Raw genomic sequence first — 60,948 nt, 5'->3', positions numbered from 1 at the left:
TTTCATAAAAGCACGCTGTCCAGATAGAAATATGATATCGACTGAACTAGCAGAACATCACGTGAAATATTGCGCTGCTCGTTTCAACGGCACACCAACGCATTGCCACGGCATTCCGATGCTTGCGTGGCGCTTCATAACTTCTTTAAGGGTGACGCTAACTTTCTGAAGTGCGAGACTGTTATGTGAGTGGGCGCCGAGACACTTATACGAGCAACGTATAACGCGCACACAGAGAAGTCTAGACATGTACCATGCATTTATTTTCTTCTGCTAGCTTGCGTTCTCTTATGCCCTCCTACTATGGATCAGTTACAACTAGTTCGTTCGTTGCAGAGTCATCGAGTCATCAAACTGAAGGACCTGGTGACGCCTGCGCGAGGCGGCATCGATGTCTGGACGAGATCACAACGCTGCTGCTCCTTCTGCTGCTGGAGCGAAAGTAGTCACGCATATTACAGGGATCATTCTGACAGCTCTATTCAGCGAGGGCATGCCGCAGCTGAAGCCGGCATCATTTTGAGCAGCTGGCTTTGCTATGACGTCCGTTTTTAGGATGGATACGAGGACTTTTATGCAGTTAACCGTCCTTGGATTGAACATCGCTGGTAAGTGGTACTCTAATCGGTCTCTGTTCTCTCACGCTTCATGTTCTTTGTGGCCCAACTAAGCGATGCTTTATAAGGTACTTTACGTTCACGCCACCATATTTTTTATTGATAACTGGCAACGAAACAGTGGTCCACTGGAAGCATTTAATAAGGGTAATATGTTGTACTTTTTCTACTTTAAACATCCGTACTGACGTACGTGCATGCTGAGAGTTGTTTTGGTCGTTAATTGTAATCTGAAAGAGGAAGCAGTCATTTGGTCACCGACTTCAAAGGGAGGCTCCTGCAAAAATAATATGATACAATTATTCGCCAGGTCATGAAACTCACATTCCTGCAAGTAGATTATCAATTGCAATGTGACAAATTCGCAGCCATATAACTACTTAAACCGCCCCGGGAAATCAAAGAGACACAAGTTTCGGTGAAATATAGCTTAGTTAAAGGAACTTTCAGCGGATGTTTAGGAACGTAGCTTCTTCCCTTTTTTCTTGGGGAGGGGGAATAAGGGGCAGTGAATAATTCACCTTTGGAAATATTCATAATTGCGGCAATTATTTCCAAAATCGCAAAAGCATTTTTTCTGGAGAATTTTAAGATCTATGCAATACATTAAAAAACAGAAGGCTGTAGTTCAGCAACGCTGAGAGTGGGAGCGATGCCTTTAGTCTGCCTTGCGAACTGTGCAGGCAGAACGATGTCCAGCTTTTACGCAAGTGATTCCAAGTTTCGATCAAGACTCAATTTCCTCATTTTTGAGCCGCAGAAGAAGCCTCTGAAATAAATGTATCTTCCTCTAGAGACGTTTCTCTAATTCCTACCGCCTTTTTCTCGTATAGAAAGTGCACCATCAACATAATGTTTACCATGCTTTCTAGGCGCTCAAGTTATTTCCGTCAAATACGCTTAACAATAGCATAGTGTTCGAAATTTTTCCACGCCGGGCAGGCAAAACCTTCACTGGCGTGCGTACTGGGAACGACTTAGTGCATGTCGACGCCTATCCTAGGCCTATATTATTAGTAGCCCCCCTCCCCTCCTCCCTTTTCTAGGCGTGCCGACAGGTAAGCACGCGCTTACGATACGAAACCACACTTTTGTACATGATAACGCACAATACTAATGACCATCATTATGTAAATGAGGACCGTAGATCAGATTTGCTTCATTCTGCCGCAACAAGGCACTGCCCGCATATCCACTTCCAATTAATGAAGGCTTAGCTATGCGTTGCAAGGTCTACAAAAAGGCTCACACTAGCAAAAATATTTTTCCATTGTATTAATAGTAAACAAAGATCCTGGGACTACGTGCACTAACAGAACGTAACTTTATAACCTATAAGGTATCTCACTTTATTTATGTTTACGCCATACCCAAGATATCATTTTCCGCGATTGATTAAATGTCACACTTTCGCCCGAAAGGCGAAATACCTATTGCGAAAGCAGTATTTGGCCGTTGTACAAACGGTACTTCAATTTTTTCTCTCATATATATTGCAGTTAGCATTTACTTGTGATTTGCAGAAAAGCAGAAAGCACGTTGGCGTAATTCGCATAACGGGCACGTGTCGCTTGATGATAGCCCCTATAGCTGCTCTTATAGCTATAAGGGCTTCTTTTAATGCAGGCATGATACGCAACGCTAACACAAGTGAACGAACGTTTCCCGTTGATTCTCGATTGCATCACATACCAGAAGCTTCAGTGAAGGTCTTCTGGAAAAGTCACACGAGGCGACAAGCCATCGCGTGTGGTTCAGCCTTTCAAATCGAAGCTGATTGTTTGTACGAGAGTTGGCGCGCCGGCTTTTGCAGTTGTTGCTGTTCAGAGGAACAGTGTCCTCGCTACTGGTCCTGCTGACCAGAAAGGTCGCGCACAAAACCCCCATCCCCTTTCCACTGGGTGCGCTTGCCTCACCCTCAGCCCAGCCCGCACGTAACTTTAATCACTCCATCCCACCGCACCGCGCGTGCTGTTCGGTTCCTACAGCTATAATGTCGCTCTCACCCCAATCTCAGCCGTTGCTTTTTTTCTGGCAAGTGAACACGCGTGTGACATGGTTTTCTTTGATTGCGAAACATCTCATGCGCTGTGTCATGTTATGGAGAGAAAAACGCAAGCCTTTCACTTTTTGTGGCTCTACCAATGCCCCAATGAAAGCGTAAATAATCATTTAATAAGCAATACGGTCATTCGTACACTCGGTAGCACGCACAATATTTCCACCAACGCTCTCATATAAGAGCGTTGATATCCGTCGGCGGGGCTGTCTAGGCTGACGTTCTTAACGGTTCCGTGTCCCCGTGGCATGTGTTTGGCAAATGATTCCAGGACCCTTCGAGCAAGAAGCGGTACCCTGTGTTCATCATCCATAACCATAATCCACGATAAGGATGGAATATCTTTCATCACAATGTAAACATTGTAGTGGAAATGGGGAGGCATGGTACGTGATGTGTCTGCCTCCTACCAAGTGAGAAACCCATGCATCTGCGTGCAATTGACTATCCGGAACGGGGATCGAAAGAGAGCACCAGTTCACAGCAACAGCTGCGCGTGGCAGGCGTCTCCTTCGGCCCGAAGAAGACGCTTAGCATGTGCAGCTGTTGCCGTGAACTGCTATTCTCTTTTCATCCCCGATCAGGGCAGTGAACCGCACGCAAATGCATGGGTTTTCCATTTGCGCAGGGTGGTGCAGGGGGACGGCTTAAGCCAGATCAATTTTGCATTCAGTGAGCCAAACAACAACACTCACCTTGTCTCCACCATGTCCAGTACAATTTTCCACCATTATGATGGAAAACATTCCTTCCTAATGATAAATTGTGGCGATGGATGATGGGGAGATTTTCATTAGCGTAGCATATATAACAAAAAGGACGCAACTTATTTTATGCGCTTTTTCTCGGTGTTCGATATTTTGTTGTCTTGTGTGCCAAACACTGCTGCGTGTTTGGCACTAAGAATAAAATAAAACTAAGGAGAGAAAAGACAAAGAGCATTTAAAAGTGTTCTGTTTTTCTTCGTTTAGACTATAACATAAAAAAAGAGATAACATTGCGATGTTGAAAGGTACCTTACGTAAAAGTGAAAATATAGGAAATTATCAAAATATTCCCTTTCATATGATTGCCTGGGCACTACGTGCGAAAACGAAGACAGAATTATGGGACACGCCGTCATTTCAGACATTGCATTAGCCTACATGTAGTTTTAAATAGACGTAGCTCAATCTAAATTTACAGGCAATGCCATGTTCTTTCTTTCCCCGCAACAAAAATTGGCCACTGTGAGACGGTTTGGAAGCCATAACCGAATAGACAGCAGCGCAACTCCATCGCCGATAGGTCACTGCATTCTCTGTTTAGGATTATCAGCACACACAAAGCTCGTTAATGTTTGTGAACCTGTGTTTATTAAGTCTACCAAGTGGCCTGTATGACGCAAGCTTCCGGAAAAAAAACGGAAATATTAAAACTCGGTCAATATATTGCATTCTGATCAATCCCCATACTTTTCGTGCTGCGTTAACACGTGGTCTTTTGCATTCTGTGTACATCGCAGCGGCCATACTGATCTGCTTCAGAAGCGCTGACGGGGCGACGACAGCTTCCTCCGTTAACCATGGTGTCGGTACCGTAGAATGGAAAATCCACAACTCTTCGAGGCCCGGGTCTGGTAATGCCAAACGCAATGACGATCGGACAGCTAATGTCACAGGTCCTGCGGCGGGTCAGCACCAGGAAGCTCGTAAGCCAAAAGTGACACAGCAACACGAAGGTACCCCCACAAAAGGCCCAACGAAACCGACTCCCGCAACAAGTGGGCCGGGAGAGAAGAAACAAAAAAGACAGAATCAGGACAAAACTATGAAGAAAACCACCTCAGCAAAGACAACCTCGGCGACTCAAGCCTCGAAGCCGCAGTCTAGCCTGGCTACTCCGGCGTCAACACGCAAGAACGCGATTTCCTCTACGAAGTCTTCGACTACAACTACGACCACTACGCGGAGATCTTCCCCTGCCTCCACCTCAGCTACCCGTTCCGCTAACTCAACGACAAAAAGGATTCGTCGGTTTCTCGTATGCGATAAGCCCTGCATATGCGCCTGCGAAAAAAGGTCTTGCAATCGGAAGAAGTGTTCTACTATCGAGAAGGGCGACCACGACCGATGCAGTATTAATTGCTGGAACGTGTGCTTCACTGAATGCGGAAAGACGGGTTTGCAGCCCTGAAGGATTATGAAAAAACGAGGACGCACAACGCGACATTTACACTCGCAAACATTTAGACTTTGAATAAAGGGCACTTGTTTCATTCCGGATTTTCTGAAACGGCTTAATATGTACGCTTTTTTGTACGAATTGATTTGACACACGTGCGCAACAAGCTTTATTTCGATCGTGGAAAGCAAAGCTTGTTTCGCACGTTTGTCGCCATTTCTGAACAGCATTCCCCACCGGAGCCATGGCACTTCACCCATATTATATATATATATATATATATATATATATATATATATATATATATATACGTAGAGAGAGAGACGGTATGTGTATCTAGTCATCTATGCTTGGCGTCCACCAAGAGTAACACAAGCGGCGCCTTGTCTTACGTGTCCTTCTCCTCGTCAGGTCTGTTGTTTTCGCCGGCGCTGTTCTACTGCGGTCCAAGAGTAGGCATGTACATTTTGTTGATTTTCTTTCTTTCCGTGATTAGATCACGTCCTTCCATCACTTGTGAATTCACCGCGTGCAAGCCTATGGGCTGTCCTTTCCTATGTGTTTCCCCCTTCATGTTTAAATTTGTAGCATGCACAGTTGACAGGGACACAAAAGAAGAGAGACAAACGAGCGCTAACTCACGTGCGTGTGTCTTCTTTTGTGTCCCTGTCAACTGTGCGCGCTACAAATTTAACCATGAATACCTACCAACTCGCCCACCTATCAGTATTGGTGGAATTCGTGTCCCCCTTCCTGAAGGAGCTGAAAGGCGTTGTGCATCTTTAGGTGGCAGTTGTCGGCCTCTTCCCTCCCTTCCCGCCCTCCCTATTTCTTGCGTGTCTTCGTGTTTTAAGAGCGAAGCTGTTTAGCAAATCGTTCCTTGTGAATTGATCGCAGCAAGCTATCATCATCTTAACGGATGCGTTAAGATGACCTACAGCCTATAATATAGCAAAGTGGCGGGAAAGAGAAGTGAGGTTGAGGAAGAGGGAAAGGAGGAGGGGAGGGAGTAAAGCATAGCATAGAAAGAACGAGAAGAAGGGGAGAAAGACAAAAGGAGAAAGTAAGAGAGAGAAAGAGATAGAAAGAAAGAGAAAGAGCGAGAAAGGCAAATAATTACATAAAGAAAGAAATAGAAATAAACAGAGACAGAAAATGACATGGAATAAACAGAGAGATGAGAGAAAGAGAAAGAAACAGAGGACGAAATAAAGAGAAAAACAAAGAGAAGCAAGGAAGGCCATCCCGCTGCGCACTTTCTCCAGGCTTGGCACCCCTAGTGCGAAGCTGCCGTATTTTTTTTATAACGAGACAGAATAATAATAATAATCAAATCAAATCAAATCAAACGTTTATTTAACGTGCCCAGGAACAACCGTAAGGTCTTTTGTACTGGCGCGCGAAGAAAAAAGCCAGCATTCATAATAAAATATCAGGGATAAAAAAACGTTATAAAATTGCACATATACAACTATGCGCAGGAAAAAAAAAAAGACAACAGTGTACGAGGCTATGTAAGTATAGTGCAAAGCTCGGAGCAGAACAACGACTGGGAGCTGTGAAAAACATCGAGCTCCAAAAAGTAAGCATTGTAAAGTCGTTGTATCCTGCCAATGGTCGAAAGAAAAAAAATAATAAAAAAATGTCAACAGTGTACGAAGCTATGTAAGTAAAGTGCAAAGCTCGGAGCAGAACATCGACTGGGAGCTGTGAAAAACATCGAGCTGCAAAAAGTAAGCATTGTAAAGACGCTGTATCCTGCCAATGGTCGAATGTTCACAGAGGCAGGCGGATGCATGAAAAGGTCTATTCTCTCTGGTCAGCTTACGTGGAATTCGGAAATTAAGACAGTTGATCAGTACAGGGCAAGATATGATACCATGCACAAGCTTGTGAAGAAATAACAGATCAGCGCGATTTCGTCGGCAGCAAAGTGATGGCAATGACAATAATGCAGCAGCGTTAGAACGAGATCTAGAGTCATTTCTAGCGAAACGATGGTTGTAAATGCTTAGGAATTTTTTCTGGACTCGCTCAATGGCGTTGCTGCTGGAATTAGGAATACCATTCCAGATCACAGATCCATACTCAAGTTGAGGAAGACATAGCGCGGTGTACAATTTTCGGAAGGGCACAGGAGAACGGAATTCTCTAGACATTCTGCAAACACAGTCTAGGGTGCGAAGACCCCGCAAAGCAACACGCTTAGCGTGAGCAGAAAAGTGTAAGGTGCTATCAAAAACAGCACCTAGATCATTGATCTCACATACCTTACACAACGACACAGAATTGACAGAATATAAAAATGGCACACTAGATGTTTTTCGAGTGAAACTCATTACCTTGGTTTTTGAAATATTTAGGGAGAGGTTATTGCTCTTGCACCATTCAGAAAATGAACAGAAATCAGATTCGAGCAAGCGACAATCGATAACTGAATGAATTTCCTTAAATATCTTTAAGTCATCGGCATACAAAAGGAAAGAAGAATACCGAATGACAGAAGAAACATCAATAACATAAATTAAAAATTGAAGGACCCTTAAGCTTCGCCTTTAAGAGTTGAACGCGATAGCGAAATCCGGCCCCTAGTGCGCACTTCAACCACTAAGTGCATACTTATTAATCTGTATTGCTATACACACACGCACACAGATACACATGTGGCGCGCGCGCAAATGGTAGAGGTTTTCGATCTAAAACAAGAATCGCATGGCCTCCAAGATGTACGCCATCTCGGAGGCCATCTCGGAGGCCATAAAGAGTCGAGACATATTTCTTACAATGCCTCACAGAGGGCAGCACATTATCTAGCGTTTGATGTTTGCTTGATCAACGCCTCCTCTAGAATGATATGTTTTCCGCTAGATGGACATAGTTGATAGAATGATAGAATTGATATGTTTTCCGCTAGATGGACATAGTTGTGCATTTTTAGAGCTGTTCGTGTGTGTTTTTAGCGGCGATGGCTGCACTATCCCGGCCTTTTTCAACGTAGTTTGATGGTCTCGCCAATGCGCCTACAAATCGTCGAATGGGCTCGTTTTTGTCGTGACACCTGCCGAGCAAAATGTGTTAAAGAGACTCCTTAACTACATGACATTTATGTAGTGTTTCTTTCTGAAGCAGCTGCAAGTACCATCGTGGCTTTGTGGTAGGACACCAGCTTGCCACGCGAACGGCCCTGGTTCACTCCTCATTGGGACCGAAGATATTTTGTTTGCTTCTTTCTCGATTTTTCGCTCACGGACGATTCTTCGCTCACAACCAACGGTGCCGACACCGACACCGGAATTTCTGCGACACGAGCTCTCTAACGCTATCGCGTTAAAAAGAGGAGTGGGCCCAGTACCGACCCTCTAGGTACCCCACTAGTAGCTTTACACAAAGAGGACGTTTGGCCATTAACGGCAACATAACATGATCTATAAAGAACATAGCAATGGAGGAGATTCACAATTGAAGAATCAACATCAAAGTATGCAAGCTTATCCACAAGCAGCGAATGGCTGACAACGTCAAAAGCTTTGCTGGGGTCACAGAAAATAGCGTCAACCTGTCCTCTCTGCGAAATAGGCGTGGAGAATTGCATCATGAAACTGGCAAGATTAGTGACAGTTGAGCGGCCAGCGAGAAACCCATGCTGATTCACAATCAATGAATTTTTTACATCAAAAGACAATATTTTGTGAAGAGCAAGCTCAAAGATTTTGGATGCGGCACAAAGAAGGGAAATAGGGTGGTAGTTCGAGACGTCACTTTTACTGCCAGACTTAAATACTGGGAAAACACGAGCAGTTTTCCACATGCTAGGAAAAGTTGAAGCATGCAGACACTTATTAAATATGGTAGTCAATACTGGTACAAGTATACTGCCATAGGCTTTTAGTATGGCAGAGGGGATGCCATCTGGGCCAGCTGAAAAGGATGGTTTCAGGCGCTTAATGCATTCTGAAATGGAATCTTCATCTAGCGACACAGCATCAGCTGTGCCAACTGCCTTAACCTGTCGACCGTTACTAGCTACAGAGGCTGGAGACTTATAAACAGATGAGAAATGCATGGCAAAACAGTCAGCAACGGCTGGATCTTCTACTCCATTTGGGTCCAGTATCCTGAAGGACTCGCCACTTTTGCTCGACCGTTTGCGCACATACATCCGAAACTCAGCCGGCCTGTCAGACGCGCTTTTTTCTAAAAATGAAATATATAGATTGTGATCCCGTTTATAAAGGCATTTACAAAGAGTACGAAAACGACAGTATTCTTCCTTCAAATGAGTTGATGGAGAACATTTATACTTCCTGTGTACACAATCTTTATGTTTCAGTGAACTTATAAGTTCTGATGAGAACCAGGAGGGATATTTACAATGATTAGGCGTATAGTGGGGAATGCACTTGCGCATGCTGGTCAAGATAAGTTCCGTAAACTGATCAACTTGATCATCAACATTAGGTTTGTCAGTTACCAGTGACCAATCTGTGGTGGACAAGTCATGGTACAAGCCAACGTAGTCACCTCTCTGAAGGCAAATCTGGGCGTTTTGTCGATTTTTCTGGGAAAGCTTGGTTTTTCTGGTGAAATACAGAGCGTTAGTTTGAGTGGTGGGTGAAATTTGTCAGGACGAACAAGAGAGATGTGAGAGAGTGATACTTCGATAGGTTGATTATTAGAAATACACAGATCGGAGACGTTATCACAGGAATTGGCACTACTATTGTGCTGCTGTAGGGAATTAGAGGTGAGAAAATCTAACAATACGCTGCATTTGTTCTTTAAGAATAGATGATACTGAGACAAATTAAGTGTGGTCCAGTCAATTCCAGGTGTGTTAAAATCGCCAAGTACAAGAATTTTGTGCTTCTTATGTGAAATTACCACATTTTCAATAGAACAGACGATCTGATTAAAAGCAATTGGTGAAACGCTAGGCGATACATAGAAACAACCAATCAACAATTTTTGACAGTGCTCAAGACTAATTTCGACCCAAATTGATTCAGAAATTGTTTCTGTGTCTTTGCGTCTGCATCTGACAGATTTTAGAGAACTGTCCATAGCCATCAATACACCATCGCCTTTTTTGTTTAGTTGCACACAAGTCATGATCACTGCAGAAGGTGGTGTAGTTCGACGGAAGATAGTCACAGGAAGGAATTTCACTGCACAACCACGTTTCAGAAATCGCAATAAGGTCAAAAGAAGACGAAACAACATCAGCAAAGAATTCGCGCGTCTTAGTGCGATGACCACGAACGTTCTGATAAAATATATCCAAATTACACGGCACCGTTTCTTACGGGTGCGCACTCTGAGGGGTGGAGCATGTCTTCGTGGAGGACCCCACGGAATGGTTTGAAAATTCAACCGCACGGCCACATTCACGGGTCATTCAGACGTTTCAATGTATCTTCGTCAACTGTAAAGCCCCAACCACTGGCACGCGTATGCACGCGCATGCACGCGCCTAGGCGTCAAATGCGCCTCTCGGCGTCGGTCGCGGAGGGCTGTACGCGTCCATACGCCTCGAGGCGCGCGGGGTCAAGACGACTGATATTTTCGCGTACGTCACCACGCGTACGGCGTGCCAACCAATCAGAGGCCGGCATGGGCCGGCGGCGCCAACCAATCAGAGGCCGCGATACCTCTGAGTGCTATGCCTAATGGCCGCCGCTTCGAAGGCACCTCCGAGTGCAGGGCAAGCACGGAAACTACGGTCGCAAACGCTCCTGAGTGACCGCGTCGTCATCCAGTACGTCGACGACACGGCGAACGACCGCGAGTGCTACCAGTGGGACGCGGTTTCGTGCCGAGTTCGAGCGACGCCGACAAATCCAGCGAATGCTTCCCGGCTGCCCTTGCCCCGGTTTTGAGTGCGATCGTCGGCCGAGTGAAAACATCGTACCTACTACTGCGGCATGTCGCTGCTCCTGTGCTCTGATCTGTGTGTATCTGCGCTCGGAACGGGTGTAAACATGCTTCGGAAGTTTGAAGTCCTCGCCTACCGCGAAGTCAATTCAGAGCGGTGTCGTCTGCATTCAGCGTAGGCCTCTACCGTCGAGTTCGTGTGAACCAGTTCATGTGAGGAAGTTTGGTTGAAGGAAATTGACGGAAGTTGTTTCCGTCGAAACATACACTATATATGACGCCAGAGACTTGGCGTGGCGCTTACGCAGGAGTTTTTAACCGCAGTGTGTTAGTTTTCGACATCTCCATTCGCCTCATCGTTGTCGAAAGCGAACATCGCACTTGCCAACGCATTTCGGTTATGTGACAACGTACATGAGGAGGATTTGCGGATTTTACGGCGCTGAAACATTGGTTGACTTCGGCGCAAATCATTTGCCTGTGTTGCCGAGCTAACAACAAGCGTGCGCTTGTTGGTAGCAGTGTGACGTGTTTTCGTGCCGGGTACGAGCGACGCCGACACATTCAGCGCTCTCATTTACATTCATGTATAAAATAGAAGCTCGAACGTGCGCGAGTGTGGTGATCGAAAAAGAAAGTTGCATGATTAAGTGCTGCTTGTGTTGCCTGCTATTTCACTTCTTGACTCTTGGTCTGCTTCTCTGCCGTGCAACTACACCTTAGCACATGCCCAGTTGGCCATGCCTTGTTTTGCAGGTTGTCTATTCTGACACACATTCTCCCTAGTCTTTTCTGATACTCATAGACGGGAGAATGTGAACAGTGGCGCTTCTACATCGTTTTACAGTTTACTTAAATATAACACATGTTTTGTTTACAGCTGGACAGCTAATTTGCTAAAAAGCTTGTAAGTGACAAGCACCTCCATTGAAATCTGAGGTGCACAGTGACACGATAGTAAGAAGAGCATGACATCACACGTATGTGCAGAACGAATGAAAGTGCAATATTACTGTGCTGCTCTTTGTTTAGAAGGAATTCAAACGATGCCTCACTGGAACCTCATACACTTGTGAGACCATTCTAAACTGCGCACATATTTATCTCTTCCTCCAGACTGAATCCAGCTGAAATAATTATTTGATGGTTTCAAATGCCAAATCCTTGGATGTATTGCAAGGACTATTTCATTTCTGTTCAGTTCTTTGTATATGCACTAACTTAGACTATGCATGCACTTAAGCATAATTGAAATATGAAGACATTCAGTTTAGCTATGTTAGACAACTTGCCAAAGACTTATACAGTGCTCTGGTGCAATCCTATGAGCGATATCTGTTGTATCATGAAGTTTCAGGCACAATTTATTATGTTAGAGGGTATTTTGACTACTGACGACGTGCAAAGGCCTTCTACGCAGTGCTTGGTTCCAATCTTATGACCGATATCTGTCGCATCATGAAGTTTCAGGCACGATTTATTATATTAGAGGGTATTTTGACTACTGACGACGTCCAAAGGCTTTCTACACAGTGCTTGGTTCCAATCTTATGATCGATATCTGTCGCATCGTGAAGTTTCAGGCACGATTTATTATATTGGGTATTTTGATTACTGACGACGTGCAAATGCCTTCTACACAGGGCTTGGTTCCAATCTTATGACCGATATCTGTCGCATCATGAAGTGTCAGGTGTGGTTTGTTGCGTTAGAGGATATTTAGACTACAGACAACGTCCAAAAGCCTTCTACACAGGGCTTGGTTCCAATCTTATGACCGATATCTGTCGCATTGTGAAGTTTCAGGCACGATTTATTATAACAGAGGGTATTTTGACTACTGACGACGTCCAAAGGCTTTCTACACAGTGCTTGGTTCCAATCTTATGACCGATATCTGTCGCATCATGAAGTGTCAGGTGTGGTTTGTTGCGTTAGAGGATATTTAGACTACAGACAGCGTCCAAAAGCCTTCTACACAGTGCACAGCTGCAATCACAATCTTAACATAACCCATTTTTTTGTGCACACTAACATGTTCAAATACAGTTTTTTCTGATATTGACGAACACTGGAATGATGTACCTGGTTCGGTTCGTGAAATGAATGTATCTGATTTTTGGAGGCGCTTGTATGATATTGGTGTTCTATTTCTCTCATTTTTTACCCAGTTGCACTCAACAGGTGGCGATATCTGCTTTTGTTGAAGCACTTATTGCGATATTACTGTATACATTCTTTCCTTTTGTATTCATGTACACCACTCCTGCAGTAGCCCTGCATTGGGCTGTAGTATTTGAAAATAAATAAATAAATATTATGACCGATATCTGCTGCACCATTAAGCGTTAGGTGTGGTTTGTTGTGTTAGCGGATATGTAGACCACCAAGAACGTGCGAAAGCTTTCTAGACAGTGCTCAGCTGCAATCTTATGACCGATATCTGTCGCATGATGAAGTGTCAGGTGTGGTTTGTTGCGTTAGAGGGTATTTCAACTACAGACAACGTGCAAAAGCCTTCTACACAGTGCTTGATTGCAATATTATGACCGATATCTATCACATCATGAAGTTTCAGGTGTGGTTTATTACTTCAATAAATGCTGTAAAATATGAAGTGTAAACATGTACTGGATGCACCAGCATATTCATGATAATTTTAATGGATTTTCTTGTGTAGGTATATGAGCCTGGTGGTTTATAAACCTTGATGCTACTTCATTTTTTGCTTTTTAGAGCCTTTAGAAAGTTTTTTTAGGCGTTAAAAGCTTCTGGAACAGGACGGGCCCTACGATATCTTCACCGAAAGTGCTGCTCGCAAATTTGCTTTCTGAGCCATTCCTAGCAACGATTATGCAATCAATGTACAGACACCATCATATACCACTCATTTAATTTCACTGAAATTCAAAGAAAAGACCTCTTGCACATCCAGCTACATGAACCAAATGCTGTATAAGTCAATTATAGGTCAATTATTCTTTGTTTTAGAGACCTGAATGATTTCTCAATCAAAACATCACGCTGTGCAAGTAAACAATAAGCAGGTATCTGAGTATGTTTTGTGCACTGCCTGGAAGTGTATAAGGCGTGAGGATAGACTGTTTAATTATGAACTCGATGCGTATTTTGTGGTGAACAGTGCATATTCATTTATTAGAAAACAAGAAAGTCAGGCCATACTTGCAGTGCTACAGTTTACCTGCATTTTGTTGCTAGACGGGACATAAGTAACTGTGAGTTTCCAGTAATGTTGGTTTCTTGTTTCCATGCTACTGAAAAAAATTTGAGTTAGTATGTATGCCTGCTCCAGGATTCGAACTTCTCAATGTTGGCCCATGTAATAAACTGTAACTCATATTAGGCAGCTAGAATATTAGTCACGGTGACACCCGTGGTACGCGGGAAAGCCGTCTTTTTGTTAATGTGAAAAGTATTAGTCGTTATTCGGCGAATTTTTAGGGCACCTCGTTTGGACTTTGCAGCAAACGTCTATTTCCTCTTTTTTTTTTTCTTAACTAAAGTACGTGCCAAGAAACGACGTCAAGCCCACCGACGGTGCGGGCGACGCCGCTCCCGTCCGCTTCTTTTTAGCAGCAACAGGAGCAGAACCATTTTCATGAACAGGATGATTATATTCGTGTTGGGCAATAATAGCATGGCCGTGAACAGGCGTCAACAAGGCGATCGCACAAGCGTTGGCGATCTCGCAAACATCGTTGGCTGTGTCCCGTGATGCAGACGTGAACTTAGCAGCGCACGCGCCGATTGCGCCGATGTCGATTACTTGTGCATACCGCGGTTGTTATTTTGGTCATTGCGATGTTAATTACTTCTTAAATAGTCAAAACAGTGGTGGGTGAAGCACAATCAATATTTTAACGACAGTCTAATTCGCTTCGATTGATAACGCGCCGTTCTAGGCTGTACATGGAGAGTTTTAAACGAAACGATCAAGCAACACTGTGCCTCTGCCAAAAGCGAGCGTCGGCGCGGTCGACGCTTGCCAGTGGTTGCGCGCCCTTTTCCTCCACGGAGCGCGCCGCGACGCATTTGACGCGTAGGCGCGTGGAACGCGTGCCGGCGCTTGCCAGTGGTTGGTGCTTAACGCAGAACGAGGAGTAAGAGGGATATTTTGTTTTGAGCCGCCGGCAGGAAATGGCAGAAAGGTCAACAGACTCAATGTGTTTCTTGAGGTCAGCAGATGTAGTGTCAGGGCTCAACTTGGACACAAATATAGCCCACTGCCGCTGGGGTCGTTGGGGGATTTGAGCGACTAACAAAATGGACGAGTCCATGGCTCCAGTAGATACATGCGTTTTTCTTTTCGTTTCCTTCCTTGCATTCACTGTGACATTGGCCGAAGAGGTTTCCGTACGATCCACAACGCGTAGCTTCAAATCACGCTGAAAAATTGGTGGTGGGGTAAAAGATGGGAGCGTTTCGGTGTTATGAGTCGTATCCGAGGTCGCGGGGGTGTCAGAGTTCACGGAAGACTTTGCAGCCGTTGGAGACTTTGCAGGACGTTCCCCTAGCTTGGGGGTGACGCACCGTGTCAGCTCATCGCGCAGAAAACGAACCTCACCACGAAGGGAGGCGACGATACGGACCTAACGCTCATCCACTCGGGAATGTTCCTTTCGCAGGCGCTCATTATCCTCCCGCAGCTGTGAGACCTCGTCAGTCAGGAACGAAATCCCTTCCAGCGCGTCGAGGAGCAGGCGGCGAAGGCCGGCTACCTCCTCGCCAAGGTCACCCGCAGGGGCGAGAGGTGGACCGGTTGGCGAACCACGTGGCGGCAGGGAACACGCCGCCGTCGCGCATACCTCCGTCTCGTCGTTAGGCCTGTCACCATGCTGGGCGGAATCGCACAAATTGCAGGAAAATGGACGTGATCCGGACTTCAACAGCTACAGATGGTCATCCGGCCAAGTCACACACTTCGCGTGCACACGTTTTTTGCAGATTTCGCAGCGGAAAAACTGCTGCTTACCGAAAAAAGGGCACGAGCAGAGCAGACACGCATCCCGGCTGGGCGCCATGCTGCGGGACTAATAATAATAATAATAATAATAATAATAATAATAATAATAATAATAATAATAATAATAATAATAATAATAATAATAATAATTACCGTTTCTAAATTCTGCGGAATACGCCTGTTAGGCGGGCTAGGTTTGTGCCACTTTTTCCCTGCCTAGTAGAACTTTTGATTATTCATAGAATCATAGGTGTCGACGCCTATAGGTACCGTTACGTTTGCTGTAATACATAATTACCTGGTGGAGACTTGCGGCCGTTTAGTTTCGTCCATGGACTATCGCGCTCAGTATGAGTAGGTTGCAAAGTGGCGCCGATCATGGCAAATTTCGAGTTAACGGGAGAGAGTTCGGCAGCTCGAGCGAGCGCGCATCGCTTCTACTTGCTTATATTCTCGCCCTCCCTGTGCCCTGCTGTGATATTAGCTTCCAAAATGACAGCTTCGAGGCTGAAAGCGAGCAAGTGGGGGCGATACGCGCTCGCACGAGCTGCCAAACTCTCTCCCGATAACTCGAACATTAACAATGATCGGCGCCATTGCGCAACCTTGCAGAGCGCTCGGCCGCGAGCGCGCGTGATGTAGCTCATGCGGAGTACGATAGTACATCACATTGATTGCAGCGCTTCAAATACATACTAATCAGTAGCCATTGGTCACTCCGCGCTCACTGCGAATCGACTCTTCGCGACTTTTGAATGTTCCAGGCTTTTCGGCGCATGAAAAACGTCCATCTAATGTTTGGGAGCGTTCAATACCGGACACTTTTCAGAGCTTTACACTTCGTCGGTCTGATGATCAGCTTCAAAAGAAGCACATGCGCAGGGCTTGGGTTTTTCATGTAGTGTCGTCACTTCTTGAATCATTAGTGTTCAGTCTCTACCCAATGACGCAAGATTATACATATATATATATATATATATATATATATATATATATATATATATATATATATATATATACAACGTTAACGAGAATAACAGACAATAATACCAAGGAAAGCATAGGGGACGTTGTTTGTAGTAATGAGGATATAAATGTAAACAAAGTAAAGTGGACGAAAACATAAATTGCTGCCGCAGGTTCGGTCCCTTCGGCGGCAAGCTCTCTTTGCGTACACTCTTTATTTTCTTCACATTTATATCCTAATTACTACAAATAATGTCCTCTATAGTTTCCTTGGCATTATTGTCTGTTAATTCTCATTATTATTGTGTCTAACACGAGCCCTAAATGTTCTCTTCGTTTCTTTATATATATATATATATATTTATATATATATATATATATATATATATATATATATATATACATATATATATATATATATATATATATATATATATATATATATATATATATATATATATATATATATATATATATATATATATGTTGTTACGTAGACGAAGTGAAGGAAGACGAAGTGCTGGACAGCCCGACTGGCGCGCGAGTGTGCTGGTCAGCCAGCTTGACTCGTCTACCAATTCTTCTTTGTAAATATACATTGTATATACCAAAACAACCCCGTATCATATTGGTGGGCGTGCGGGGTACTGCAGCAGGCAACGGAGCTCCGCAGCGGACGTCGCATCGCCCTCCCAACCATGGCTAACGCTGAGGCTTCCGCATCAACGTCGCTGTCTCCATCAACGTCGCCGTCCCCACCACTTGTTTTCGTACCACCTAAGGATCCCGGTACGTTCTGTGGGACCGATGGCGTCGACGTTGAAGACTGGTTGGCCATGTTTGAACGCGTGAGTGTACCGAACAGATGGGACCCCACACTTCAGCTGGCCAATGTGTTGTTTTACTTGAGGGGCACCGCAAAGGTGTGGTTCGAAAACAACGAAGAAGAACTTACTAGCTGGGACCGATGCAAAGAAAAGTTGCGAGAGGTCTTTGGTAAACCCGCCGGCCGTAAGGTCGCCGCCAAAAAGGAATTGGCCTGCCGTGCCCAATCTTCCACGGAATCATACCTCTCCTATATTTAGGACGTGCTGGCTCTCTGCCGAAAGGCCGACAATGACATGACGGAAGGTGAGAAGGTCGGGCATGTGCTGAAGGGATCGCCGACGACGCATTCAACCTCCTGATGTGCAAGGGCTGCTCTACCGTGGATTCGATCATCAAGGAGTGTCGTCAGTTCGAACAAGCAAAAAGCCGCCGCATTCTCCAACCGTTCGCCAGACTTCCAAACACCGCTGCCACGTCGACGTGTGAAGACCAGTCGACACCGCAACATTCTTCGCCGCCGGAAGACCTTACACGAATTGTTCGTCGTGAACTGGAGGCGATGGCGCCCTCCGCATTCTATTCACGCAGCACCGATGCCCCTGTTACCGTTCCTCTCGTTCAAGCCATCGTTCGTCAGGAGCTGGAAAATATCGGAGTGCATTCCGTGTGTTCTGTTGCCACGCCCAGAGTCAGCGAACATCCTTCTGCTATGTCCTTCTCAAACCGACGATTCTCTGCACGTTCTCGCAACCCGGCTGAGTGGCGAACTGCAGATGACCGCCCAATATGTTTCACCTGCCACCGCGTTGGACATATTGCTCGTTACTGCCGCAACACATGGTCCTCGGTACCTCGTGCAACAACCAATATGACCCGTTTTGACGGTAATGCTCACCATTTTTCTTTTCGCTCCCGAGACCAACGCCGCTGACAATGCCGCTCGGAACACTTGGTACAGCCGCTCGCCTTTGCCACGTGGACACCAATCTCGTTCGCCGCATACACGTCGCCCATCGTCCCGTTCGCCACAGCCACGACGTCTATCGTCCCCCGTGGCTTTCGGCCGCACCATGTCGGAAAACTAAGAAGTGCAGCCCCCGGAGGTGGTGCTGCATTGACGACTACGGCAGCAAATCCTCTCTCTGTACCCACTAGACGAAGTGTCATTGACGTTAAAGTAGATGGCGTACCTGTCCAAGCACTTGTCGACACTGGAGCGAACATATCGGTAATATATATATGAGAGAGAGAGAGAGACCATAAGCGCAAAGACCTGAATAAATACTAGACAAGAATAAATATGACTTTCAGTTCACTCGCTCAGGCTGTTTGAATTTTTAGTTTTGGGACTATGTTATTACATCATCTTCCTGGAAAGTCAATATATTAGGAATCAAGAGCATAAGAATGAAAGGGTGTTGGTGTCTTTTGCTAAAGTGTACTACACTGTAAACCACATTATACCCATATGGGTGTAAGTTGGTGACTATAACTCACAACCCTACACCCCAAAAAATAGGTGTGTCAAGCAGGACTATACCTATACAATAGGTGTAATTTCAAACTTACACCCAACAGGTGTGAACATTTTTTTAGGTGTAAGAGCTTATTACACCCAAACGAGAAAAAGGGTGTTAGGTGTTTATGCACAATCACACCCAAACACCCAGGCAACAATTTCCATAATTCGAGTGGTTCCCCCTCCCAGTTCGCTCCCATTGAAACGCTAGAAAGCTTACCCTTTGGCTAGTCCTTTCAAGGGCGCATGACCTATTATAGTGGCTCCTGCCACAGTTGGAAAATCCTGGCTTCAGCACTGCTTTTATGGTGCATATGAAGCACAGCATAAATGGCCCTCATATATACAGTAGAGCACTGCACGGGCCATCATTTTCGGCCCGGCCCCGGGCCCGGAACTCGTTCAAGTTTACCCGCCCGAGCCCGGCCCGGTGGTTCAATGCGCGAACCGGGCCCAGCCCAAACCTGAGAAAAAATTTCACCTGCCCGGCCCGGCCCGGCCCGACGGCAGAAGAGGCCCGCCAGAGGCCGGGGCCAATAATATATGTGGTGTCACCAGAACATAGAATCTACAGCAAAGTGTTAAGTGGAAAATATCTACCCTTTGATGGCGAATGTTTGGCTAACAATTCTACATTAACCTACGGTAATTTCGTGTAAAAAGGGGCTCACGGTGCAAACAGTTGGGTGGACATACGGGATACAATGAATGTTTGTTCGGCAATGATATACTCCACCTTTTTTTTCTGCAAATGCAATGGGGATCATCAAGTGCGTTTTGTAGCAGATATTGCAGCAAGGAGTGATTTGCAGCATGAGTTCAAATTCGAGAGGAAGTACAATAAAAAGAAAGGAGACAGAAAACAGAACGCTCTCTTCAATTTGTTTTTATTGCGCTCTTTACTGAAACTTTTAACATGCTCTAACGACAAAGCCAATGTGCACCCGGCTTCTAGGTATGTGACCCTTTACAAAAAATCTTATTGAGAAATTATTGAAAAGCCACTGGTCAATGTTGACGTATAATATTGAAGAGTAATTGTCTGTCCATTGAATAATCATTCATTTCAATGTCGACACCTATGAAAAATTATTGCCACTGAAACTTTACAATTTCATTGACAGAGAAGTTGTTGAATAGCAGTGGACTTGTTATTTAAAATACATTGTGCACTGAGAATTCTTCTTCACTGTTCTGTTGAATAATCATTGAGCTACAAGTGAAGCAGCATTGAAATTTGATGATGTATTGGAAGTACACAACGAGTATGTTTTAATAGTTAATTTTAACACGAAAGTGTTTTATGCCGGGGTCCACCAAGACTTCAGTGACGTATTTCCGTCACGGAAATGACGTAGAAAAAATTTACACGATCAAATGTCAAAGAAAAAAAGTTCCATCAACGGGCATCGAACCCACGACCGCTCGGTCCGCAACAACGGATGCCGAGCACGCTATCCACTGCGCCACGGCCACATACTCCAAAGCCTTTACAAACGCGCCTTTTATATCTACCACTCTCCCGGTCGGCGGGGTGGTGTTGCCCTCTGGGAGCGTTAAAGTAATTCGTCATTACTGTGGCCTCCGCGATTAGCACCTGCAACGCGTTACACGTCCATCCCATTCGGCGCGTTTTCAATAGAAGTTCAATTTTGTCAATGCCTTAACACACCGCGAGGTGGCGATCTTAGACCAAGCGTCGCAAAAGCGTTGGCCTCGCTCATTGCATCACGCTAATCCAAACCGAAAATAGCTCTGCGACGCGCGCCTGCCTCACCTGGCTGTAACACCGCGTTCACCGCTAACGCGCTCGCCTCGAAAAAATCGCGGCTGGGCTACCGGGGCGGCAGGACGCACTTTGCGTTCCCTCTAGTGCGGCCGTGGTGTTCAGTCGCATTTTAACATGCCGCGGGATGGCGAACAAGTTCAGCGTTCAATATGCGACGCTCTTCTGGCTATCACACCTCGTTCTCTGATTACGCTTTCACCGTTAACTACTACAGCTACCACAAGGGTTTGCTTAATCATTGAACATGGACGTTAGTCGTCGGAATGGAGATGCACCACCAATCATCGAAGTGGGTGCACCCACGTTAAACGGTGCCATATTAATAATAATATCTGGGGTTTAAAGTCCCAAATCCACGATGTGATTATGAGGGACGCCGTAGTGGAGGGATCCGGAAATTTCGACCACCTGGAGTTCATTAACGTGCACCTAAAGCTAAGTACACGGTAAACGGTGCTATAGCTGCCAGACATCAATATACATTGTGCAAACTCGCTTATATCAATTCACTTACTTCTGTAAACATTCAGTTACTTCTGTAAGGGCACGTTTTACTTTCGTGTTATTCCGATTCCTATGAAGGAGGGATCAACCATCTTTTTTTTTGTAGACGTACAAGTGAAAACCTCAGTACGAAAAATGCCTACTGAGGCACGTGGCTCAGTACTATTGAGGTCCGTGCCTGAGTAGCCATTGTTCAAAACGTCTGACATAGAACCTCTTGAAGAATTCCTACTAAGACAGGTGGTTAGAATGTGTATTGCTATTCCCCATTGTATGTTTGGGGTTCATGTTCACTTTTCCTCACTTGAATAAAAGCTGCTGGGTTGACTTTCGCGGGTTTGTATGAGCACACAGCTGTCTGTACATGTGCACTGCATATGCATGCTTGCATAAAGAACTGTAGGATGCCTGCACAGTTCGACTGTTATTGTGGCAGACTGTGCCAACTCACTCTGGATGAGAAACAGCAAGCTATATGTAAAAAAAGCAGAGAATAACTTCAGCTGAATTACCCTAGGTAAGTCACAACTACACGGAAACAGATCGCGCTTTCAATAACTGCAGTAGTCGTAACGCTAGTACCAGATCTTGACCTGCAAGGTGGTGCCGGTGGGAGATTTTTCCTGTGCGTTGTTGAACAATAAAAAATTCGCAGCGTGCGCGTTAACTAAAAGGCGAATTCTTCTGTCTCTCATTCCCCATTAGCAGCCATTGGCATGTTCCAGTAGGAAACGTTAGTAGAAGTAGAAGTGTAAGTGTTAGCTAAAAGCCGACTTCTTCTGTCTCTCATTGCCATTAGCAGCCATTGTTTACCTCCAAGGTAGTGCCTGGTGAGATTTCTCCTGTGCGTGATTAAACAATAAAAATTTTGTTCAAAACGCCGTTGATTGATGAAATAAACCAACGAAAGACGCCATATGTTTTCTAAAAGCAAAACGAAAGAACGCCAGATGTTTCTAAAACAAAACGAAAAGACGCCAGCTGCTTAACGAAAGACGCCAGATGTTTTCTAAAGCAATGGTTTTCTAAACAATGAAAATTCACAGCGTACATGTAAAATTAAAGTGAGCTGCAAGTCGTCATAACTCTCATCGAACCTTTAGTATAAACGCGCCCGATCTCACGTCGGTGATGTACTGGGCAGAATTCACGGAAGACTCACGGTTTACCGATGGACCTCCGCAGCTTCGCCCACTCACCATCATTCACTCCGTGGATATGCTGTGATTTTTATCGCCTGCTATAATGCTTCCGTTCTTGAAAGCGTGCGTAAACTTGAAAACAAGGAAATCTGGGCGAGAAATAAAATACCTGGACAGGGGCACATAATTCAACTGAATGACACACATACAGACACTGAATGAATTCAACTCGTTTATAAGTTCTGTGACCTTTAGTTTTCTTTCAAGAGCCCAGGGAAAAGAAGAAAACGCAAATGTGTGGACTTCTATCTTTATTTATGCAAAAAACTGCAAATAACCTAACCATCAGAGATGAAAGCCATAATTTGTTTGGTGCAGCACTTATTTCAAAATATAAGTGGTGAGTCTCAGCTGCAAACGAAAATGAAAAAAGGAAATTGTTGTATACATTTGTACATAGAAGAGGACGGTGTGAACAGGCGAAAACTCGATAACATTGCAAGGGCTCCAAAGGGGCGAACATGCTACAATTAACTAGGCTGAAGCGACACCCGGGAGAACGACAGCTTTGAAGGCGCTCGTCGAAACAGTCAAGGCAAAGTAACATCATAGCACTACAAGACGCCCAACTACTGTCCCTAAAACACGACTTTAAACACTCACACCCCCACACATTCGAAACTATTCCACAGTAGCGCAAATAGCGCAAAGTAGCTTTGCAGACTCAGGCTAGTAGTACAGGCGCTTGAACGTAAACATTAATGCATACCTTGAAACAAGGTCTAATAAGCGCTGCCAATAAAAGTCAGTACGTTCGAAAGTGAACGGAAATCGCAACCAACATTTATATTAGGATAGTGTAATCATGGATGCCGCAAAAATTACGCAGTCACGTACTTCTGAAACACGTCGCGCATGTGGCCCGTGGTGCAACAAAACATGCATTTTCATTTTTCATGGTTTTCGAATATAATTGTGCGCAGGTAAAGAAAATGAACCTACCTTCAACAAGTACAGATGCCTGTAGTTTAAAGAATCTGCAAATCCAAGCAATGGTAAACGCACATCAAGGTGATGGCGTCCGTCCTTTCATCTAAGCATAAATGAAGCTGCGAGTCTCGCACCAAAACTGAGACGTCCATTTCTCCGCAGGAGACGTTACGGGACTATAGGCCTAACTCCAGTCCGCGTATAACAGCCACTAACAGTCACTCCAGAGGAACGTAGTGCTGAACATGCCGCGAAGTAGCTTCTTCACAGCTGCATTCATAATTTCCGTGAATCACAGCACCCGCAGAGCACGAAACAAAGTAAGAGGAGACGAGCGCGGCGAGCGCGACCGACACGTCCGTATTCCGCGTGCTCGACTGACGTCACACAACGAGACAACGGCGACAACGGCCACGCGGATGGATACACCGGACACAGCACCAGCGCTACGAAGCCCGTCACGAACTTAGGCGGTATTCGCTGCTATTAAGTTATGTAAAGCTTGCTGGTTAACGACCTTCGCACTCTCCATGCTCACTGACGCAATGCAACACAACGCATTTATTATTCTTTTGGCGTTATTTTCTTCGTCGCAATAAGACATGGTGCGCAAGCTCGAGTTCCAGCGTTTAATGCCATCTTCGACAAATCGCACCGGTGCGCACCGGGGCACCCAGGCGCTACGACGATTGCACGAAATGGCGCACCAGGGCGCCCCGGTGCGCACCAGTGCGCTTTGTCGAAGATGCCATATGTTTCACCGTTTTTTGCCTGGAGCAAACGGCGACGTAGCGTACGTTTGCCAACAGCAGGAGTAGTAATAAAATAAAATGAAAAGGAAAGATAGTCGCAGGTAATCACATTCCTCTGATAGCTCGTTGCGATGAGCTTTGAGATACACGGTCTATTGGCCGCGAGATCGAGCGGAATCGCCGCCTGGCGGCTACTGGCTGAAGCGCGCCTAGTGTGGATTGCTCCATGCGTCGTCTGCTAGCCGCGTTGTGTTTGCATGTGCGCGTACGTCATGCAGGTCCTCAAAAGGCGGTTTGTTCCGTTGCGTTGGTGCAACTTTAACCGCTCGTACGTATGCCTAACAACATGTAAAGAAGCATTTGGCCTTCATGGCTGTATATGTACTGTAATAAGATCAGTGAGTGCACTTGTCGAGAGTGCTGTGTGTGGTCGTCGTACCGTCCGTTCACGAGAGTCATATCAGTGTAGGTGCAGCTCTGTGGTTCAAGCGCATTGCAAAGTGCACTTAGCGTTGTCCTAAAGATGAGAAGTAATAACTCTAATGTGAATATAGCCTTTTAGCGGCTCGGTAGTTAAAAAAATGTTCTCATGCACTTGCGCGTTGTGGTTAGGTGTATAACTTCGGGACTGTCGTTTATAGGTTACGCGACGAGCTTTAGTTGCGTACGGTCCTGGTTCCACTGCAGAGGAATATTTCTGTCAAGCCACGTCAGACATTGCGGTAGCTAAATTGTCCCCTAAACAGAACAGAAAATGAAATGACACGGAAATCGCAAAACTGAGCTGCCTTGCGTAATTATAACTTGTGGCGAAATGTATGCAAAGACACGCGTGTACTTGCGAGGTAGCTTATGCCTCTCAAATTTGCGCTGTGGCACGTTCAGTGTCGGAAGTGCGTCAGGCCTCAATCTCCTCTGCGAAAACCCTTAAAAAAGAGAGCGAGCGAGAAAAATATATTCATCTAGACAAGCAGTGGCGATAAACTCGCTCGCGCATTTTCATCGCTTACGTGGCGTGTGAGGGCTCATAAAACGATACCCTTTACAATGCACCAGATCATGCTACACACTTGCCGCGTTTCGGTGCACGTACGTGCCCTGCGGAATACTGTGAACTGTTCTCGCGGCCGTGTAAACGCAATGGAACATGTGCGAACTAAAAAAGGGCTCGGGGACTCTCGTTTAAACAGACTCATAGCCAAGCGCGAACAAACTTCGCATTTACAGCGGAGACGGTACATGAATGACAAAGAACAAATTCCATGAAAGAATTTTCTTCTTTCTCGATTGATTCTCGCTTAATTTTCCTGCGGAAGTATAGGAAAATCAAAGCACAGGGAAGCTTCCCCGAGCGTTCGCTTACTGCGACCGTCTTCACGCTCGTAGAGCACACCAGCAACAAGCATATAAATGTACACATTAGCGAACTTATCGCTGACTACTCACCATTCTTTCTCGTCTGCGAATGCGAATGCATCGTCGTCGAAGTGCTTGCTGCACACCATCGCGTACTTGGAAGGCGTCCTGCCGTTATGAAGCCTAAAGAGCCACAGTCGGCGACGTTCCGCGTCGGTGGGATAAAAATGGAAGCTTATCCCTGGCTCTGTGCAGTATGTGCGGCATTGTGGCACCGAACAAAACCTCACCATCGATAACGAAGAGTTTTCTGTGGGTATGGAACACAAAATCACGATGTGAAAGCAGAAGCCCCGTGCACTTTACACACACCACACGAAACCAGTATCTACACTAGCGGGGTGACGGTGCTGCCGCCTATAGGTCCATCTCCCCGCGAATAGTCGACACCGCGTACAGGCAGGCGTTGTACTACGCGTCGAGACGTCAAGGCCCCCACTATCCATAGGTAGATGGATAGTGAGACCTTTACGTCGTGCCCGCGATAGCGTTAACGAGCTCGTTTCGCAGGAATTCCGGTGTCGGCGGCGGCTTCTTTGGTTGCGAGAGAAAAAGCAGCGTTCGCTGTGAGCGAAAATTCGAGGCAGATGCGAATAAAGATATGAGCCAGAGGGAACCCGCACTTCGGCTCTCCTTGCGGCACGGTTTGGGTCTCTACCGAGAAGCGAAGGCAGGCAGCGATCGGCAAGGCGATACTCACCAGTATACATTGGGCACGCAAGACATTGTTGTCATAAAAGTGTGATTGAAGAGGGCGAAAACCTTTACCTTTACTGTACATTTTTCGTGCGTGTTTGTTTACGCGCGTCCATGTGCGTGCGTGCGTGCAGATATCGCTATCACGTTCAAGCTTAACGGTTTATAACTTTTTGTTACTCGCATGCCTCCACGGCAGCACATATGTGCTCGGCTGCTCACCCGAATATTGCGGGTTCAATCCTGGCCGCAGCGGTAGCTTTTTTAATGGAGGTGAAAGTGCTAGAGGTTCATTTACTTTGATTTAGGTGCACGTTAAAAAGCCCAAGGTGTCTCAATTTTCCGGATATAAGCACTCCACAACGGACTGCCTTATAATCATATTGTAGTTTCGGCGCACAAAACAACAGTAATTCATTAATTAAGCATTTTTTGTGTATTCAGCTGCAGTACAGTTTCTGCGCACTACTGTGTACTAGGAGGTTACACTTACCTGCGTTGCTTCTGTTACTAAAGCAACAAGTCAGCAATGCATTCTTGCCGCATGAACAGTTATGTTGTGGGTCATTCGGTTAGAGCTAATTAGAACGGACAGACTTAAACAATCACGTTCAGGTGTTTGAACTGGAGTGCATAAGACTTGTATATACTCTTTCATCAAACAATCACCCAGTTGTTCAACATAAGGTGTTCACCTTATGTGCTGATGCTGTATCATTGATTCGTCTCTGCAGCGTCATGTTTGGTCATGTACTCCCTTGGTTGTCCCTTTGCTGTGTTCGAATAAACGGTCATTATTTTATTTTTCACCTTTCTGTGCTATAGATGTGACTGACTGCCGTAGAATAGTAGATCGGCAGTATGTAATAAAAATAAATGCAAAAAAATTACAGCATATCCACGTGGTGAATGATGATGAGTGGGGCGAAGCGAACTCGCGCTGCAGCACGGCGATGGCACTGGCGCGAGAGTGGTCCTTCTTGATGCAAGATATTGTGACTAGATTGTTTGAGAACCACAATCTGTTGCACACACTGCAACTATGGCCGAAACTGTTATCACGGAAGTTCCGCTGGAAGCGCGCGTCGGCGCCTTCGGGCAGAGCCCGCCTGATGCGTTTTGCAGCCACTTCACGCGCTCGCACAACCTCGAGCTCTGCCTGCCGGCGCGCGCGCTTTCTCGCCGCTTCACGGTCCTTCACATTTTGAAGATCCGATTCGCGCCGCAGCCGTGCAGCTTCGGCCTCACGGGCTAGAACAGCGGGGTCTTCTCGCCGCAGCCGTGCGGCTTGTCGAGCAGCTTCGGCTTCGTGGGCTCGAACGGCGGAATCTGCTTCGCGGCGTCGACGTGCAGCTTCGGCCTCGCAGGCTCTCACCTCAGAATTCTGTCTGCGAGGGCGCGCTGCCGCCTTCCGTGCCCTCCATTCCGCAGCCTTGTCTTCCATCTGGCGACTCCGAGCTAAAGAGAAAGCGTGCCAAGAGGGAGCCTCAAGGCTCGTTACTTCTGAAATGTTGTCTTCGGGTGTGGTTGAAAAACGAGACGTAGTAAAGAACAAAGAACGCCACACAGGCGAACACGCAAACGAGAGTCTCACTCGTCGACGTCGTCTTCTTCTACTGCATACCAGAACGCGCGCTTCTCACGAGCTAGAGGTGGCTACTACAACGCTACAAACGGAGGATGGACAGACCCACGGCATAAAGAGCTTCGCTCCTAACGTTTTATCCCAGAAATGTCCAAGTGCCACGGGTGACACCTATGGGCCAATTTACTGCGTGAATTGACCCATAGGTGCAAAATTCAAAGAACGCCCATAGTGTTGTAAAACGAACATACACCTACTGTACACCCAAAAATAAAAAAGGGGGTGAAAAGAAGATATTACGTCCTTTCGGATAATATTGACACAAAAATGGGGTGTACGACAGGTGTTTATCTCAAAAACACCTTTACGGGTGTGATACGGTTTGCACTGTACTGAATCGTTTTATTGTGGTTTGATGTAACGTTTAGTACACTGCATACCACTGTATGCTATGCGAATTACTACGCAATGGGAGATCGGTAAAAAAAAACAAGAAAGTTGAATTGAGCGCCTCCATCATGACTTTAAATTTAGAGCGCCCTCGTTACAGTGTCACCCGACAGCTTTCACATGGACTGGCCAGTTATGGTAACTTCAGGTAAGTTAAGTAGAGCAAAAATGTTATCGATTTCACTATAAATGGCGTTCTTCGAGTATGGTGTACAAAATATGCTTAATGCAACATAAATATTTGCATTAATAAGGTGGTGCATACCTTTCTGGCAACATTTCTTTCTACAAAAGGTTACATTCTATGTTAACCAATATATGCCCAGTGTCCTACATATAGGACGCTTCTTTGATGCACTCTAACATCGCTATTTCTTTAGCTGATGACTAGCGCCACCTACAGCACATTAAGCATGCCTCAATGTCAACGTGTGCAAGCCTAGACATTGCTTGCTTTTCTTGCTGCCACGTGCCGACCGCTTTCTCCGGGCAAACGCGTGCTTTGTGTGAAAGACGTCATGGAGAGGAAGAAGTACACGTGAAATGGCAGACGCTTTCTCCAGGCAAACGCGTGCTTTGTATGAAGCACGTCATGGGGAGGAAGAAATGCAATGTTGGTGTGCACGTGAAATGTTTCAAGGCTTACCACACCCGTACATAGCACCCATAATGCACAGTGTCCTATATGTATAGGACGGCTTGAAAAACAGTGTTGCGTTTACCTGGCAGTAAATAAACTTGTGCATTCTTTTGAGGGTAGAAGTACACTTTTGTGAAACAAAATATTTGTTTTGTCATTTTTTCCGAGTTTGGGCATATCTGGGTTAATACACGCAAAGAGAGACCTACCATGGAAGTGTTATTTTGTTGTTTCGGTTTGCTTTGTCAGCTGCTCCAATTCAAACCTTTCGCAAATGAGCAAAATGGTTTCTGCAGTACAAGACTTGAATAAAGCTTGGTGTGTGCGCAGTGACTTCATAAGGTTTTCTGGAGACAACAGCGGGCATCCAGTTTTAAGTGACCTTGCTTTGTAACTGATCACCCCTCCGTCGTTTCTTTTATTCTGCCTTAGCAGAGGAACACGAAAAAGTGCGCCAAACATTCGGCGTTGATAATAACGTCTTGGATCCCTTGGTTACTGTTTGGTTATAGCATATCGTAAAACGGAACGCAGTATATTGCCACGCACGCTTGGTTTTGTATATTATGTGATTGGATATCACTAAAAACACGGCTATCATCGCTTGGCGCAGACGGTGCCGCAATTTTTGGGAAACTTCTCGATTGTTTTAGACCATTCTGATAAAACTGCATCGACGACAGAAGCAGTCGACACTATTCTAGAGCTAACGTGAGCCGCTGCGATAACGCTGGAATTTTAGATCATTCATATGTAAAATATATGAATGATCCACGACCAATGATAAACTTAACGCCAACAGTAATTTCATCGCTGCCAACGATCAAATTACCCACGGCCGATGAAATGATCGGCGCTATCAGTATACAGCATGTATTTGTTGTACTTTGACGCGTTATTTCCTGGGTACAAGATGACCCAATAAATAGTGTCGTCTTTACCAGTCCCACAGCCGCCTTCTTCACCATCACGACCACGTGGCAATAAGTGATGGTTATTAAAGACGAGCGGTATTTTTGTCTCCGAAACTCGAAGCTAAGCCTGGGGGGACAAATAAAACGTACTGCCGTTTACGAAGTGGGAAAGCTTTTAGAGTTCTCGCGTGAGCTCTCCAGCGCGCTGAGAATGATGGCCCTGCTGCGACACGAATGGAACTAGGTTTACAACCTTCCTAGTTGTTATGGCCGACCGTACATTCCGCCTTTTGAGACTCTCCCCAAAGGTGTGACGAGGGCTGACGCGCTTCTTTGTGCTAGATGCTGTTCAGTACTCACTTGTGACAGACGCGGGCACGTGCAAACTTGCCACGGCACAATGACGGCGGACTGTCTAAAGCCGCGTCGCTTAGCCGTTCTGTATACTCGACGTTGATCCGCCGTCTCTCGCGAAGAAGGTCCTTGGTCCAAGCGTTTTAAAGCCGCTCTGAGGTTCGGCGAAGAAGTGTGGCGCCATTTGAGCAGATGAGTAACGAAACGTAAGCCGCGCGGGCGACACACGCTGCACCAATGGCGGCCCTCTATGTCCTTTTGGCCCTCTTAGGTAAGCGAATCAAACAACTACACAACGGGTTGCAGTGGGCCCGAAACGTAAGAAGCATGCGCACTTGATAGTATGCCATGTATGTTATTTCGTACATGGGGCCATATTATTATCAGCTCACAGATATCAAATTTACAAACCTCGATAGCATATTTTTTGTATTGACAGGGCTGCGTGAGCAAGTGCAGGCACCGTGAGCCAGAAAAATCACGAAATTTATGCATCTATTATACCTAAATGTCAACATCTTTTTATACCCTTTTGGGACATTACGTGTTTTAGTAATGTAGTGAAGCTAATAGACTGAGTCCCTGCAGTGCACTCTTCGTTTCTGGCCATAATTTCATTCGTATCGAGGCTATAAAGTTTCAGCCTGCACATTTTTCTTATCGCCAGCAGTTACGTAAATCCGCATTTCACACTTGTGGCTCCATAGTGCGCATACATAAAGGGACGTAGTTCAGCAGGTTAATTTTTTCTTTGGACTTATCTTCCGGTGCAACATGAATTTTTTCTTTGGACTTATCTTCCGGTGCTGGCTTCACTGTAGCAGAGCAGTATGGACACGCAGCACCCAGCGGTAAATGCGACCAGTTCCACGCTTAGATGACAGCCGGTGTAAGAGGCACCCCGGCCCGAAGCCTCATAAGCACGACTTTCTCCGACCTAGTGAAAGCGGCCTGATTTTTTACGGTGTCACAGGACTCAATGCCTAACGGCTCTTTATCATTTTGCTAAGCGCGGTGAAGCATAACTTGAGGAGAAAGCGTACAGTTCCAACCCAACCCCCAACTTCCCCGATTTTAGCAATACTTATTATTCGGCTGAAAATAAAGCTTGATCGGTTACGTAGGCTGCCGCCACGTGAATTTCGGTGTTTTCCATCCATACTTCAACGCACTAAGAAAAGGAAAGAAATATGTTGCTTTTTCGGTGAGCCCTGTTTTGCCACGTATTTGACTATCTCTTAAAGGCCACTTTAACTCTCTTTTGGGTCCCACGGCTCTCCGACGAGAGTATAATGATGTGCAGCGTGTTCACGTGTCCCTTTAAAGATAGTCATGTACGGACGAAGTCATGACTCACAAAAAAACGTCAATGGGCTCTTTTTTTGTTAGAGTGAATCTATAAGAAAAAAGAATGTTATTTCTTTGTTCACGGCCGTGCTTTAGAACTAATACATTAGATTTTGTACTACAAGAGGTTCTCCTAGACGCAAACAGCTAAGCGTGGTCTTCTACTTATGTTTGTTTTAGGCCTACGAACACTGAGCGACATAATCAGAAGATTTCGCCAATTTGTTCATACGGAATACTGTGACTTAAATTGGTATTGTAATATTCGAGAGAAAAAAAATCGGCAGAACCCACGCAGTGTGAGAATAGATGTAATGCGAAGCAGCCAGCAAACAGCTGCATACATCGTCTTCTTTGTCATTGAGGATAATGAAGTCATTCATGTCGTGACATCTAAATCGCCATATCTCGCGAGATTGTCATACATGCATGCGTGTACAAACTGGTATATGCCATGCTAATGAAACATATATTCTGCTACAAATATAGGATGCGTGACCTGCTATTTATGTTCGGTACTCTTGTCATGCCATACCAATTTAGGCATATATCCAGTTAACAAAATGGCCGCGAGTGCACCATGACCGTGGCGTCTAATTCATACCTACATGGCATGCATGTTATGATTTTTGTGTTACCACCTGTTATTTGTGTTCGTCAGACAGTCACGCCGCGCAATACCAATTTTGGTGTATATCAAGCTAGCGAAACGGCCGCCAGCGCACCATAAGCGTTGCACGTAAGTCATAATGTACATGACATACGTGTTGTGGTTTTCATGTTACCACCTGTTATTTGTGTTCGTCAGACAGTCACGCCGCGCGATACAAATTTTGGTGTATATCAAGCTAGCGAAACGGCTGCCAGCGTACCATGAGCGTGGCACGTAAGTCATAATGTACATGACATGCGTGTCATGATTTTCATGTTAATTCCTGTTATTTATGTTCGTCACACGGTCACTTCGCGCGATACCAATTTTGGTATATATCAATCTAGCGAAATAGCCGCGAGCGCACCATGAACGCGGCATGTAAATCATGCTGTACATGACATGCGTGTCATGATTTTCATGTTAACTCCTGTTATTTGGGTTCGTCACACAGTCACGGCACGAGATACCAATTTTGGTGCATATCAAGCTAGCGAAACGGCCGCCAGCACACCATGAGCGTGCCACGTATGTCATGCTGCACATTACATGCGTGTCACGATTGGCATGCTAGGACTTGTCACTTATGTTCGTCATACACTTTTGTCACGCCATACCAATTTTGGTACATAACAAACTAACGAAACGGCCGCAAGAGCACCAAAACAGTGGTATGTAAATCATGTCGTTCATGACATGGATATCATGAGTTCCATATTATGACCTGTCATTTATGTTTACCATAAAGTCATGTTTCGCCATACCAATTCTGGTGTAAATCCAATTACCGAAACAGCCAGGAGAGCACAAAGTCGTAGGCGGCTATATAGATAGATAGATAGGTACGCTCAATGTCGTAGAAGTTCGCTAAGAAATGCTTTTAATATTGCATTCGCTTATGTCTTATGTAAACGCTGCGTTTCTTTCAGTCGCTCTTGTTGCAGTGCAGGCGACGTCAGAGAGCAGAAGTAAGAGACAAGTTGTCGGACCCGAAGTACTTCCGAACTCGGTAGTAAGTATCGCTCTTTTGAAAAAGTCTACCATAAAACAAGTATACTGCAGGATCATACCAAATTCATCAATACCTGGTCTGCGATTTACTACATTGCGGATCCTGAAGGCTAGCACGCGAAAATTATTCGCACGTGTCGTCATAATATCCTGCTTAAGATGTTCGTCAGTTTCGTGAAATGTAAACTCTCTGTTACGCATACAGTTATACCTCAACACCTGTACCTGCTGTAAAACGCTTTCAATTTCTTTTTAGACTAATTTAAAGATCAACTATGCACATGAGCTAAATATATTTAACCACATCTACACATCAGGTAGGGTATTATTATTATTTTTATCGAAACTGATTTGGTTGACGAAGCCGCAGTTTTCCCTATTTTTGATCAGTGAATTCGCGATATTTTCTAGAGGTGATATTTCAATGAAAGCGAGACACTTTCAATAAAATTCATAAAACGCACCTCAAGCATACCTCAGCACTTTCATGCGTATGTTATTCCAAAACTGCGGAAAATAGGTTGACACAGTTTCAACGTAAGCGTAATTACATGTCCCCGCCCCGCGGCGGTGGTCTAGTGGTTATGGCTCTCGACTGCTGACTAGTGATGCAGAACTATCGATGGTACTATCGATACTATCGATAGCTGGGTCACTATCGAACTATCCATGGTAACAAATACTATCCATAGCGCTATCGATAGCAAATTCGATGGTACTATCGATAGTATCAAATCGACAGCACGTACTCGTTGCAGAATAAACTTGATTCCCCGCACGCGTGGTACAAGTCGAGCCGGAGGAGCAGGCTGAAGGGCAAGAAAGTTGATGTGCTTGTGTTCTTCACCAGAGTGCTTCCCTGACACATGATCTCAAAGTCAAACTGTTCAGCTGCAGCAGAAACGAAGCCCTTACATGTGGTGGAACTGCGCGGCTTCAATTTTATTTTGCGTGTTATGATTTGAAAATAAAAATAATGTCAAGAACTAAGTTTGTTAATTTAAGTTGTAACTGCTTGCTTTTAGGTATAAATTTCTTGATTGACATATTCCGCCATTTTCAGTGAGCAAATAACTTATTTCTCGCGCCGAAAATCGCTCATAATTTAAGCAGAGTTGATAGTAGGCTATCGCAAATATTCTCGGAATATGGCCGGCTAGAAACAGCATCATTATTCACACCACTATCGATGGTGTTTCGTGGTTGTGAAGGTGAATAATGTTATAGCAAGACTGGGAAATATGGAGCTCATTATTTATGCGAACACTTGCCCAGAAAACCAAAACTCAAGATACAAGCGATACACGCTGCGCACTGATAGCGGCGAGAACAGTGGTCGGCCGTCGAGTAATCTGATCATCGGTGGAATGCGTAATCTTTTATACATCACTTATCGAACCTTCCAGCGTTATCGCTGGTGCTTGCTTAAGCTCTCGAATAAACTTGACTATTCGCGTCCTGCGCGCAATCTTAGCAGAATGACCTCAAACAATCGTGAAGCTTTATTTCGGCGCTCTCTGCGTCAAACGTTGCTAACAGTCTTTGTGGGTGAAACCCGAATACATAAGAACAAAGCAATAAACACGCGTGGCAGTAATATCGCTAGTAATATTTACGATAGTACTACCGATTGCACTATCGACAGTTTGTTGATAGTAGTACTATCGATCGTTCGTTTACGCTATCGATAGTTTAAAAAAAAGACTATCGATGCTATCGATAGTCAATTTACCGATAGTTCTGCATCACTACTGCTGACCCGAAGGTCGTGGGATCGAATTCCGGCCGCGGCGGCTGCATTTTCCATGGAGGCGAAAAGGTTTGGGGCCCGTGTACTTAGATTTAGGTGAACGTTAATGTACCCCAGATGGTAGAAATTTCCGGAGCCCTCTACTACGGTGTCTCTCATTATTATGTCGTGGTTTTGGGACGTTAAACCCCAGATAATAATATAATTACATGTTCCCTTATTTACCGAATTTAATGCAGTGCTCTCTACATCGCATTTACTGGACAAGTGGTGAGCAGCCGGGTTTCGTCAACCTTGTGGAATATACGTACTCTAGGTGTTTTTCCACACACGAGCAGACGGGATGTTCTAGCCAGATACAGCTTCATTGTAAAGATACAGTTCCTGCGAATATCCCAAAGACTGCACTCAAATTGCTTTCCGCAGTGAGTGGGTATCGAGTAAAGTAGTTCTCCTCATTTATTTTCTCACGTCGCTAAATTGTTGATCACCGTGCGGTTTTCCACAGGTGAGAGTACCGTTCACGATGTGCCAGGCTAATTTCAACGACATGGTTCCTTGCACGGTAAGTTTAAATTATCTTATCTAAAAGCCTGCACCTAGGAAACGAGAAGAAGATCACAGTACGGGTCCTCATTTGATTATTTATCAAATATACTACCATAACACCGACTTGTTCAATTTATTTGACAGTGCATACGGGCAGTTACAAAATACGACTGCGTCAACTCCTACAAAACCGGCTCTATATAAATAGGATGTATGCTGATGTCAATAGTAAATGCGATTAAGTACTCGAAAATACGCATTCATGGAGGCCTTCAGTATCGTCGCCGGCATTTCTCGCCGTACTGCGCGAAATGGAGTGTGTTTCTTCAGTTCATAGCGACATCTTTATGGATGTGTCGACAATATGTGTCGATGCAATTGTTTTTTTTTCAATTCGGCTTCCTTCTTTGTCCTGAAAGAAGACCCTTCCTGTTCGCCTTTTTTCTCCAGCGTCGGCAGACAAGAGAGGGACAGAGGCCTGATGAGCAACTCATCCGGCATTATGCAACGCTCAGGCAAATATTATATTTACAGTTGCGTCACTATTTTAACCTTGTATTAAGAAAAGTAGTCCTTAGAATTTCATAAAGACAGGACACCCTAAGTTCACTCCTGTTAGCAGGTGGACACATGTACACTTTGTCTGGTAAGAAAACTTATCTTGGATATATCTGTCCATGTGCTCGCGGAGCATGTATTTACGCTTACAGTTCTCATCTTACGTTGTCTTCTGAGCGCTTCAAGCATTTGGACGGGTCCCTGCTCTCCTGTAATAGAGTACGAAGTGCTATAAATCGTTAAACACTATTTCTAAACCTACACGTTGCCAGTTCGTGCGAGTTGCAGCGAGGTTTTGCTGTTCTCCCCTAGCACATGCACACCAAGCGCAACAATCTTCATTTCACTTTGTTTTCATTATTGTTGCAATGTGACTAAGCTTTTGCGACTGTACTTGCTGTGTATGACGCGTGCGCTAAGCTGACGAACGTCCAGACGCCGCCTAGCGTTCTTGATGACACCGCGTTGGTAAAGTTACCGAGATGAATTCTCGTGGTCAGGTCATTACCGAGTAGGAAAAAAAAATGGAGCTCGCATGTGACAACGGCGGTGTTACAATTGTAGACAGCACCGTAGACTGACAGCTTAGGAGACAGCATCGAGCCCTAGGCGTCCGGGTAATGGAATGCGTGTGAAGACAGCTGTGCAATGTAACGCCACCTCGCGTCGACAAGAAAAAGCTTATAAGAAGTGTTACTTTTTAAACTTCTGTCGTTTACAAATCTATAGCGAACTTAACGTGGCTTACATTAGCGACAAAAAAGTGTCTACTTGTGGGCAGACGACCATAACGACGTGAACCAAGCTCGAGTGTAGCCTAGCTATCCTATCATTCCGCTGACCCGCCATCTTGATTGGACAGCAAACTAGCCTGCACTGTATTTGGCTACGATGTTGTCCTCGTGAAGCTGTCTATTTTTGCCCGCTACGTGATATCTGAAATGGAACTTAGCATGGCCGCTGTCCGCTTGGCTGTCTACTTTGCCGTCTTGGTTGAGCACTGAAACACATCAATTAATGAGGATGGTGGTTCACTAGTCGTTGACTGCCGACTCTACGCAGGTGTCCCCACTCGCAGTAGACTGTTTCCAAGCGAAAGGAACCTGCTGCCGGGGAGCGTGCGTCTGCAACTCTTATCCGAACCCATGCATCATGGAGGTTAACCCATACATGGGGCGTCGAAAGCGTGCTGTCCTGGCGCGTTCCTACTCACACGATATTAATCGATGCAAGCATTCCTGCCTTCGAGGCTGCGGTACGCCTTACTGTTCGCCAGGTTCCAGCCGGAACTCCTGCAAAAAGGCGTGCCTGCAGAGGTGCCTTGAAGAGTGCGACAATTGACAGGGGTGGAGCTCTTTCTTCTGATGAATCTACCGATTATCAGTGAGCTAATAAAAGTGAAAAAGTCTAAAGCCCGCTTTCTTAGAGACACACTCTTTAACACGTTTCACTATTGTGGGGACACGTGTGCTGGAGCACTAGAAAGCCGAACAAACTTCTTGCAATCGCTTGCTTTGCCGTACTTATGTGTCATTCCAAAGGATATTACATAGCTGGGCACAGCATAAGAAGTATTCGGCATCTCCTCCCCAAGCGGAGATTCGCACAAGCATGCACCAGTAGGCGCGCACTTCAGAGCGATCTCATAAGCTGGACGGCCGGTGAACCGCCTTCGCAGAACATTGCTGAGTGCATAGGTGGGGCTATTTCTTTGAACGCTGATGCGATCGGCTGCCTCTCTTCAGTCGTCCGGGTGGACTTTTAGGTTGTGCCCGACTACAATATGCAAGCAAGTAATATTTCACCGTCTTGCATTTCCGTAATGTTGTTCGCCCACCTCCACCCACTAGTGTTTAGGTCGTTCCGCAAGTACATGTGCAGAGCCAGACGTTGACATAATGCAGAAAGCAGAGAAACGAGGAGATACTTCGAGCAGTTTAATAAATGCTTTGTACTTCGCTATTCTCGTTTCTTCCGCGTAATTGAGCCCCAAATGCTTTGTGTGATGATTGAGGCACAAGTGTGCAAAACTATTTTTATCACAGGTCTCAGAAGAACAGCAACGAATAAATCCAGCTTTTGCGAGCCAGAGACTTGAAATAATTGCCAAGCTGAGACTACGCACAATTTTTAAAGACCGCAGATGCCTCATCAAACGCAAAAACTGACCGTCTGTGCCGGCGGCATCTTCCAGACTTGGCGAGACCTGACGATACATCGCGAGAGTGGCGTCAGCTTCAATTTGTCTTAGGTATTCAGAAAGCTTGCAATGCCGCAAATCCCCGAGGAAGTGCAAAATCACGTTAAGTACAGCAAGGTTTCGTGCGGGGGGAGGGGGGTATCAATGCAATACACTGAAACAAAAAAGAAGAATGAGAAAATCGTGGTTGATCCCTCTTTCATAGGAATCGGTATAACACGAAAGTGAACCGTGTCTTCACAGGAGTACTTGGCGGCTTCTTGTTCATCGATGTATGAGAGCTTGCACAACGTTTGTTGGTGTATGGCAACTATAGCACCATTGTACGTGGATGCACCCATGTTGACACCTAGTGGCACATCTCTATTCCAAAGACTAACGCCAAATATCATGATTTAACCCTTGTGGTAGCTGAGATAGCATACACCTGGGCTTAACATATGCCGAATCCCGCGCAAAGATGGAAGTCGCCTGCCGCGCCCTCCGCCATGGTTGCCATTCTCTTTCTCCTCCCTTATGCACACCTTTATTAACCTCTCCCCATTCGTTTACAGACGCTCAGCCGTGCTCCCCACTAGGGCTGTGGAAATAACGTGTTTTCCCCTCCTCAGCCTCTCCTCCTCCTCCTACAGAGCAAGCACATAACGCCGGTACTCGATAGGCATTAATTTAAAGCGTCGTGATTTGTAGAGAGAAAGGCAGATGTGTGCGCTCCCCAGTAATGGGGTAACCCACACCTTTGTTCATGCATATACCACACAATGCTTCAGGTACGCGAGCGGCACTGTTCGTAGCTTGAGCCGTGAATGCGGGACGGCGTCCCGCTTCCCGCAAACCTGGGACTACCGAAGCACTCTCTGTCGGTGCTCAAAAAGTGATGGCTAACGCGACGCGCATCATGTCTCTCTTCTAGCCTGAGGGGTGAGCGGAGAACGCGGTGTGACAAGGGAGTCTACATGACTGTTCGGTCATGTAGGCTCCCTAGGTGTGACAGCCAGGCGAGCGTCGCGGAGGTATCTTTAGCGTAGATAGATGCTATGAGTGAGGCTTTACGAGGCTTGCGCTAAGCCGCTACCTCGCGGTGTGTTGAGGCGTTGACAAAATTGCACTTCTCCTCTTGGAAATGCGCCGAATGGGACGGCCGTAGCAACGGCACGTTGCCGGAGCTAATCTCGGAAGCCATGGTGCATTACTTTACTTCACTGACCTCAGACGACGACAGCGCCCCCTGTAAACCGAGGTCGCTGTGAAAGGAAGAAGGTGTGCGAGATATAAGGCGCGTTTATGAAGCCTCATGCGCGAGCGTCGGTAGCGCAGTGGGTAGAGTGCCCGGAACTTATCATTGGAGACCAAGAGGTCGTGGGTTTGACTCCCAGGTCATCGAAATCAACCAAATATTTTCTTTGTCATGTCATTTTGCTGACGTATTTGCGTGAAAGAAATACGTCAGGGAATTCTTCGTTGACTCCGACGTAAAACACTTTCGTGCTAAAAAGAATATAAGTTTCGCCTTCCAGTCATCTTAGGCAAATGCATAAAGGACCATGCGCCTCTTTCGTTCGCACTGAGTCAAAACAAAACCCACAGACCTAGCCGACTGATCTGCAGTAATTCTTGCTGCGCTAATTTGTAAGCAAGTAAACGCTGCTGCTGCTTATCCGGCATTCCATATATATCGATCGTGTTTCAGTACTTGTCTATAGCGCTTGACCTCATGTGTAATTTTGATCGTCTATATTTATTTCTCACCCCTTATATCAGAATGAGAGACACGTATGCAGAAACAGTTTGGCTCCTTTCAGCATACCTGAAGTTTCATCAAAATGTTCCTTTTGCCGTTGTAATGACTTCTACTTCCAAGGAAACTTGCTGCAGGGCCAAACGTCTCGCTAGACTTGCAGCGCTGCGATGAAATTTGCAATCAATAAAAGAAAACATTAGGCACGTGATCACTTTTGTTCCGCTTGTTTTTACGAACAAATTTTTTGCGGGTAGAGCTTTCGTTAAAAGAAACTTTACGTATACAGCCAGGTGTACGCTTTTACTGTCTGAAAAAGCCCATGAAAATTGAAAAATACTAGGGTATATTCGCGTCGCATTCATGTAGGCTCGAAAGTGCATGTTCCTATTTTATTTCGAAGGTTGAGCATAATTGCACCGTTCACTATTTAACTAAGGCACATCAGCGCATAAATGCATACAAATCAGCACATACCACCTTTGGTACATGTGAATATGTTTGCATTTCTCGCAAGACAACGTATAAGATGAACTTTTTTCAGAATGCGATAATAAATACGCATTCGTAACAATTTCGTTCATGTCCTTACCTCTTGACACGTTGGATTACTGTGTGCAAGCCAACAAAATAAATAATATGATATTAAAAGACACCAAGTGAGTTTCCTTCAAAGGTTTCGCTATACTGAGTGTCATAGAGACGGAAAATATTCTCGACGTCTTTTCATGCCAAAAGCGTACAGGTACCTTTCAGAACTACTCGAACATTTTTTTTTTTTTTTGCTCTTCAGCAGTTCTTAATCTAGAGGCATTTCTCAGTGTCACTGACGAAAGCATTGAAATATTTATGAACAGGATAGCGTGGAAATTTGGCGGTCGCCTATAGGCCATTCAAGCGCAAGGTTTTGCTTGGTCCTGGCGAGCAGGTGGTTACGGCAGCGATGCTTCTAAACACCTGCATTTCATCGTTATACGCGCATCCAAAGAGGTAATCATCTAGAAAGTTGGAGTGCTTGTGCTTATGGCACGGGCGGCGACGTTACGCGTTATATATATATATATATATATATATATATATATATATATATATATATATATATATATAGTATTTTTTTAGATATCACCTAGGCAACCAAAGTTTCATTGATATAGTGAAGGCAACTGAGCAAACTATTCATATTATACCTTAGCCGTACCTTTTCATCGCTGCATGCTAAGGTAGTTAGTACGCATGTGAGTTTGCCAATGTTAAAATGATTTTTAATATGCATTTACAAGAGACTTGGAAGCACGATACGCGTAATGCCGGCGCTAACTGTAGGTTAGTGATGTTTTAACGCTGTTTCTTGTGTTACCAAATATCGCAGTACTGTAAGTATCACTTATGTTTCCCAAAGTTTTAAAATAGCTATTTATCATAGCAACCTTATACCTGCTGTATCTTTAACTCTTACTGGGGATGGCGAAAGGGAATCCTAAGTCTTTCGTCACACTACAACGGTCGCAAGTAGCGCTGTCTTCGATTCCAGGTGGAAATATGCAGGAATAATTGCCCGTGGTGCCCCGACAGCAGGAGGACTCTTATGAGGAACAGCCATCGTATAAAAATATGCGAGCTACTTTAATTTCCCCACTGCAGTATTCAGGAAGTTTGAAAGACTTCAAACTGAGAGGCTGGTTGTAAGGGGTCATTTTTACACGCGTGATACGGTATTCTCTTCGGGGACGCTTTCCACTGCGGAATGCTGCTGTTGTACAAAATTATCCGACGGCAGAATGTGCGCCCTCATGTATGAAATACTTTCTTGAATGTTATCACATCTTCTTTAGAAACAGAAATTTTTACAGCTGAGTGCGTGTGCGAAGCGCAATGTGAAAGGCATTAAACCATGTGCGCGAGCAGCAGTATTTGTTTGTGCATGTACAGCAAGTTACGTAGCGAAAGCAGTCACACTTCACACAGACTTCAGTTCCACCAGCAATTTGTGTGCTTGTCATTGTCGTAGCAATTTTCGCTGTGTTATGCTCTTTCATAGCAAAATTTCGCCTGAAAGAGAGAGAAGGGAAGCTGTATTTATGGCCGCAAGCTTTCCCGCTAACTTGTTTTTCGTTGGCGCCTTAGCTTGACAATGCGTACCAGCTCAGCACCAGTACTCTATATTGTACTTACCAGAAGCGTCAAGACGCTTGGCACAACCACAATCATGAAAAAGTATCGGCTCCATAGTCAGATAATTAGCCATATTGTACGTGTGTCAAGAGTACACAGATGAGCAATATGATATCGTGAGACATTACGACTTATAATTTTGAGATATGACAATGCTCCACTCGCGCGCGGTGCACCTAAGACAAAAACAAAGTATTTAGGTGACCTTAATGTTCCGTTTAGGTTTCTTCAATTACGTTCCGTTAGACCCTAGTGTTTGGTGAACTATTCGTTCACTTTGTTGAATTTGGGTTAACTTTTGGTTGTCCGCTTGTCTATTGAGCGTACACTCACAATCCACTAGATGCTTTTTGTTCACCGTTGTCCGCTTCCATTGGTCAGCCGATTAGTGAAAGAATACTGTTCTGTAGTAGGCATGTGCCACCTTGATGGCATAAACCCACAAGAAAACGGCCTGCTCTTTCACTGAATTAGATTTAGTATTTTCGTTAATTATCGTGGCAGTCAAATGGTCCTCATGCTTCGATATCATATATATCCAATACAACTCCTAACATCAACCATAACCTCCTTTTCATATCAGTTCTTACTGTTTTCTGCGGTTTCGAGTTGGCTGGGATGAATTCCGGTGAGCTCCTTAAGCATAATGGGCAGATTCGTTGAGGTTCGCGGGAGCACCGTTGCTTTTTCCCATGTGAGCAGGAAACTAGATTATCATGTGTGGTTTGATTACTTTTCCCTTGAGAATTGCCAGAGCCTGTCTAGAAATGACTCCTTTGGAAAATAATCTGCCCACAATGCTGCACGAGGACTTGCCAAGCGTGCAGCCACAAGGCATGAAGACGCTGAGGCTTCAGACTGCAGGGATCACGTGCTGTGTTACAACGAGCTGACCAAGCAATTCTACCTAGAACAGAGGGTCTTCCCCCCACCGTGCAGTAAACTATATAGAGCTCAGGCCATTCGTCAAGGCTCTTACAAACAAGAACGTATCCGAAGCCGCTGTTAATTAACAAGATTTATCCGGAGTCATCTACTCCTACAATGTGTGATAAATGCCACGACACTATAGATCTCACTTATATGCTCGTGCGTCGCTCCGCGTTACGCAGACACAAGGAAAACTCTGAAGAGCGGTGGGACGCAGCTGTGCGCAATCCGAAATTAGAGGGACAGTTATGGGCAGTCCAACGGGCCCGCGAAGCGGCCGAAAGGCTAGGTCTTTCGGTCCCAACGTGGGAGCGGCCCGCTTCGGGCTAGGAAACTAGCGCGACCAATTGGACCTATATAAAATTCTTTCATTCATCCATCCATCCTTGAGAAGCAAAATTTCGCTAGGTGCTAGCGCGTTAAATTTTAATCGATAATAATAAAGAAGGAACTTATAATATTGCTGTTAGAGGTTTGGTTATTTAACTGCTCGCTTAAAGGACCAACATATGGTAAACTCCGAAAACTTTTCAGCACAAATGAGTAGAAGGCGAAAGCTTACTCTCCGCCTTCTTTATATAAATTATGCCTCTCTTTCTGCGCAAGTTGTGAAATATTAGTTTGAGGACAGAAATTTCTTTTTTGAAATTCCCTTCACTAAATTCCTGCCGCGACCAATTTTTGATGACTAAGAATTGCCTGAAGTTTGATTTTCTTATTATAAACCACAGAGACGCAGGTAAGTTCAAATTTCGTGAATGAATTCATCGCGAGACATTTCTAGATGCCATTCGACACACTCAGCAAGCACTCAAAGTGAATATAATTTTGTTAATTGATATGACCGAACTTAAAGTTCATTATAAACACAGAATTCACTTATTCATGGTGCTTCATTTCTAGAAATTCGTAGAACGTAACGACCTTTAGCGTTTGTCGACACCATTCCCGCCGTGTCTCACTTTTACGGCAAATTGTTCAAGCGTTCTGCATGACGTTTTCAACAGGTTTTTTTGTTGTTGAAGTTGATCCGTGCAATGAAGACGAATGCGCAACATACAGACAGGCCAAGATAAATAATGCAGAGGTAAGCCTATCTTCACAGGTACTGCAATTTGCGTAGTATATTATATAATACAGGTCGCGGCAGTTGTATCACAGGCGGAATCACTGTGCCCTCTAAGAAGTTGGGTAAATTCAGTAATTCAATAAATATAATTGCCCGAATGTGAGACACCCTAAATGGTATTGTCTCTGCATTGGAAGCGCAGATGAATGTCTTGTCGTATGTGGCTATGTTTACGTACCTTTTATGCTTAATTCTGAATGTATCGCTATTATTTCTCATTTATTATGGAAGCTATTCGCTGAATTAAGCTATTTAGTCAGTAAGTGCACTCCATTTATCACATCAAAAGGTCGCGTCCTGTTCGAGTACCATGTGATTTTTTTATTTCATGGCCACCCAAACAAATTTAGCGGTACTATTCGGTGCATATTAAAGCGGCTTTTTGAAGAACCGGATAAACTAGTTTTCCTACGTGACAGGACAACCAAATATGCAACGTTTCAGCTGTCTTAGACGTGATTCTGGCCTGTAGCGTAAGGTTTCAACTTAACATCCACCTGCAGAGTATTTTGTGTAGTCATCTTATGCGTGATACGTACGCGTATGTCACACAAAGCGATGCATTCGGAACATGTTTAACTCTTATGGATTCTTAATCATATTAGAACGTAGGAACATATAGGCTCATCTGCAAAATGTATTCAATGTTTTATGACATGATATTTTCCCTGGGCTAGCTGCAATTATTATGCCTTAAGCGGCTGCTCGAAATAAATTTCATGGACAGATGAACAGATGGTGATTAAGCGTTTGCCTGATAAATTAGATTTGCTGCGTGACAGGACAACCAAATATGCGACATTTCAGCTCTGTTAGACGTGATCCTGGCCTGTAGCCTAAGCTTTCAGCTTGACATTAACATGCAGAGTATTATGTGCAGTCATCTTATGCACGATACGTACGCATATATCACACAAAGCGATGCAATGGGAAAATGCTGAGCTCTTACGGGTTCCTAAACATAATAAAGCTAAAGAACATATGGGTTCATCTGCAGAATATGTTCATTATTGTATGACATTATACTTACCTTGGGCTAGCTAAGATTATTATTGTTTAAGCTATTGCTCAGAAGAAATTTCATGGAAAGATGAAGAAATTGTGATCGAGTGTTTGCCTGGACAAGCGCTTCCGTGCCATGTGTGTGCGACCTCCTCATTCCGGGCAGACGCGGGGCACAGGCACGTTTTCATACGCTAAAGAGTGCAGTAGTTGAAATTCCAATCGCCGTCACATGCGGGAGGGTTATGTGACCATAGCAGAACCATTATGCATGCCGTCATTGGTTGACAAGCGCGTCGCGCTCGACCCCAGTTCTGACTGTATAGTGATGCTGGCAAAATAGGGAAAACCGCGAAGCGGCATCGCGTATGTCCCTGGCTCCCAAGTGACATGGGTCATGATGCTATACTTATGCATTGACTCGCAGAAACCACTCATTTTATTCTAATTTTGACAGTGGTATGACGACATACGTAAGGTTGTAATAGCTGACCTGTTTAAGCCCGCCGTCATCTGTCCAACGCGAGCAAGAAACCTCGGGCGGGTGGGTATTCGCCAGAAGAATTGGGCGAGCCTGACTACCGAGTACAGCCGATGGGAGCGTTGACGAAAAAAAAAAAACGTCAAGGAGAGAGAGAGAGAGGAAGAAAGAAAAAATAGGGAGATATAAAGAAATGGAGAAAGAGAGAGAGAAAGAAAGCGATAGAAAGCAACAGAAAGAGAAAAATAGGGGCAAGTAAATGGAATAATGACAATAAAAGATACAAAGACAGAGAAAACATAGGAAGAGAGAAAGAGATAGAAACAAACAGACACAAAAAAGAGATAGAAACAAACAGAGAGCAAGACAAAAAAAGAAATAAAGAGAGAAAGAAACTGAGAGAAAGAGACACAGAGAGATAGAAAATGTCAGTGGCAAATAGAGAGAGCAAAAAAGAAGGCAAAGAAAGAGAAATAACGATAGGAAGAGTGAGAAAGAGAAAGAAATAAATAGAGAGAGAAAGAAAGCAATAAAAAGAGTACAAAAAATAGATACGAGAAACAGAGAGAAAAAGAAAGAAAGAGAAGAAAGAAGGAAAAAATAAAGAGAAACAACGAGGGCCTCCCAGTTACGCTCGTACTTCAGGCTCGGCACCACTAGTACGAAGCTGCCATAATTTGTTTTAATCAGTTCAAGAAATAAAAAAATTAAAATTCGCCAAATTCATGAGTATGAGCCAAGTGGAAAAAGCTATTTTTTTTTCAATATGTCATTTTTCGGCGTGTGGTCATTTTAAATGCGCACTTTATTACCCATCATTTTGCTGCATAAAGTTTCTATCTACGCAGTTTCTTTCAAAAATTACAAGAAAAACTGTTCGACCACCCATCATCCGCGAAAACGAAAAGGCCACTTTTTTGAGCATCATAAGTTGAGCTTGATATATAATACTTGGTTCGTTATTTAACAATCTATATGTAAAGTGCTAACATGGAATAATGCTCTAATGACATTGTCAACACATCATTTTTAATCATAAAAGTCATAAACTTCTCACTATGTGGATGCGCAACTTTGTAAATGTGTTGTTTACGCTCAAGGACACGTATGTGAGCCCGTCAATAACCAAATTTGCTTTTTATGACGCTGTCGTTATTTCAATAATGCCAAGAGAAGCACATTTGATATTTTGAATAAGTTGACATCGAGCCTCGCCTCTACACTGCAAAAGCTGGCCTCACAAATGATCGGCACCGCGTCGTGAAAGCATGCCATTACGGCACTGATGCTGCAAAGCAACCTAAAAAAATTTCGGGTTGCCTCTGGAGCAAAGACCCACAAGGGTAACGTCCAGGATGGAACCAGGATTTTAGCACTCGTGATCACCATGTGTAAGCGCGCAACTCTTCGAAATTTTTTTTGTTGACTTTCTCAGAACTTATATTTTTGCTATTTATCCGTACGCAAACAATCATAATTTCTTTGCTAGTAAAGATTTTTAATTAAACCTTGGAACATTTACTTATAACAGTAGTGGGTGTGCAATGAACCTCAGTAAGCAAAATGGTGCCACAAGATTTCATATGGCTTCCTGTTATACAAAGGCACCCCTAGTGTTGTGCATAAAGTTTTGGTTATTTAATCACTGTGTTTTTTTATATTCATCTGATCTAATTGGTTTTGTTTCATTGCACTGGTGAAAGCTTCTTTTATGTCCCTAGGAAGAATTAGGTTTTTCTTATAGAGCGGAATTTTTGTTAGGAATGTTCGCGTAAGGCCTACTTTTAATGAAAATTTTATTTATGAGGAATTACCAAAATATAGTACTTGCTTTAAAATGCTCAAATCTGCCTAGAAAGTTGTGCTTTATAATCCGAACTAATAATCTTTAGTGTCCATCGCTTCTTAATTTTTTTTTTTCAAAACTTGTTTACATACCTTAACGTACGCTGCGGCGTTACGAATACGTTTCTACACAGTTTTGTTTTATGGTTAAGACATTCGACCGCTTGTGAAAGAGAAACCAGCTTGTCTGTAACACAAACAAACGCAGTTTTTCTTACGTGCACCTTGTCTCTGATGTCGAATCTATCGCCAGGCAGTTGCTTTAATTGGGTTTTTGTTTTTCCGTTCACGTTATCTGAAGGCGAATCCTGCAAGGTAGGATGCCACAATATTTTACCTCTTTTATAGATGCGTAACACTAGAATAAATTAGGAACCTATTCTCCGACCATTGAAGCTTTGATGTTGCTGTTTTGCTTGTTTGCAATGACCAACAAGCATCACCTTCAGAACAATGCGTCATGAAAATTTGTAAAGACACACAGGCAGACAAAGAACTTTAATGAAGTCCTGAGCGACTATAGCCGAGAAGGACCCGCTGGGGTCCCCGGCTCGCCGCTGGCTGCACCCATGTTGGAATCGGGAGGCCATGATTCTCCTCTCATTCATGGGCCCTCTGGACGGCCGTTGACTGGATCTTGAGTGCGGTACTTGTGATGGCCTCTTCCCAGTCGTGTTTGCACGTATGTGACGTATCCCGTAACGTAGGACACTGCGAGATCATATTTGCTCGAGTGCTAAACGCCTCACCGCAATCCGGGATATTTTAAAAGGACTGAGAGTTGGGCGAGTTGGTACTCCATTACTACGAAAAACTGCGCAAAATAAACAGGGACAACTGAGACACACGCACAAGCGCAATCCGGGATATGTGGAATAATATCTCAGTTATTCTGGCTTAGGAAACCTCGCGTGGGATAGGACCTCGTCTGAAGCATCCTAAGCGTGCATTCAATTTTTATATATCTGTGGGCAGAGTCTGCAACATATACCACGCTCACTGATAACACCGCCTACAGAATTAACACAACCATCTTTCAGACACTTGAAGATAGACGACCGTAAAATTGGTTGGTTAACAAAGAAACACGCAAAAGTGGCAGGATGCTACTCTCTCCGTAACATTTGAAGGCGAAGACCTGCTGCACACTTGGCAATGCATTAAGTTATATGATTCGAGACCAGACTTCTTGCAAGGCATAACGAACCGCAGTGAGAGCGGCACGAAATAAAATATTTTGACTCTGTTGATTCCAATGTTCCTCCACCCTCCACTGTAGCTTTCTGCACCTAGGATGGGGCTACACTGCCCCGAGATCGGCTCACCTTTGACCGATCTTTGTATCAAATAGTGACGTCATCATGTGACAGCATGTAGTGACGCCATCCTGTAACTAGACGATGATGTGATGGTGACTTAATAAACAAATGTAACGGGCTAGTTGGTATAGATCCATCTTCGTAAGAAGCGCAAAACTACACACAGGGACAGCTAGAAAGAAAGGCACTACACAAGCGCTTGACTGCAACTGAGCGTTTATTCGGAAGCGCGACATATAAAAAGGAAATAAAGAAGACAAACAAAACAAAAGCCCACGTGTCATATCGGTTATTACTCATCCATTATTGTCCAACACACCATCCAAAAAACGAAGTTCCTTCTGCGTAAGCGCGATAGACGGTGCACTGACACAATCAATATCATCCCGTTTCATTTCTGCAGCTTCAACTATTGTTCTCGTTAACATATCTCTGTTGCGATACAAAATGCAAGTGTTATCAAAGTATGTCACACAGCCACAATCCTTGCAGTGCATAGCCAGGTGTCCATCCACGCCTGTCTGCACCTTATTATCATGTTCTTTTACTCGCTCATTGATACATCTTTCAGTTTGTCCTACGTATGCGCGGCCACACGACATGGGTATCCTATACACAACAGTCGGTGCGCACTGAACATAGTCATTGTGATGGTTAATTTTACAACTCTTTTTTTTTCTTTCTGAAAAGGGCAAGTTTGAAACGGGATGATATTGATTGTGTCAGTGCACCGTCTATCGCACTTACGCAGAAGGAACTTCGTTTTTTGGATGGTGTGTTCGACAATAATGGATGAGTAAGAACCGATATGACACGTGGGCTTTTGTTTTGTTTGTCTTCTTTCTTTCCTTTTTATATGTCGCGCTTCCGAATAAACGCTTAGTTGCAGTCAAGCGCTTGTGTAGTGTCTTTCTTTTTAGCTGTCCCTGTGTGTAGTTCTGCGCTTCTTACGAAGATGGGTGATGGTGACGGCACTTTATGGCGTCATCGCTCGCAAGGAAAACACCACGTGGATTTCTGGACGAAGCCTTGCGAGACCTTCGGAAACCTTTTCGACCCCTTACTGTCACGCAAAATCTTGCACACATTTCGCGGGCGGGAGCGCCAAAATAGCAACTTAAGGTTTTTGCGTTACAGTGTCACAGTTGATGTCACTTTGACCATACTATAACAGCGCTACATCTCAACCTAGCAGATGTACCAGGGAAAAGCTGTCTTTACTCATCCAACCATGTAGTATATGAACGTATACTGCATCGTGCTATGAGCATTTCATTGTCGATTTTCATAGTATACCGACTATTCTTTCTTCCACGTATTTCCGTTTCTGGTTGCCGACAGTGTAGGTGAATTTGTATGTTACTTAGAATGTTATTATTTACATGTAACGGGAGACGAATTACAGCTCATAATTACTGAACTGAATATGGAAAGTACAAGAGTAGGTCTGAAAATTAATATGCATGAAACTAAAGTAATGTGGACCAATCTTGGCATAGAACAGCGCTTTGCGATATGTGGCGAGACACTGGAAGTCGTTAAGGAGTACGTCTGCTTAGGACAGGCAGTAACAGCGGAGCCTAACCATGAGAGTGAAATAACTAGAAGAATAATGATGGGATGGGGTTCATTCGGCAATCATTATCAAATCATGAATGGTAGTCTGCCCTTATCCCTTAAGAGGAAGGTATATAACAGCTGCATCTTATCGGTACTTACCTACGGAGCAGAAACCTGGAGATTTACAAAGAGGGTTCAACTTAAATTGACGACGACGCAGCGAGCGATGGAAATGAAAATGATAGGTGTAACCTTAAGAGACAGGAAGAGTCCAGAGTGGGTCAGGGATCAAACGGGGGTTAAGGATATCATAGTTGAAATCAAGAAGAAGAAATCGATATGGGCTGGGCACGTAGCACGTCGGCAGGATAACCGGTGGCCATTAAGGGTAAGTGACTGGATTCCAAGAGATGGCAAACGCGTGAGGGGGGGACAGAAAATTAGGTGGGTAGATGAGATTAGGAAGTTTGTGGGTACAACGTGGCAGCAGAAAGCACAGGACCGGGTTGATTGGTGGAACATGGGAGAGGCCTTTGCCCTGCAGTGGGCGTAGACGGGCTGATAATGATGATGATGATAATGATGGTGATGATGATATTATTATCTCTGTAATGACCCCGTGAATGGAGTTGAAACTATCAAAAATTGGCTGAGGTTTCGCGCTGCTAAACTAAGGTATTACGAGCAAAGGGCATCTTTCGCTTGCTTTTGACAAAACTATGCATACAGCGTTTAAATTTTTACCTAGTCACGTGGCGCCGCCGCGGCGAGGCTCCGAGTGGGCGCAGCTGAGATGCCTCTGCGCAGCGGTTTCCGTGGCGTTTCCGTGCCCAACTTTCAACCCCTATATCGGAAGGAGGGTCCGTAATTTTGTGAACCTGCTACAAGCGGTGAAACATATAGTCATGAGCGTAGGCACAAATTTTGCTCGGGCGGAGCACCTCCTTGATCTGATGTGGGGGCCGGGCGGGCAGATGTGGTCGAGTGTCATTTTGTGCTCAGTATGCCATGACAAAGAAATGGGAGGGGATGGCCGGGAGGGTACGGTCCTGGGGCGCCAACCCCTCGCTACGCCACTGCATATAAGAAATCAATGTGGACGATATTGTGCACCAATGAGGTCTGGTTGTATTGCGGCGCGAGCTTTGTAAGAACATTAGCTCATTGCAAGAAAGGTGTCAGCCCCACCACCTTCACTCCTTTTCTTTTATTTCGAGTAAGTCTACTCGCAAAACCACCACTGTAAATACCGCGCGTGAGCAGCACACCCCGAATTACACCTGTCCACTTTCTGCCCTGAGCAATATGGCGACGCATCTGCGGCCTTCGAAAACGTCTACAATATAGGGCTCTTTAGACCAAGGACGTTATATACTAAACTTCCGGAGGGGCGACGCATCGCCAAGAGCCGCTGAGCGCCATAGCCACTCCAGAAGTTTACTATAACTTTTTTAATATAGCTTCTTTAAAGTATAGACATAAGTTTATTATTACTTACTGTTTGGTCTAGGCAGTCCTATATTTTAGACGTTTCCCAAGGCAGGTATAACTTACGAGGGTGCGATTTTCCTAGCGCCAAAAGTGGTTGTATATCCTTCTCTCAAACGCTAGAGAGCGTTGATGGCAACGTCTCCTGCTTCTGCGTGCTTTCTGATCGTGCGGCTGTTGCGGGTGTGGTAAATGCTGGGTGATTCCACGTAAGATCGAACAAACGATGGCTGGTCGACCTCTCAAAATTTATTTGAAAATTTTTATATATTATTGCCTGATGAGTGGAAAGAAGAGATCCGCAATTTGTTTTGCCGCGAAAAATTTTTTCGAACCACAGGAAATCAATAATGACGAAGAGGTGGAGTGGAGCGCTCATCCGCTCTGCTGTTTTGGCCAACTTTCGTTATGAATTGCACAAAATAGATTAAAGTTAGGTAGCTAAAATTTATTTACCTAAATATATGCATGTTTTTGCTTCTGCTCAGGTATTTTTAGTTTTTATGTGTAGTGTAGATGTTTTTATAAAAAACCTCAAAAATGGCCCAATCGGCAAAATTTTCTTTACTTTGAAGGTCTTTATCTCAAAAAAGCCTTGTAGCAGAGCGACAAAAATTCTGCATTACGTTCTTCGCATGCTTATCTACCAAACTGCCAAATCTTGTATTTATATAACTTTTCAGTAAAGAGATATGATCGGGCTAACTTCAAGAAAACACCGAACAATGAAAACTTCTGACGACAATTAAAAAAAAACCCCATTTTTTAAATTTCTTAAACTTTGTCCACTTATTCTCCTCCACATCAGCTTTCACAATCATTAAAAACATGTTGCATAATGTCGTTGCACTAATAGTTACGGCCCCTCCAATGAGACCCTTTGGCAAGGATGTGCAATTCCGACTTCTTGCCCAGCAAGTGTATAAAATGCAGGCAGGATTGAATTTCTTTTTATTAAAAGGTCAGCAGGTACCTAAAAAGGTGTCGCCGGCACTGAAGACGTAAATTTTTAAATTATGTGGTCACTGCAGCGGCCACGAGCGCGGAGCTACCGAGTAGGCGCGCGCGCGCCCGAGATGCTCGTTGTAAGAGACGGCGCAGTGAGAGCTCGTTCTCGCGCCCTCAGACCGATTGAGTTCGAAACAGCAACACCTCTCGGGTGACTTGAATGCACGTGCACTGGAGCTTCGCTATTCTATCCGCCCTCTGTTCGCATCTCAGCTAGGCGCTGATAACACGGCGGAGATGGAAGCAAGATGAAAACTCTATAAGGGAGCTATGTGAGCGCTCGCTTCACGCACGCTGCTGCCACAGAAACTGCGCTGCGCCAGTTGCGATCAGTGGAAAGCATGAACGTGGCGCTCCAGTGGCAAAGCAAAACATGAATTGTCAAAGGAAAGAAAAGCAAAACTATCGGTAACCGGATGCGCTTGTCTATATTAGATGTCGGCAGCAGACGGCGTGAACTGGCCGCGCGTTCGGTGCGCTGTTCACACTTCATTCGGCGCGGATAGTTCTTGTGCTTTGCTCTTACTCTACTCCTCCTGTGCGTCTCATGACGAGAAAGTATAGCTCTGAAGAGTCTATTGTGGAGACTACCTTTCGAAGCACAAGAAGCTTAAAGGAGTACTGACACGAATTTAAAAAAAATTCGGATTGTTGCTCTAAATAAAAATACTGGTGTCGAGAAACCTAAAACGACTATTGTCGTGCCTGGGGATGCATCCTATATATTTTAATTAGCGCCACCTTAAAAAGACACTTTCGGTTTCGATATCGAGGGGGTGGCTTCTCAGTGTCGTTTCATAGCAGTGTGACGTCACGGACATACAGAAATTCGCGACGTACTAGCGGGAAATCCGTCATCTGCTCGTGGTGCAATAGACAACGATGAGTGAATTGTCGTCCAGTGACCCTGACAGTGATTTCTACGATTTAGGCTGCATGCAGGACGCAGAACTCGCGAACTCGGAGGAACTGTCTTGACTTGTCGGGATAATGTCCTTGTAGTGTGGCTGGCTTGCATATGCTCAGCGACGAAAACTTCAAAGTCAAATTAAAATATTTTATACGTATTCTCCGACGCCAGTGTGTGGACAGCGCGGACACTGCATACCAACGAAGCAAAAAATGTCCCTTTTGCGATGTCTCAAAATCGTGTCAGAACTGCTTTAATTATTGCAAAGAAGCCAAAATTTCGCAGAGTTACCGACCTAGACATAAATGCTTTGAAGGAGCGTTTAACGCCCGAAAGATCAGTGACTGTCAGTGAGACGGACTACTTGTGCTACGCGTGCTTTTGCTACCACTGCAATGAAAGATCTTCACGGAACGCACAGTTTAACGATGACATTCTTATGCCCCCTGAAAATGAAATCGACGCAATTAACCAGATCACTGCGACTACCGGTGCACGTGCGTTCAAGTCACCCGAGAGGTGTTGCTGTTTCGAACTCAATCGGTCTGAGGACGCGAAAACGAGCTCTCACTGCACCGTCTCTTACAACGAGCATCTCGGGTGCGCGCGCGCCTGGTCGATAGCCCCGCGCTCGTGGCCGCTGCAGTGACCAAATATTTTCAAAATTAACGTCTTCAGTGCCGGCGACACCTTTTTAGGTACCTGCTGGCCTTTTAATAAAAAGAAATGCAATCCTTTTTCAAAATTGGCTAGCGCGAAAATCGACAAAGTCTAAGAAGGAACACTGATGTACAGGACAGGCGCTAGTGTTCATCAGTGTTCCTTCTTAGTCCTTGTCGATTTTCGCGCTAGCCAATTTTTAAGATTATGAACCAAGTAGCCCAACAACGTATACTATTAAAAATTCAATCCTGCCTGCATTTTATACACTTGCTGGGCAAGAAGTTGGAATTGCCAATCCTTGCCAAAGGGTCTCATTGGAGGGGCCGTAACTATTAGTGCAACGACATTATGCAACATGTTTTTAATGATTCCGAAAGCTGATGTGGAGGAGAATAAGTGGATAAAGTTTAAGAAATTTAAAAAATGGTGTTTTTTTTTTAATTGTCGTCAGAAATTTTCATTGTTCGGTGTTTTCTTGAAGTTAGCCCGATCATATTGTCACGTGGTCGTGACGTCGACGAAGACAGCAGTCGGCGTTTGCAGAATGAAACTGTTTATTTGGGCCGAACTTGTGGCCGGGAAAATGAGAACTAGAACTACAGCAATACACGCTGTACAATGATAGCGGCGAACAGGGCGTCGTCCGTCGATCAACTGACAAGCGGTCACGCGCGTCGGCTTTTATACAGGCGCTATCGAACTTTCCAGCAATATCGCTGGTGGCGGCGTTATCTCTAGACAAAGCTGGAACATTCGCGTGCGGGGCGCAATCTTAACAAACCGATCTACTACAATCGCGACGCTTCTAGAACACTACTTCGCGGACAGCGTCGAGCGTTGATAACCGTCCCTGCCGGTCAAACCCGAATACATCAAAACAAGACAAGAAGTGGGCGTGGCATTGCCCCCCTCTGAAAAGCATCGTCCCGATGCTTGTGAAAGAACATAGAAGAGAAAAAAAAAACAAGTGCATACACAAATAAATTACAATAACAAAGGAAAAAAAAATAGAGTCCCCAGGCTCGCTAACGCGCAAAAAACGGCTTAAGGCGCACGACATGGACGACTTCAGGTCGCGCACGGCGCTGCTGAGAGTTCGTAATGCCGTCAGGGACAACCTCATAGTCGAGTGCGCCGAGGCGTCGAAGTACCCTGTACGGTCCGAAGTATCGTCGAAGAAGCTTCTCACTAAGTCCTCGTCGGCGTATTGGCGTCCATACCCATACACGGTCACCGGGTTGGTATTCCATGTGGCGTCGGCGAACGTTGTAGCGGCGGCTGTCAGTCGTCTGCTGGTTCTTGATCCGTAAGCGGGCGAGCTGTCGTGCTTCTTCGGCGCGCTGTAGGTAGGTGGTCACGTCGATGTTTTCCTCGTCGGTCACGTTTGGTAGCATGGCGTCGAGCGTCGTTGCCGGGCTCCGTCCGTAGACCAACTTGTATGGCGTCATCTGCGTCGTTTCCTGTACGGCCGTGTTGTACGCGAAGGTCACGTACGGAAGGATGGCGTCCCACGTCTTGTGTTCGACGTCGACGTACATGGCCAGCATGTCGGCGATGGTCTTATTTAGACGCTCGGTGAGGCCGTTGGTCTGAGGGTGGTACGCGGTGGTGCGGCGGTGGCTTGTGTGGCTGTATTCCAAGATCGCCTGAGTCAGGTCAGCCGTGAACGCCGTACCTCTGTCGGTGATGAGAACCTCTGGGGCGCCGTGTCGAAGGACGATGTTCTCAACGAAGAACTTGGCTACCTCAGCGGCACTGCCTTTGGGCAGGGCTTTTGTTTCGGCGTAGCGGGTGAGGTAGTCGGTAGCCACGACGATCCATTTATTTCCGCAAGTCGACGTTGGGAACGGCCCCAGGAGGTCCATCCCGATCTGCTGGAATGGTCGCCGAGGAGGCTCGATCGGCTGAAGGAAGCCTGCTGGTCTTGTGGGCGGTGTCTTCCGTCGCTGACAGTCTCGGTACGTCCTTACGTAGCGAGTGACGTCGGCGGCAAGGCGCGGCCAGTAGTACTTTTCTTGTACTCGTGCGAGCGTTCGGGAAAGTCCGAGGTGTCCAGCCGTTGGGTCGTCGTGCAGGGCATGCAAAATTTCTGGTCGCAGTCCCGAAGGTACAACGATAAGGTAGCTGGCTCGGGCCGGAGTGAAGTTCTTCTTTACGAGGACGTTGTTTTTCATGGAAAATGATGCCAATCCTCGCCTGAATACTTTTGGGACAACGATGGTCCTGCCCTCCAGGTATTCCACTAGACCCTTCAGTTCCGGGTCGGCTCGCTGTCGTTCGGCGAAGTCTTCGGTACTTATGGCTCCCAAGAAGCTGTCATCATCCTGGTTGTCGGGCGTTGGTGGGTCGACGGGGGCACGAGACAAGCAGTCGGCGTCGGAGTGTTTCCTTCCGGACTTGTACACGACAGTAACGTCAAATTCTTGAAGTCTTAGGCTCCACCGTGCGAGGCGACCTGAAGGGTCCTTCAAGTTAGCTAGCCAACACAAGGCGTGATGGTCGCTCACAACTTTGAAGGGCCTGCCGTAGAGGTAGGGGCGAAACTTTGACGTAGCCCAGATGATGGCGAGGCACTCCTTTTCTGTTGTGGAATAGTTCACCTCTGCTTTAGACAGCGACCGGCTAGCATAACTGATAACCCTTTCCAGTCCGCCCGTCCGCTGCACAAGGACGGCGCCGAGTCCTATGCTGCTTGCATCGGTGTGAATCTCCGTATCGGCGTATTCGTCGAAATGCGCAAGTATCGGAGGTGTCTGCAGGCGTCGTTTCAGTTCATGAAATGCGTCGACTTGCGCTGTTTGCCACCTGAATTCGACGTCGGTCTTCGTGAGCTGCGTTAGTGGCTCGGCGATACGTGAAAAGTCTTTGACAAAGCGTCTGTAATAGGCGCACAAGCCGAGAAATCGGCGCACGGCCTTCTTGTCGGTGGGTGGCGGGAAAGCGGCGATGGCAGCTGTTTTCTGCGGGTCTGGGAGCACTCCAGTCTTGCTGATCACGTGACCCAAAAACAAGAGCTCCTCGTACGCGAAGCGGCACTTTTCTGGCTTCAGGGTGAGCCCGGAGTTCTTGATTGCTTGAAGTACGGATTGAAGTCGCTGGAGGTGTTCGTCGAAGTTCGAGGAATACACAACGACGTCGTCCAAGTAAACAAGGCAAGTCTGCCACTTCAAGCCAGCTAATACAGTATCCATGACTCGTTGGAAAGTCGCAGGTGCCGAGCAAAGACCGAAAGGCATGACCTTGAACTCGAACAGGCCGTCCGGTGTTATAAAGGCGGTCTTTTCTCGGTCTCTCTCGTCAACTTCAATTTGCCAGTAGCCGGTCTTGAGGTCCATCGACGAAAAGTAATTCGCGTTGTGGAGTCGATCCAGGGTGTCGTCTATCCGTGGGAGAGGGTACACGTCCTTCTTTGTGATTTTGTTCAGGCGACGATAATCGACGCAGAAACGTAGGGTCCCATCCTTCTTCTTCACTAACACCACGGGAGACGCCCACGGGCTGTTGGACGGCTGGATGATGTCGTCGTGTAGCATTTCATCGACTTGTTTCTTAACGGCCTCCCGTTCCCGCGTCGAAACCCGGTAGGGACTCTGACGGAGTGGTCGAGCATTTTCTTCTGTTATGATGCGGTGCTTAGCAAGGGGCGTTCGTCGGACCCGCGATGACGACGAGAAACAGTCCCTGTATTCCTGCAGAAGGCGTCGAAGCTGTTGCTGTTGGCGAGCGGGAAGACTAGGGTTTACGTCGAAGGGTGGCTCAGGGATCGTCGTCGTAGCTTCGTCAGAATCCGAAAATGCAAACGCATCGCTGACGGCCGAGATTTCTTCGATGTATGCAATCGTCGTGCCCCTGCTCAGGTGTCTGTATTCCTGGCTGAAGTTCGTTAGCATCACGCTTCCTTTTCCTTCATGCAACCGAGCAATGCCCCTTGCGACGCAAATGTCACGATCTAGCAGCAAACGCTGATCGCTCTCGATGACACCTTCGATGTCTTCAGCTTTTTCGGTGCCGACGGAAATAATGACGCTGGAACGCGGCGTAATGGTCACCTGCTCTTCTATCACATTCAATGCATGGTTCCCTGGCGTCACGCGGGGCGGGAGCGCTTTATCTGAGGTTAGTGTTATCGACTCGGACCTCAGGTCGATGACGGCGCCTTGTTCACTTAGGAAGTCCATTCCAAGTATTGCATGCCTGGAGCAGTTTTGTAGGATTACAAAGCTCGCAGGATAAGTCCGGTTATTGATGGTGACTCTCGCCGTGCAGACACCAATCGGCGTTATCAGATGGCCTCCAGCGGTGCGGATTTCGGGGCCTTCCCAAGCGGTCTTAACCTTCTTCAGCTTCGCGGCGAACGGTCCACTGATGACAGAATAGTCGGCTCCGGTGTCGACGAGAGCTGTGACGTTGTGGCAGTCGATAAGGACGTCGAGGTCGCTAGTTCGTCGTCTTGCATTGCAGTTAGGTCGTGGCGTCGGGTCACGGCTACGTCGGTTTGTTCCGCTGCTTCCCCGTTGCGTTGTCAGGTCCACTTCGGTCCGCGAGGCTTCGTCGTCAGGGCTCTGTCTGGTTCGCGTCGGGTCTTCAAGGTTTCGTCGTGGCGTCGTCGTCGGCGGCGGAGGATCTTCGATGTTTCGTCGTACAGCAACCGCACCTCCATCGGTTGCTGCCCTTAGTTTTCCGGATACGGGCTAGGCGACCGGCCCCGGAAAGGGCCAGTGTACTGGCGGCGTTGGGGAGAGGCGTAGCGGCCTGGCGACGGCGATCGGGAAGGTCCTCGGGGGGTCCAATGCGCTCCTGCCAGATAGTCGGCGATGTCACGTGGTCGTTCACCCTGCTGTGGACGCGGCGCGTCGATGGCGAACCCACGCAGTCCCATCCGTCGATACTGGCAGCGGCGGTAGGTGTGGCCAGCTTCTCCGCAGTGGTAGCAGAGTGGACGATGGTCGGGGGCGCGCCAAACGTCGGTCTTCCTCGGCGTGTATCGCTGGCCGGTTGGCGGGCGGTATGGCGTCGGTGGTGGCGGCGGTGGTGCCTGGCGGCGGAACTGCTGGGGCGGCGCGGCGTCATGACGCGGGCGAGGAGGGGGGGCGTTGCGTCGGGCTGCAGCAGCATAACTCATTGCTTGAAGCTGCGGCGGTGCCGGCTGAGGAACACCCAGTGACTCTTTGATTTCCTCGCGGACAATGTCTGCGATGGAATCCACTTGAGGCTGCGGCGAAGGTAACAGCTTGCGCAACTCCTCCCGCACGATCGCTCGGATGGTTTCGCGCAAGTCGTCGGTGGCTAGTGAGTGCACTTCGGAATATGTTGCAGACAGCGGAGAGCGGTTGTACTGTTTCGTCCGCATGTCCAATGTCTTTTCAATAGTCGTAGCCTCGGTGAGGAATTCGGCGACCGTCGTGGGCGGGTTGCGGACAAGTCCCGCGAAAAGTTCTTGTTTGACACCCCGCATGAGCAGGCGAACTTTTTTGTCTTCCGCCATCGCAGCGTCGGCCTGACGGAAAAGTCGAGTCATCTCTTCCGTGAAGATGGTGACGTTTTCGTTTGGCAGCTGCACCCGGGTCTCCAGCAAAGCAGCGGCCTTTTCCTTGCGGACGATGCTCGCGAAGGTATTGAGGAACGTCGTCCGAAAGAGGTCCCAGGATTGAAGGCTCGATTCATGGTTCTCGAACCACGTCTTCGCGGCGTCTTCTAAGTAGAAGTAGACGTGGCGCAGCTTCTCTTCAGTGTCCCAGTGGTTGAAGGCGGCGACTCGCTCGTACGTCTCCAGCCAGCTCTCCGGGTCTTCAAAAGACGATCCACGGAAAGTTGGTGGCTCCCTTGGCTGTTGCATTACTACCGTTGTAGGTGGCAGTTGGTCTGTCATCGTCTCGGCGGTAGATGTGACGGTCTTCGGCTGCCTGGCGTTTTCGGGAAGGAGCCCGTACTCTGGTTGTAGTCCCTTCTGCCGGCGGCTGGTTCGAGGATCCGGGTTGACCTTATAGTCGTCTTCTTCGCGGCTTGGGCTTGGGTCAGCGCTCCGCGGTGGCGTCCGGATCATGAAGCAGCACCTCCACCAGATGTCACGTGGTCGTGACGTCGACGAAGACAGCAGTCGGCGTTTGCAGAATGAAACTGTTTATTTGGGCCGAACTTGTGGCCGGGAAAATGAGAACTAGAACTACAGCAATACACGCTGTACAATGATAGCGGCGAACAGGGCGTCGTCCGTCGATCAACTGACAAGCGGTCACGCGCGTCGGCTTTTATACAGGCGCTATCGAACTTTCCAGCAATATCGCTGGTGGCGGCGTTATCTCTAGACAAAGCTGGAACATTCGCGTGCGGGGCGCAATCTTAACAAACCGATCTACTACAATCGCGACGCTTCTAGAACACTACTTCGCGGACAGCG

The 60,948-nt window shown here is 45.8% G+C and overlaps 1 protein-coding gene across 1 annotated transcript; it reads left to right on the top strand.

Annotated features, from left to right (window-relative positions):
- The first annotated feature begins 572 nt into the window (after nt 1-572).
- On the top strand, nt 573-37,502 carry LOC119373462 (uncharacterized). Its single transcript, XM_037643490.2, has 4 exons — nt 573-608; nt 33,168-33,250; nt 35,508-35,564; nt 37,169-37,502. Exons 1-4 carry the CDS (start codon nt 575-577, stop codon nt 37,445-37,447), a joined length of 453 nt encoding a protein of 150 aa, XP_037499418.2. The 5' UTR covers nt 573-574; the 3' UTR covers nt 37,448-37,502.
- The last annotated feature ends 23,446 nt before the right edge of the window (nt 37,503-60,948 follow it).

Source organism: Rhipicephalus sanguineus, chromosome 11 (assembly GCF_013339695.2).
Source record: "Rhipicephalus sanguineus isolate Rsan-2018 chromosome 11, BIME_Rsan_1.4, whole genome shotgun sequence".
Taxonomy (NCBI): domain Eukaryota; kingdom Metazoa; phylum Arthropoda; class Arachnida; order Ixodida; family Ixodidae; genus Rhipicephalus; species Rhipicephalus sanguineus.
Note: the sequence above shows the minus strand (reverse complement) of the source record. Positions and strands in the feature narration are given on the sequence as shown.

Bases quoted from the DNA above. Each gene is read 5' to 3' on its own strand.
- LOC119373462 (XM_037643490.2), top strand. From the start codon at position 575: ATGCAGTTAACCGTCCTTGGATTGAACATCGCTG. The intron at 609-33,167 runs GTAAGTGGTACT...CGTTTCTTTCAG, and splicing joins CCTTGGATTGAACATCGCTG to TCGCTCTTGTTGCAGTGCAG. The intron at 33,251-35,507 runs GTAAGTATCGCT...GGTTTTCCACAG, and splicing joins AAGTACTTCCGAACTCGGTA to GTGAGAGTACCGTTCACGAT.